This window comes from Pan troglodytes, chromosome 1, assembly GCF_028858775.2.
Source record: "Pan troglodytes isolate AG18354 chromosome 1, NHGRI_mPanTro3-v2.0_pri, whole genome shotgun sequence".
In the NCBI taxonomy this organism is placed as follows: Eukaryota; Metazoa; Chordata; class Mammalia; order Primates; family Hominidae; genus Pan; species Pan troglodytes.
Genome location: NC_072398.2, coordinates 82,586,304 through 82,658,392, shown reverse-complemented (window position 1 = coordinate 82,658,392; position 72,089 = coordinate 82,586,304). Strand labels below are relative to the sequence as shown.

The window sequence follows — 72,089 nt, the reverse complement described above, 5'->3', positions numbered from 1 at the left end:
TAAAACTGTAGTAATAAATATTCCTTTCTCTTTGGTCTTTTGAAAGAGTTTGAGATGAATTGGCTTTAATTCTTCAAATGTTTGATAGAACTTGCCAAAGAAGTCATTTGGTCTTGGGCTTTTCCATCTTGGGAGGTTTTTTATTAATGATTCAAACTCTATTCAGACTTTCTGTTTCTTCATGATTAAGTCTTATTAGGTTGTATGATTCTAGGAATTTATCCATTTCTTTTAGGTTAACAAGTTCATTGATATATAATTGCTTATAGTAGAATATTATGATCCTTTTTATTTCTGTGGCTTTCATTGTAATGCCTTCTCTTTCATTACTTATTTTATTTATTGAGTCACCTCACTTTTTCTTAGTTAGTCTAGCTATAGGTTTGTTAATGTTTTTACCTTTTCAAAAATCTGTTTCATTGTTTCTTTTTCTGTTTTTCTGTTTTCTATTTTGTTTACTTCTATTCTAATCTTTATTATTTACTTCTTTCTGCTAACTTTTGGTTTAGTTTGTTCTTTTTCTAATTCCTTAAGGTAAAAAGTTAAGTCGTTTTTTGGAGATCCTTCTTTTTTAATGTAGGCATTTATCACTGTAAAATTTCCTTGTAGTACTGCTTTTGCTGTATCCCATAAGTTATTGTATATTGTATGCTTATTTTCATTTGTCTCAAGATATTTTCTGATTTCCCTTTGATTTCTTCTTTGACATATTGGTTATTTTAAAAACTGTTGTTTCATTTCCACATTTTTGTGATTTTTTTTCAATTTTTCTTCAGCTATTGATTTCTAATTTCATTTCATTGTGGTTGGAAAATATACTTTGTGTGACTTGAACTTTCTTAAATTTGTTAAGACTTGTTTTATGACCTAGCTTGATCTATCTTGGAGAATTTTCTGTGTGCACTTTAGAAAAATGTATATTCTACATTGTTGGGTTAAATGGTCCATAAATATCTATTAGGTCCACTTTTGTCTACTGTGTTGTTCAAGTTCATAGTTCCTTTGTTGCTTTTCTGTCTGCTTGTTCTATTTATTATTGAAAGTGGGGTATTAAAGTCTCTTAATATCATTGTATTGCTGTCTATTTTACCCTTCAGGTCTGTCAGTGTTTGCTTTATCTATTTAGGTGCTCTGATTTTGTAGCATATATATTTATAATTGTTATACCTTTCTGGTGGATTAATTCTTTTATTACTACATAATATTCTCTTTTTCTCTTGTGACAGTTTTTTACTTAAAGTCTGTCTTTTCTTAAATAAGTAAGTCCATCCCTGTTCTTTTTTGGTTATCATTCACATTGGAATAACTTTTTCCATCCCTTTACTTTCAGTGTATGTGTGTCCTTAAATCTAAAGTGAGTCTCTTATAGACAACACATAGTTGATTTTGTTTTTTTTAATCTATGTAGCCACTCTCTGTCTTTTGGTTGGGGAGTTTAATCCATCTACATCTAAAGCAATTATTGATATGGTTAGTTTTATGATTGCTGTTTTGCTTATTATTTTCTATTTGTCTTGTAGTTCTTTTGCCTCTTTTTTCTTCTTGCCATTTTTCTTTGTGTTTTATTGATGTTTTTGTATTGATATTCTTTGATTATTTTATCATTTACTTTTCTGTAACTTCTACAGATATTTTCTTTGTGGTTACTATGGGGCTTACCTAAAATATCTTATAATAGTCTATTTGAAGTTTATAACATGTGAACTTCAATTACATACAAACACTTGACACTTTTACTCCCTCTCTATGCTTTATGTTACTGATGCAGTCATTTATAGCTACTTATATTGTGTATCTATTCACATATTTTTAAGTTATAGTATAGTATATATCATATAGTATATATAATAGTATATATCATATAGTATATATAATAGTATATATCATATAGTATATATAATAGTATATATCATATAGTATATATAATAGTATATATCATATAGTATATATAATAGTATATATCATATAGTATATATAATAGTATATATCATATAGTATATATAATAGTATATATCATATAGTATATATAATAGTATATATCATATAGTATATATAATAGTATATATGATGTAGTATATATAATAGTATATATGATGTAGTATATATAATAGTATATATGATGTAGTATATATAATAGTATATATGATGTAGTATATATAATAGTATATATGATGTAGTATATATAATAGTATATATGATGTAGTATATATAATAGTATATATGATGTAGTATATATAATAGTATATATGATGTAGTATATATAATAGTATATATGATGTAGTATATATAATATACTATATTAGATATAGTATACATAATACAGTTATATATTTTATAATATAGTATATATTTTTCTTTTAAATTATATTTTAGAATTAAAAGTGATTTATCCACCACCTTTACAGTAATATAGTATTTTATTTGTCTATGTATTTGCCTTTACCAATGAGTTTTACACTTTCTTATGTTATTGTGTTTCTGTTTAGCATTCTTTCAAGTCAAAGAACTCCATCTAGCATTTCTTATAAGGCAAATCTAGTAATAACAAATTCCCTCAACCTTTGTTTATCTGAGAAAGTCTTTACCTAGTCTTCATTTTTGAAGGATAGTTTTGCCATTATAGTATTTTTTGATAGGAATTTTAATCTTTCAGCATTGTTAATGTCATTTCATGCCCTTCTGACCTGCAAGGTTTCTGCTGCAAAAATTTACTGATAGTCTTGTAAGGGTTCCCTTGTATGCGACAAATCACTTTTCTCCTGATTTCAAAATTCTTTCTTAGTCTTTGATTTATGTCAATTTGAATGCCTTAGTGTGGATTGTTTTTTCTTCTTAATTTTTCCTTATGTGTAATCAAAATGTATCAGTGTGGATTTCTTTGGGTTTCTTGATCTGGCTATTCATTTCCTTCCTCAGATTTGGAATGTTTTCAGCTACTATTTCTTTGAATAAACTCTTGGGTGTTTTCTCTCTTCTGAGATTCCCATAATGTGTATTTGGTCTGCTTGATGGTGCCCCATAAATCCCTTAAGCTATCCTCACTGTTTTGATTCTTTTTTTCTTTTTGCCCCTCTGAGTGGATAATTTCAACTGCCCTGTTTGCTGATTCCTTTTTCTGCTTGCTCTTGTCTGCTGTTGAGTCCCTCTTTTGAATATTTCAGTTCAGTTATTATGTTATTCAGCTCCAATATTTCTGCCTGATTATTTTAAAATTTTTCCATCACTTTATTTTAAATTCTCACTGTCTTTGTGCTTTGTTCTCCTGAGCTCATTGAGCACTTTTATTATGGTTATTTTGAATTTTCTGTCAGATAATTTATATATCTCCATTTCATTAGGTTTTGAAGTTTTATCTTGCTCATTTGTTTGGATTGTGCTTCCTTGTTTCTTTATTTTCCTTAATTTTTTTGTGTTGAAATCTACACATTAAAGAAAAAAAACCTGCCACCTCTTACAGTCTTTACAAATTGACCTTATTTGGAGAACACGTTCACCAGTCAACCTGGCCACAGCTTCTATGGGCCTCTCAAATTTTCATGATAGTCCAAACTGACATCTTTTTTCTTAGCAGTGGCTGAGAAAACACACTCTGTGTGTACAGAGTGCCAAGTCCCATCAGCACTCCGAGACAGGTGGGACAAAAACCAATCTTTTGGCTAGGCCCTTAAAAAGTTGGAATGCTGGATGCATAGTCTAACTCTTTCTCTCCCCAGGAAGAAGATGTGAGGTTGTGTTCTAATTTGCTTTCTCTGTGCTGTGAGGAGGAGCTGCAGTGAATGCCTACACACTTGTTCAAACCTCCACTTTGTTCCTTATAGTGCCCAAGAGTCTAGCATATACTAGGACTCATCAGCATTCTGAAACAGGCAAGATAAAATCCAATTCCTTTGGTAGCACCAGAAGAAAATTGGATGCTAAATACGTGGTGCATCTCCTTTGCTGCTCAGGGAAGAGCTGGGAGCTAGAGGTTCCCTCCAGAACATATGGAACTGTGATGGAGATAGGGATTTGGCAACAAGGTGTCTCCACTTTTCCTATCAGTTTTATTGTGACTGATTTTTCACTTGCCCAGAGTGCAGTAGCCTCTCAACTAGTTTTTAGATTTCCTTAAAGGGAATTGATCCTTGTGTTGCTGTTGAATTGGTGTGTCTGTGGGAGGAAGAAGAGTCAAGGGCTTTCTATTCTTCCATCTTGTTAAAATCTCCATTTCTTTTCTTGTAGATGAAGTGAGGAGACCCAAAGAGGTTATATGAGTTTTTAATATACATATAGCTGGTTGGAGGAAGATTGAGATTTGAACTCAGGCCCATAAAAGTCTAAAGACTGCACGTATCCTGTTAAAGTACACACCTTCTCACTAGGCCATGTAGACAATAAGAACCGGAAAGATGAAGAAACATGAAAGTAATATAAATATTTTTTTCCTTATTATACAAAGGTCCCAATATCATAATAAAACTTAATATCAGACTGTAAGCTCACCCCATGAAAGGATGAAATTGTGCTTTACTTTTGATTCCTCATTACTTAACACAATATCTGGTATATCATAGGTGCTTTATAAATGTTTGTTTAATATATGAATATGACATTTTATAGTTGTTATATATTAATGTGGTTTCTTATTATTCAGGTAAACAAATATTCATTTATTCAGCAGGTATTTAGCATATGCTATGTGCCACATAATAGTTTACCTTGTAGGATTATAGTTTTTAAGGAGGAAAACCAAGTTCCTGTTCTTATAGAACTTAAATTTTAGTGGGCAGATAAAAAAAACGGTGTGTGTGCGTGTGTGTGTGTGCACGTGTCCCTGTGTGTTATATCCACAAATATATACATATATAGAGATAGATTGGAAGATAGACATTTAAGTTGAAGGCTGAATAAACAGGAGATGGCTATGTCAAATCCAGAAGGAAACGCTTTCTAGGCAAGATTGTATGAAGGTGTACTTGAGGAACAGTAAGAAAGCCAGTAGGCTTTTGAAAATGGAAATAAGCCCAGTATGTTTGAGGAAGAGTAAGAAAGCAAGTAGGCTAGAAAGAAGGATGAGAAGAGTGGCATGTGGGGTCAGAGTGATAGTAGGGGCCAGATCATGCAGGGGCTGGATTTTATTCTGTGGATGATGTGAAACCATTGGGTGGTTTCAAGCAGGAAGATATGTGATCTAAATTACATTTTTAAAAGATGACTAGATACTGTGTGAAGAATAGACTGAAGGAAATAAAGTGGATCAGGAAGAACTGTTTAGAAGTCATCACAGAAACCCAGGCAAGAAGATGATAGTGGTGGTTTAGACTAGGGTGATGGCAGCATCTGATATAGAGAAATGGAAAAATGTTAGATATTTTCAGGAGGCAGAGTCAATATGATTTCCTGTCATATTGGTTATGAGGGGTGAAGGAGTCAAAGGAATCCTGGAAGGCTTCTAGTTTTGGGTGAAGCACTTGGGGGGACGATAGTGCTATTCGATGAGGTGGAGAAGATGGTAGATGTCACCAGAGACCAAATGTGTACATAATGACAATGGTTGCCATTTTCCTAGAATGGGGTCATGTATGAGTACCCACATTTTATTAATGACCTTAGTGAGGCTAAGAGACATTAAAGAATGTGCCCAAAACCATTCAGCTAAGAAGAGGAGGAGCCTGGATCAGAATGCAGATTGTCCAACTAAAAAGATCTTCTATCATTAACCACACAGACTCCCAGCATGAACCAGTTTTTCCCCAAGGCCTTCATCCTGTGTACATATTTTTCCTGGATTTTTCTGCCCCCTGCTCAATGTAGTTAAGAAAGGGATTACTATTCAGGAAGCTGCCATGTTCAATTAAACTCAACAAAATCTATTGGACACAATGTAATCTATTGATTACATTGATTCTGTGGAAGGTTTCTGTGGGGAATATTTACAAAGAGGAAATAGGCACTGCCCTCAAGACAATGTGGAAGTGAATGACTCTTTAAAAAAATTCTGATAGGAGGTGGGGCTGGCAGGGATTGGGGAAGACCTGTGGGAGGCAGTAGCATTTGAGCTGGCTCCTGAAGGCAGGGTGGTAGTTGCAGGAGAAGCGGCATTTCAAACCAAAGTGATAGCTTGAGCAAGAGCAAAGAGGGATCTGCAGGTATCTGGAACACAGGAGAGGTAAGGAGTAGTGGTTACAGCATGAACACTGCCACAAGAATACTGCAGTTTTAGGTTCTACCATTGACCTCTTGTGTGACCTTGGGCAAGTTATTTACTCTTGCTGGGCCTCAGTTTCTTATTCTGTAAAATGGTGATAATAGCATCTACTTCCTAGGGCTCTTATGAGATATAAATGAGTTAATGAATTTGAAGTGCTGAACACAGTTCTTAGCTTACAGAAAGTACCATAGGTCACCTGTGGGTAAATGTAGGGGAAAGAAAGCCAGAAAGTTGGAAGCAAGTCTTGGAAGGCCTTGAATGCCATATTGAAGATTTTCAACTTTGTTCTGCAGGCCACAGGGACCCATCAAAGGGTTACTGAATAGGCAGTAACAATAGAAATACCTCCAAAGACGATATATGTAGAGAGATAGGGAGCAATTGACCAGTTAGAAGGTTGTCAAATTTCCTTACTAAGGTGCATGTAAATTTTTCTGAGAGCCTGTGAATGTACCTTATACTTTCATTCATTCACAAATGTTATAATTTAAATCAAAATGAATCAAAGGCTGATTTAGCATGTTGCAAAGAGGCTATGACTAGATGTAGTTACTGAGGAAAATATTTTAATTTTTCCTAAAATGATTCAGCAGTGGAAATTCATATAATGTAGAAATGTCACACTAGCTAAGACTAAAGGCTCATCAGGTAAGATAAATTTCTGTGCAAATATTTTTCCAAAGTGGAGGTAAGGAAAGAGTTTACTCTCTTTTTTAGAAATGAGGGCAGGAATAGTATCAGCATGAGCAAAGGGGAAACAACCTTCCTTTGTTTTTTTTTAAATAATCAGGTTGACCCAGAAGCAACCCTCAACCATACAACATTTTTCTCCCAGGCTGCTACTAAAGGGAGATAAAAACAGAGAAGAGCAAAGTGACCAGCACACTTTCTTTTGAGATTGAAAAAATTTGTGTGTTTGTTTGTTTTACCACAGCTGTTCTCTTAGCAAATTGTTTTTCTTTTTAATGTGAATTAGTGAGGTTATTTCCTCATAAATGTTTTATAAGCAACTTAACAGTAACTCATAAGAAAATTGCTTTAGCAAAAATAGAGGAAACTGATTCAAGAAAACAAGACTTGCTGTCTGCAAGGAAATACCTAAAACAACTTTTTTGAGCATTCATAGAAGTAAGGATGCTGAGTTTCAGAGCCCAGAGCATCATTAAAACTGAGAAAGTTGTTGGCCAGAGGAAAGAATTACCTGCTAAGGTGTGTATCGGTTTGACCTGATGGCTGCGATTGAACTTAATATAGTACCTGAGTGAGCATTTATTTCATTATTGTAGCTATTGGCAAATGTACTTTTTTTAAAAGCAAGCATTTACTGTCTTATTTTAATGTGGCTCTTTACAATATAGTTTCCCAAACTGAAGAAAAGTAATCTGTGGCTTGATATGTTGGACTGTGACCTAACTTTGGGCAAAAAACAAATCTTATTACCTCATACAATTCTGGCAATGATTTCTTGGTTTAAGTTCAAAACATGCAAACTGTCTCAAGAGAATTAGATGTTAGCAATTGTATTGGGGTATGAAGTATCTGAGTTGTAAGGCTGTATATTTTACAACCACTAGATACTGGTTGAAATCATTGTGACTTTTTTATTGCTTTGATAAATGATGGCCTTTTAAGGGTGGTGACTTTCTTGCAATCTGCTTTTGTAAGCTCATACCTACACTTTTTTTTAAAAAAACATTTTTCTGTTTATTTGTCCTGCTGTTATCATAGTAAGTTAATAGCCTTTGCTTTACCGCTTCATTTTTGTTGTCTATGATCATAAAAAGCCTGACGGATCAATATGAGGCTTTTAATGTACTTTTTCTGCCTTTTTCATTAAAGGTTTGTAGCCAGAGTATTAAAATGCAGTTGAGACATAATCTCTTTTGAGCTTCGTTCCCATAAAGTGCTTCCCATGGAGAGAGAGGGTCGCTGGCAGTAAGGGTCTACACATGCTGGCTTTCATAACACAAAGAAGGGGAGCTTCCGCTCCAGCAGTTTTATGAAATTTTTTTCTCAAGGATTAGAGAATGTTGAGCAGATGTTTACTGCATCCTCCACTGTGCATTCTAAAGCATTGTCCTCATTTGAATGTTTAGTTCTCATTGAAAGGCATGGCTCATATTGCTGAGTTTATTCAAGGGCACATCTGTGGTGTGCTGGCAAATGATGAACAACAGGCTCTGGGGGCAGAGGATAGCCCTGATTTGTAGTGTTTGCTGAGTTCTAAGGTGTAAATACTCCCACCAAGGCCAATTTCAAGCTACCAAATGACTCATTGAACACAGAGTTAGGAAGAGATGCACAGTAGCACATCATTATGCAATAGTTTCATCATGCAAATACAATACATAGAAGTAACTTTATAAGTGTTGATAATAGCAAAATGTAGTAATTAGGAAGTAATGGTTTTGAGTTTTTCTTGTCTTTGGTTTTCAAAGAATTGGTTCGTAAGTTTATATCATTTAAGAATTGAGCAACTGCCTTGACAAATTCTTGGAAACTTAACAATTGGGTCTGACCAACCAATCCCAGCAGGCTTTTTCTGATCTAAGTGACCTTTCTCCTGTGTAAATGACTACTTTCACAATGCTTCTGACTCTTAGGGGAAAAAATCCCTGCATCCAGTTTCTGGAAAGCTGCTTTCATTTACTGGAGGCACTCAATAAAGCAAAGTCAGTAGAGGCAGTCATGATTCAAAGGGCAGACCACCTGGGCAAAGTGTTGGGGAGGTTTTGGGCAGGTCTCACCACCCACATTGGCTTCCATGGCAATGGCCCAGCAAGCAGTGATGTTGCACCATGAGATGACATGTAAATTATACAATACAGGTTCAATAAGTCAGCCCCAAAATTCAACTTAAAGAGGATGTGATATGTATTCATTGTATGATATACTATTTATTTATCCTATTCTCTTCATGGGGGTATAGGTAGAGAATGTGACTTTAGATCAGTAAGAAGAAATTTTCACATTATTCTTGTTTAATAGTACATTTTAGTGCCATTTACTGAGCTACACTGTCTTTGGTAATACATTCGTTTATTCATTCACTCATTCCTCCCATATTTACTGGGTCCCTATGGCAGGCAAGAGGTAGTCTTAGGCATAGTATATTTAAAGACAAGTAAACTAGCCTTATGTTCTGGAGGTCACAGTCTAGTGGAGAGATAAATACATACACAAATCACAATTTAACTTGCCAATTAATATTTTAGTACAGATGTAAACACAGTTTTATGTTAGCAATACAGCTGAACAACAGGTTGAGATATTTAATATGATACTTCCTAAAAACATCGAGGGACTAAGTGTAAGGTCCTCTGAACAGGCTACACTGTGGTCGAGCCATTGTGACCCCTGTGACCCACACGTACAGGCCTCCTGGAGTCACAAAGCCTGGAGCAACAGGAGATCCACTAAAGAAGAAGAAACAGCTGGTTCCTGTCTTAACTGATTAACCAACCTTGCAACATTCCACCATTGTGATATGCTCCTGCCCTACCCTAACTAATCCATCGACCTTGTGATATCGTGCCTTGTGACCTCCCCCCACCTCGTGACTATGCACCTTGTGACGTTCTTCCCCTGCCCGAAAAAACTGCCCCTAACTGTAACTTTCCACTACCTACCCCAAACCAATGAAACCAGTTCCACTCCCACCACCCTTCGCTGACTCCTTTCTCGGACTCAGCCCACTTGCACCCAAGTGAATAAACAGCCTTGTTGCTCACACTGAGCCTGCTCAGGTGGTCTCTTATACAGATGAGCTTAACAGTAAGTAATAGTTTAAAGGAATATGCCAAGAGGGGCGTGATGAAGAAAGGACCCAATATTTCAGACTAATTGTATGTCCTGCACAAATTCCCTGCTCCTACCTCAGTAAAGCCCCACTGATAGTGGCTTCTGAGTTATTTAGTCAGCACCCTTTGTAGGAGGGGCTCTATAGCAGTGTTCACTGCTCTGTACTCTGAGCTCACTGGCACTCAGGTTATACCTAAATCATGGCACAGAGTTCCAACTCGCTAGCTCAAAAAATTAGGGTTATTTTGAAGAAACAGAGGACTTTAATACAGCAGTTCTGAAAAGCTAAGGATGCTGTATTTCCTTCTCATGGACTAGGACCATTACCTTTCTGTTTTTCTTTGACTGCACGACTCTGCTCTCTCGCTGCTGGATGGAATTCTCATTTTACCTTACATAAAGCACATAAAGGCTGCCCTTGCCTCCTCTCTAGCTTTGTAACTCTCTTTTTGGCCTCTCCCACTCATTGCTAACTCTTAAAGTGTTAGGAGCCATATTTGTCCGTTTTCACACTGCTGATAAAGACATACCCAAGACTGGACAATTTACAAAACAAACTTATTGGTCTTACAGTTCCCAACTATCCCCCAAAGTTTTAACTCATTTCAGCATTAACTCAAAAGTCCACAGTCCAAAGTCTCATCCAAGATAAGGCAAGTCCCTTTTGCCTATGAGCCTGTAAAATCAAAAGCAAGTTAGTTACTTCCTAGATACAATGGGGGTACAGGCATTGGGTAAATACAGCCATTCCAAATGGGAGAAATTGGCCAAAACAAAGGGGCTACAGGCCCTGGGCAAGTCTGAAATCCAGTGGGGCAGTCAAATCTTAAGGCTTCAAAATGATCTCTTTTGATTCCATGTCTCACATCCAGGTCATGCTTATGTAAGAAATGGGTTCCCATAGTCTTGGGCAGCTCTGTCCCTGTGGCTTTGCAGGGTACAGCTTCCTTCCTGGCTGCTTTCATGGGCTAGCACTGAGTATCTGTGACTTTTCCAGGTGCATGGTGCAAGCTGTTGGTGGATCTACCATTCTGGAGTCAGGAGGACAGTGGCCCTCTTCTCACAGCTCCACTAGGCAGTGCCCCAGGAGGGACTCTGTGTGGAGGCTCCAACTCCACATTTCCCTTCTGCACTGCTCTAGCAGAGATTCTCCATGAGGGGCCTGCCTCTGCATCAAACTTCTGCCTGGGCATCCAGGCATTTCCATACATTGGTGTTCCCAAACCTCAATTCTTGACTTCTGTGCACCCGCAGGCTCAATACCATGTGGAAGCTGCCAAGGTTTGGGGCTTGACCCCTCTGAAGTCACGGCTTGAGCTCCATGTTGTCCCCTTTCATCCATGGATGGAGTGGCTGGGAAGCAGGGCACCAAGTCCCTAGGCTGCACACAGCATGGGGACCCTGGGCCAGGCTGCGGAAGAAACCATATTTTGCTTTTAGGCTTCTGAGCCTGTGATGGGAGGGGCTGCCATGAAGACCTCTGACACGCGCTGGGGACATTTTCCTCATTGTCTTGGTGATTAACATTTGGCTCCTTGTTACTTATGCAAATTTCTGCAGCTGGCTTGAATTTCTCCTCAGAAAATGGGATATTTTTTCTATGGCAGTGTCAGGCTGCAAATTTTCCCAACTTTTATGCTCTGTTTCTCTTTTAAAACTTAGTGATTTTAACAACACCCAAGTCACCTCTTGAATGCTTTGCTGCTTAGAAATTTCTTGTACCAGATACCCTAAATCATCTCTCTCAAGTTCCAAGTTCCACAAATCTCTAGGGCAGGGACAAAATGCTGCTAGTCTCTTCGCTAAAACATAGCAAGAGTCACCTTTACTCCAGTTCCCGACAAGTTCTTCATCTCCATCTGAGACCACCTCAGCCTGGATTTCATTGTCTGTATCATTATCAGTATTTTGGTCAAAGCCATTCAACAAGTCTCTAGGGAGTTCGAAACTTTCCTACATTTTTTGCCTTCTGCTGAGCCCTCCAAACTGTTCCAACCTCTGCCTGTTACTTAGTTCTAAAGTCGCTTCCACATTTTTGGGTATCTTTTCAGCAGCACCCCACTCTACTGGTACCAATTTACTCTGTTAGTCCATTTTCACACTGCTGATAAAGACATACCTGAGACTGGGCAATTTATAAAAGATAGAGGTTTATTGGGCTTACAGTTCCACATGGCTGGGGAGGCCTCACAATCATGGTGGAAGGTGAAAGGCATATCTCACATGGATGGCAGCAGGCAAAGAGAGAGCTTGTGCAGGGAAAAATCTCATGAAACTTATTCACTATCAAGAGAACAGTACGGGAAGATCTGCCCCCATGATTCAATTACCTCCCACCAAGTCCCTCCCACGACATGTGGGAATTCATGATGAGATTTTGGTGGGGACACAGCCAAACCATATCAGGAGCTCACCACCAGTACTCAGCTGAGACAAGAGCTGGGAAAAAAATGCACTGGCCAGAGCACAGCTGCTTAGGACACTAGGGGATCTGTACAGGAATTCCCCAGAAGGAAGCATGGGTGGGTGGGCACCTTGAAATATGGCAGCAGGTTACAGGAAGTGCTTCTAGTTAGATGCCAAGCTATTCTGTGCTTTGCCTCTGAACTTGCTCATATTGCCTCCATTTTTGAAATTGTACATAGATAAATCCCCAAAGGAATCATATTTGTTCAATGCTTAGCTGTCTTCCTAGCATTTTACTAAGCTTTTTACTTTCAATGTGGTCCTTACAAAAAGTAGATAGAGCCAGTATTACTGCAACCCCATTTTCCTGACAGCTCACTGAAGAACAGTCACTTGTTCAGAGAATGCAAGTCCCAAATAGTGAAGCTAGGCCAAGTACATGGGCAGACCGAAGAAGGAAAGCCCAGCATCTACCAATCTTTGACCATCAACACTTAGAAGTAAATGACCTGCTTCAGTGACTTCTCATACTCCATCACTTTCCAAATAACATGTAAAACCCATAGCTCCTGCAGCATTTGAGGATATATGCCAAGCACTTTTAAAAACAGTTTTATTTTGAATTGATAAACAATTATTCTATACATATTTGGGTCACAATGTGAGGTTTCAATACACTCATAAATTGTGGAATGATCAAATCAGGCGAATAAGTGTGTCTATCACCTCAAATATTTATCATTTCTTTGTGGTGAGAACATTTAAAATCATATTCTTTAGTTATTTTGAAATATATAATACATTGACCTTGTGAAATACATCTGTTTCTGGGTAAGCTTTAAAGTTTTTTATAATTATTATTATTTTGACCTTTGAGGGCAAAGCTGATGAGGGCAATTGTCACCTTTCTCCAGAAATGGGCACATAAATACAATATTTTTCATGTAATTTCAGAAGATTAAATCTCCTGGTTTAGAAATACTGCTCACTGATTTAGAGGCAATAGTGTGTTTCTTTGCAAAAGCTTATTCCCTATATAGCAGTCTTTTGTGAATATGTGTGTATATCAACAATACAACTTTCTCACTTGGCATTTTCTTTGCAGAAAGGCAGAGTATTGTTAAAATTCCCTTTTCGGAGCCATCTCTTTCTGGATTAAATGAGTTAGTGCAGATAGAATACTTAGATTGGTGGCTTTCCTAAGGTAAACACTAACCATTAACAGCCATTATCCTCATTTCTCTACACTCATGGAACCTTAAATTTGGAAAGGCTATGCCATATCTCTCTAGAAATTCATTTTTTCTGATAGATGGATATCTAGTCCCTGCTTGATTACTTCCCACAACAGGTTGCTTACAACCTCACAGGAAAATCTAATTTAGTGTTAGACAGCATTTGATGACTCTGTGGCATAATCCCCAAAACAACAACTGTTGAACATGTATGTGTCCGTACATTTATCCATCTCTCATGTGTCAGTTTATCCCTATGTTCTTCTATTTGAAAGACTTAAAATCAAGGGTGTATTGGCATATATATCTGCTTCGTAAGCTATATTACCAAGGGAAAAAAGGTCAAGCATCAGCTATAAAGGAAAAAAATAACTTATTTATTACACATCACTCAATTTTCACAAAAATTGTGAAAGAACTTTAAATGAGATGGTAAATCTCACCAAAGATTTTTACACATAGGAAGATCTAAAAAAAAAAGATTACTCAGAATTCACTTTTCTTGAAATCTGTGAAGTAAACAGCATGATCTCTGTTGGTTCCAATCCAGTCCTCTGGTTTCAGAAGGAGGTAGAAGGAGCTGGCATGTGACACCCATATTTGTCCTTTGGTTCTCAGATAAAGATGTGCAGTATGAGGAAGCATCCTGGTTTCTCTTGCACTGGCCAACGGAACATTGTGGTGAGGCTGAGGGGAAGCAAAGGTCATCTGTCTCTGGCACAGTTATGGGCTGCAGTGGTCATCAGACTGACCCTCATTTACCTAGGTATGTAACTTTCCTATCTTGGGGAATCCTAATGGTGGAGGGATGATTTATGCAAAGCAAAGGAAATGCCTCTCCTTTATAACGGTCTGTGGTTAAGTAAAACAAATTTAAAATTATCTTGACAATGTCAAACAATAAGTCACTAACCCAAATAAATAACCCCTTTTAGAAGAAAACCTGACTTCTGTAGAGATTTCAGTTTTATAAAGGAAAAAGCCTGTTATAATCAGAATGTCCAAGCCCAAACCAAAAATAGCACTTACTTTTCAACAGAGGTATCTATCTGTTTTACCCCCCTCTGAGTGTTGTCAGACTACACTTAAAGGATTATGTTCTGTTCTCATTTTAAATTTATTTTTAAAAATTTATTTATTTATTTTTTATTGTGCTCTTTGAAGTGTTTCACTTCGAAGGAATGGTGACAAAAGGGAACTTCATTAAAGGAGAACAATAAGAATATTAAAGAGATAAATGCAGCTTGGTGAACATTTAAAAACCACTAAAGTTATTTAACCTGAGAGGGACATTCACTGGGGGAGGAGGACACTCACGGAGGGAGGAAGAGGAGCAGGATAGCTGTGTTTGACCACAACTCACCATCATATAAAAGATGGAGTCAACACGATGTGTGTTCTTGTTGAGCAAAACAAGTAGTGGATAGAGGCTCCAGGAAGGTCGACTTGGATCTAAATAAGAAGGGATTTCCAACAAGAAGTAATGATCTAAAATGAAACGGTCTGCCTTGTGAAGTAGTAGATTTCCTAATTAAGGAAATATTTAAGCAGAAACTAATGATCATTAATGAGGAGTTTATAGATCAATGGTTCTCAAACTTTAGTATGGCAAGAATCACCCAAAGTCCTTGTTAAATCAGATTATTAGTTCCAACTCCCCAAAATTCCAATTCAACATGTGTGGAGTGGGTCCTCTGAATTTAATTTGCCTTTGCCTAAGTTCTCTGGTGCTGCTGCTGCTGCTACTGCTGGTCTGTGGGTTAATTTTGCATAGCAAGGCTCTGCTAATATATGATGTAAAATTGGACCAGATGGACTCATTTTCCAATTTTGAGAGTCCATGATGATAATGATAGAAAAAACATAGTATGCTGTATGGATTTGGGTATTACCAAAATGAACTTGCTCTGTGAAAATGCATATAAAATAACTTCATGTGTTTACTATGGTAAATAAGATTTCTGTTAGTATCAGTTAATGTTGGTGTAACATACAGCAGTGGTCTCCAACCTTTTTGGCACCAGGGAACAGTTTTGTGGAAGACAATTTTTCCACAGAGTGGGGTGGGGTGGGGATGATTTGGGGAAGATTCAAATGCATTACACTTATTGTGCACTCTATTTCTATTATTATTACATTGTAATATATAATGAAATGATTATCCAATTCACCATCATGTAGAATCAGTGGGAGCCCTGAGCTTGTTTTCCTGAAACTAGATGGTCCCATCTCAAGGGATAGGAGACAGTAACAGATCATTAGATATTAGATTCTCATAAGGAGCATGCAACCTAGATCCTTCACATGTGCAGTCCACAATAGCGTTTGCACTCCTATGAGAATCCAATGCCACCACTGATCTGACAAGAGGCAAAACTCAGGCGGTAATGCAAGCAATGGGCAGTGGCTGCAAATACAGATGAAGCTTTGCTTGCTAGTCCACCACTCACCTCCTGCTGGGCAGCCCAGTTCCTAAAAGGCCACAGACCAGTACCAGTCCATGGCCCACGGATTATGGATCTCTGACACAGAAGGACCAGTAGTAAAAGAAGTTGAACATGGTACTATATATAAATTCTAGTTATAAAATGGGTTTACTGTTAGACTGCACAAATGCAATGCAAAAGCTAAAGTAACCTTTGCATTTCTTGAATCTAAACAATTATTTTCCATTTATTTTCCTTAAATAGAGATTGAGAAATTCAAAGGCAAATATTTCCACGGCGAGAAATATAAAATTTAGAGGGATTTATGGGAAACAGAATCCTCATGACTGGCATTGGAAATTCTGGCTCTGATCTGGCTGTGGTGCTCAGCCACACTGCAAAGCAAGCCTATTTTCTTACAGCTGCATCTTGTTGTTGTGGTAATCCTCCACCTGCATGGAGAGGCACAAAGTATAGGATAACCAAGATTCAGGGGTTATGTTTATGGCTTCCCACTGAAAACACCTTATCTACACACAAGAGACAACAAAGGATTAAGTGTGTTGGCTGGGCCAAATGGATTCCCAGTAATCAGATCAGAAATATTCAGGTCGTTTGCTCTCTGCCAAGATCTCTACTAGTTAACACAGATATATTGTAGATGATTACATGGTTATTAAAAAAATTACATTATAGGACTGCAGGCATTTGTGATCTCATTTATGGTTAAAAAAAACCCCTATATATCTATGGTTATATGTGCATATGCAATTTCAAAAGAGATTCAAGAAACTGTTAACAGTGGCTTCCTCTGGGCATAAAGAATGGATATGCATGTGTGTGTGGGGGTGGTGAGGGGGTTATATATATTTTGTTAACAGATCGAGAGAGAAATTACAATACTTAACTAGTGAAACAAAATATTCAGCAACTTTGATAATTAATTCAGACCATCACTCTGCTACTCCTAATGACAAGGTTTAGAAATATAGCTACAACTGGCAAAGAAGATTTGGGGAGATTTAGAGTGATCTAGATAGGCGGTTTAAATACTGCAAATTTTCCAAACTGTTATTTGACAATGCACTGACTTTGAAGTCTCTGAACAATTTGTGAACAGTAGTTGTGTTCATTTAATGTGGTTAACAAGGGGTATATAGATCAGCTGTTGGCTATGTGCTAAACAATTTCACAATAATTAATTTGTACCAGGGGAGCTAAGACACCAAGGTAATTTACCTAAACCAAGGGTCAGTTTTGTCAATGTGCAAGTCCGCCCTCTGCTGGCCATTCTGGGAAAATCACAGCTATTTTATAGCAACTGTAGTTATCTCTGATGGTCCAGATCATTCTTTCAAGAGTACTTATTATTCACCTACTGTGTGCCAGGTACATTATCATACATGATACAAGTGTCTGTTGTATGATTCTCTTTACTTTTTTGCATGTGTAAAATATTTTATCACTAAAAATATCCAATGTAAAGAGCAAAAAAAGTGAAAAATAATACGACAAATAAAACTATTATTTTAAAGAAATTCTGATAGTAGTTCTTTGAGCCAATTAAATGAGGTTAAATTCCTGTAATCAATAAAATATTATAGCATCTTAAAGCTTGGCATTGCTGAAGAAATTATTTAGTTCAACCCCCATATTTTACAGCCAAGAAAACGGAGGGTCCAAGACATTAATAGCTAGTGTAAAGGAAGGCAGGAAATTACTTAAAAGGCTAGCACTAAAATCGACATCTCCTTCCTAGAAGACTTGCTTACATTTCAACCTAAGAATAAAAGAAATAATCAACTTTTTTTTCTTTTTTCATATGTAAGCAATGATCACTGACTTGACAAAGGAAATGCATAGGGATTAATTTAAATGGTTTGTGTAGAGATATTTATTTAGGGTTCATTCATACAGAAGTAAATTGCTTAAGCCTGAAATTGGATGAGGATACTAGAGAGTGAATTGAGAAGTAAAAGTGAGGGAAGCTGATCCCAGCCCTTTGCAAATTTAAGATTTAGGATCCCCAGCTTGGAAATGGTTATGCTAATTAAGGACTGAAGACTGGCAGAGTTTAGAAGATCAAGAAGGTGAGAGAGCCCAGGAGCACCAGGCACTGCTGGGGATTAGATAGGTAAAGGACAAAGTACTTGATCTTGTGAAGCCTATAGATTAGCAGGAAAAGTACATAATCACACCACCAACGATTGTAAAGTGTTAGTTTTCCAAGTCTTTTTTCTTTTTTTTCTTTTTTCTTTTTTTTTTTTTTGAGACGGAGTCTCTCTGTTGCCCAGGCTGGAGTGCAGTGGCGTGATCTCAGCTCCGCTCACTGCAAGCTCCGCCTCCCGGGTTCACGCCATTCTCCTGCCTCAGCCTCCCGAGTAGCTGGGACTACAGGCTCCCGCCAGCACGCCTGTCTAATTTTGTGTATTTTTAGTACAGACGGGGTTTCACCATGTTAGCCAGGATGGTCTCGATCTCCTGACCTCGTAATACGCCTGCCTCGGCCTCCCAAAGTGCTGGGATTACAGGAGTGGGCCACCGCACCCAGCCTCTAAGTCTTTTTTAAAAAGAGGAACACACACTAAAGTTTACGGAAGAGTTGAAGTTCCCCTTCTTCATGTCTTCTGCCAGTTCACAGGCTAATAACTTCATAGGATTTCCAAATCAACAATGAGGCCCAGGGCATGTTGCAAAGAGCCAGCAACAGGAGGTGATGAAGATACAGAGATGGACAGAAATTCTGGCTCATGCATATTTTCCAGTTCTGTACAATCTTTGAACAGTGATATGCTTGTTTTTTCCAAATGGGCAACTTCTATGTTCTCTCTCTTGCCCTACAGCTCCCCCCAGCACCCCACTTTGAACACACTCTTACTTTATTACAGGTGTTTCTTAGCACCAGACAGGAGACTGGATATTGAACCGTGAGTGAGATGAAGGCTATCCCATAGACATAGTCCTTTTCGTTTGCTTTAATATCATCAAGAAGACCTTGATGGCATCTATATTGAATAACTGGGCAGAGAATAAATTAAATTCAAGATTCAGAGAAGGGTGATGTCAACAAGATGACTGACTAGAGATGCCTGGTGCTCATCCCCACAACCTCCACAAAAAAGAGCAAGGCAACAAATAAACAGCTAAGATTCAACTGGAGTGTTAAAGGGAGAGCAATGGAGTGCAGCAGGGTTGGGGGAGGGGCATATGTGGTGATTGGAAGGCCAAGAGGGCAATGTAGAGGCACCCAGCCTCTATAGCCTTATCTTCCTCACCTGGACCAGCTCAGAGTCAGGAGGGACTTCCCCTTGTGGAGAAAAGGTAATCAGAAAAACCCCACCAGCCCTCATTGCCACCACAAACACCTGCAGTGCTTATAATAGTAGAATCCCATAGTCCTTGCAACCCCAGAGCCCAGTTTTGGAAGCTGTCAGGAATTCACACAGATGCATTGCCCAGGACCAGGACCACAAGGTGTCACTCCACACTTCCACCCACCCTCAGTGAGCCAAACTGTGGAACCATAGAGCCATCTTGAGACCACAGTCACTACTGGAGTGTGCCCTGCTCACCTGCACATCCAGACGGGGAAGTTGTCTGGCAGACTCACGTAGGGAGAACCCTCCACTGAGCCAGCCAAACTACTGCATGCCCTCCCTCAAGTAGAAGAGCCACTGAGGTGCTGAGCAGCTGACATGCCCCTGGGCTGACCAGACAGCCAGGCACCTATGTCTAGGGCTTGAGAAACATCCCAGTGGACTCACTCCCAGAAGACATGGCCTCCAGCCCTGCTCAGTAGCCCAACACCCATGCCCAGGGCCTGAGAAATAGTTCAATAGGTCTGCTCCCAGTAGACCTGTGCTTGGGCTGGCCAAGCAGTCACGTGCCAGTGCCCTGGGCCTGAGAAACAGGTTTGTGGGCCTTCCCTCAGAAGACTCTCAGCCCAGGCCTGTTCTGTAGCCTTGCACTCATGCTCAGGAACTGAAAAACAACCTTGTGGACTCACCCATGGCAGACACAACCCTAGACAGGCTGAGCAGTCATGGACTCACACTCTGAGCCACAAAAATAGCCAAGTAGTCCCACTCTAGGAGAACACACCTCAAAGCCAGCTCTATAGCCACATTCTCATAATTCTGGCCACACTTACAGCCCTGTATTTCCAATCCCAGTGAGCTAGACCCAGAGTTGGCTGGCCCATTTTGTGCAAACATGCATCCCTAGCTTGAGAAACAGCTTGGCAAGTCCATCCCTGGCAAAGCCACATCACTCCCACCACAAACTTACACAGCCTAGGAATACTGATACATTCACAAACATCATTAGTGTAGATTATAACTGAAGAAACTGCATGGAGACTACATTACTGTATCCACCTAGAACCAAAACCAATGCACTCCACCCAACTGACACACCAAGACCCAGCCATATGAATAAGTGTTTCCCTATGAAATTTATGCCACAAAATTGGAAGTGGTGACTGTTCCACCAGATGCATAGAAATCGACTTAGAAACACATCAAACATGGAAAAGCAAGGAAAATAACACCTCCAAAGGAACACAAAAATTCTCCAGACCCAAATCATAAGGAAATATGAAATGCCAGAAAAATAATGTAAAATAATAATTTTAAGGAAACTCAATGAGACACAAGAGATACAGATAGACAATTGAATGAAATCAGGAAAACAACAAAGAGATCAAACAGAAATCTTAGAGCTGAAGAATTCAATTAATGAAGTAAAAAATACAATCAAGAGCTGCAGCAACACACTAGACCAATCAGAAGAAAGAATATCTGAACTTTAAGATAAGTTTTTAAAAATAACTTTGGAAGACAAAAAACATAGAATGAAGAATGCCTATAGGGTTTATGGAACACCATTAAGTGAACAAATATTCACATTAAGGGGATTCCAGAAGGAGAAGAGATGGGAAAAGGTTTAGAAAACATATTTAATGAAATAGATGAAAACTTTCTGAGTCTTGGGAGAGAAATGGACATTCAGACTCAGGAAGCTCAAATATCCCCAAATAGGTTCAACCCAAACAAGTTCTATGCAAGGTAAAATGTAGTCAGATTGTCAAAAGACAAAGAAAAAATTATAAAAACAGCAAGAGAAAAGTGTCAAGTCACATATAAGGGAATCCCCATTAGACTAAAAGCAGATTCCTCAGCAGAAACCTTATAGGCCAGGAGAGAATGGGATGTTATATTCAAAGTACTGAAGACAAAAAAAAACCTGTTAGCAAATAATATTATACCTAGCAAATCTATTCCTCACAAATGAGGAGAAATAAAGTCTTTCTCAGACAAACAAAAACTAAGAAATTACAGTCACTTATCACCACTAGATCACTCTAGTGTTCAGTGGAATCTTACATCTGGAAGTGAAAAGACAATGGCCCCCATCATGAAAACATTTTAAATTGTAAAACTCAGTGGTAGAGCTGATATACACAGAAGAAAGAGAAATAAATAAATTGTCATTACAAAAACCCACCAAACTTCAAAAATAAATAATACTAAAAAAGTAAGGAACAAAGAATATATAAAGCACCCAGAAAACAATCAATAAAAAGACAGGAGTAAGTTCTAACCTATCAATAATTACCTGGAATGTAAACAGATTAAATTTCTTAATGAAAACATGAACTGGCTGAATGAATTTTTTTAAAGACCCAATTATATGCTGCTGACAAGAAACTTATCTCACCTATAGACCCACATAGACCAAAAGTAAAGGGATGGAGATAATCTATGGAAATGGAAAACAAAACTGAGCAGGAGAAGCTATATTTATATCAGGTAAAACAGATTGTAACTCAAAAGCTATAAAAAGAGACAAAGAATGATATTATGTAATAATAAAGGGATCAAATTTAGCAAGAGGATATAACAATTGTACATATAATTGCACCCAACACCAGATCACACAGGTATATAAAGCAAATGTTGTTAGATCTAACAGGAGAGATAGATCCTAATACAATAATAGTTCGGAATTTCAACACCATTCTCAGCATTGAACAGAGCATCTAAACAGAATATTAATAAAAAACATTGAATTTAAACTGCCCCATAGACCAAAGGGGCCTAACAGACATTGACAGAACGTTTCATCCAACAGCTGCAGAATACACATTCTTTTAATCAGCACATGGAACATTCTTTGGGATTGACTATATGTTAAAACACAAAATACATCTTAAAAATTATTTTACTTAAAATTATATCAAGTATATCTGATTACAATGGAATAACTAGAAATCAATAACAAGAGAAACATTTGCAATTATATAAACACATGGAAAGTAAACAGCATCCTCTTGAATGACCAGTGGGTAAAGGAAGAAATTAAGAAAAAAATTAATTTTTTTGAAACAAATTAAAATAGAAACACAACATACCAAAACCTATGCAACACAGCAAAAGTACTATTAAGAGGCAAGTTTATAACAATACATCCCCACATTAAAAAAGCAGAATTATTTCAAACAACCAACCTAACAATGCATCTGAAGGAACTGAAAAGCAAGAACAAAGAAAATACAAAATTGGTAGAAGAAAAGGAATAATAAAGATCAGAGTAAAAAAAAATGAAATTGAGACTAAAAAAATAGAAAGAATTAGCAAAACAAAAAATTGTTTTTTTGAAAAAATAAACAACATTGAAAAACCAGTAGCTAGACTAAGAAAAAAAGAGAGAAGACACAAAATCAGAAATGAAAAAGGAAATGTCCCAGCTGATATGACAGAAATAAAAATGATTATTAAAGACAATTATGAACAACTATATGCCAATAAATTTGAAAACTCAGAGGAAATGGATAAATTCCTAGACAGACACAACCTACTAAGATTGAACCAAGAAGAAATAGAAAGGCTGAACAGGATAATAATTAGTAATAAGATTGAATCAGTAATAAAAAGTATCCCAACAAAAAAAAGTCTAAGACCAGATGGCTTCACTGCTAAATTCTACCAAATTTTAAAGAAGAAATAATACCAATTCTCAAACTATTCCAGAAAATTTAAGAAAATAGTGTATTTTCAAACTCATTCTACAAGGCCAGCATTAGCCATTAGCCTGATACCAAAACCAGACAGACACAAAATGAAAACAAATGAAATGAAAAACAAAATGAAAACTATAGGTAAATATCCTCTATAAACATAGATGCAAAAATTCTAAACAAAATACTAGCAAACCAAATCCAACAATACATTATAATACACCATGACCAAGTGGAATTTATCCCAGGGATGCAAGTTTGATTCAACATACACAAATCAATGAAAGTAATATATCACATTAACAAAATGAAAGACAAATCATTTAATCATCTCAATAGATGCAGAAAAAGCATTTGATGAAATTCAACATATTTTTATAATTAAAACCCAGCAATTAGCTATAGAAAGAAAGTACCTCACACAATAAAGGCCACAACCTGACAAACCCACAGCTAAGATTGTATTCAATGGGGAAAAGTGGAAAGAAAAGCTGAAAGCTTTTCCTGTATAATCTGAGCCAAGACAAGAATGCCTACTTTCACCACTACTATTTAACATAGTACTGGAAGCTCTAACTAGTGCAATAAGGCAAGAGAAAGAAAGAAAGGGCATCAGGCCGGGCACGGTGGCTTATGCCTGTAATCCCAGCACTTTGGGAGGCCAAGGTGGGTGGATCCTGAGGTCAAGAGATCAAGACCACCCTGGCCAATATGATGAAACCCCGTCTCTACTAAAAATACAAAAATTAGCTGGGCTTGGTGGCACGTGCCTGTGGTCCCAGCTACTCGGGAGGCTGAGGCAGGAGCATCACTTGAACCCGGGAGGCGGAGGTTGCAGTGAGCTGAGATCATGTTACTGCACTCCAGCCTGGTGACAGAGTGAGACTCTGTCTCAAAAAGAAAAAAAAAAAAAAAAAAAGAAAGAAAGGAAGGGCATCCAAATTGGAAAGGAGGATGTAAAATTCTGAAAAACCTAAAGATTCTACCAAAAACTCTTAGAAGATGAATTCAGTAAGGTTGCAGAATTAAAAATCCAGTAGCATTTCTACACATGAACAACAAACTAGCTAAAAAGTAAATCAAGAAATCAATTGGATTTACCATAACCACCAAAAAATTCTTAGGAATAAAATTAATCAAGAAAGTAAAAGAGCTCTACAAAAAACACTATAAAACACTGATGAAAGAAATTGAAGAATATATGAAAAAATAGAAAACATATTATGTTCATAAACTGGAAGAATTAATATTAAAATTAGTTACAAGGAATTCAAACATCAATAGCAAAAAAGCAAATAATCCGATTATAATATGGGCAAATGCTCTGAGCAGACATTTCTCAAAAGAAGACACAAAAATGGCCAACAAATATATGAAAAAATGTTCAACATCACTAGTCATCAGGGTTATGCAAATCAAAACCACAGTGAGATATCATCTCACCCTAGTTAAAATGGCTATTATTAAAAAAAAACTAACAAATGTTAGTGAGGATGCAGAGAAAAGATAAATCTTATACGCCATTGGTGGAAATGTAAACTAGCACAGCCACTATGGACAACAGTATAGAAGTTCCTCAAAAAACTACAGATAGAACTATTATATGATATAGCAATCCCTCCAGTTGGCATTTATTCAAATAAATGTGAATCAGTATGCCAAAAGGACATCTGCATCCCACATTCATTGCAGCACTATTCACAATAGCCAAGATCTGGAATCAACCCAAGTGTCTAACAATAGATGAATGAAGAAAGAAAATGGGGCATATATACACAATGGAATACTATTCAACCCTAAAAAAGAATGCAATCTTGTCATTCATGGCAACATGGATGAAACTGGAGGACATTAAATGAAATAAACCAGGAATGGAAAATTAAACACTGCATGTTGTTACTCATATGTAAGATATAATCTCATCTCTCATATAATCTCATAGAAGTAAAAAAATAGAACGGAAGCTACTAGAGGCTGGGAAGGGTAGAGGGGTGAGGGAATAGGGAGAGATTTCTTAAAGGATACAACATTACAGCTAGGTAGGAGTAATCATTTCTAATGTTCCATAGCACTGTTGGATGACTATCGTTGACAATAACATATAGTCTCAAATAGCTATAAGGAGTATATTGAATGTTTCTGACACAAAGAAATGACAAATGTTTGAGATAATGGATATGCTAATTACCCTAATCTAATCACTATACCTTGTATATATCCAAACATTACTATGTACCCCATAAATTATGTAACTATTACATGTCAATTAAAATTTTTTTAATTAAAAAGTTCAGTATTAAAAAAGATTCAGTCATGTAAACTATGCTCCAAAGCCTCCAAAAGGTATTCATGATACCCTTTAGGATGCAACTACTTTGTCTCAGTTGATGTGATTATAAGAACTTAGAAAGTTCTTATAAAGCAGTTTTCCATGTATTATAACTCATGCACTTCACCAATGAGACAATGTTGAAGAGGACCACTCAGTATTTATTGGCCCTTACTTTACAGATAATTCTAACCATGGGTTGTCTGATTTGACAGGCCAGAACCACAAGTGAGAAGGGAAATACTGCTGGCTGCAGATTCAGTGACAAGAGCTATAATAATGAACAACACAGGGAGGAGTCATTAAAACTGCATTACAGCATTTGAGCAGTAATTAAGGTGCTTAATGATCAGAATAAGCAATAAAAAAGGTTGTTATGTTCGTTGCACACTGTTTAAGAAATGAGACAAGAGCTTAATCAATTTTAGAAATATTTTAATCAAAACAAGGTGAAAAAGTAAAGAAATTGTAAAAGAAGTATTTTCTTAACTGTATAAATGTAAGTTTCCTCAACATCCTGATAATATGACAGTGCCAGACAAATGAGACTTTGCTATATGCTATATGATTGTGTGCCAATCATCACCATTATGTGAAATTCAGCTAAATATCTCAGAACAAAGAGAACCAGGGGTTGTTGTGATAAATGCTAGATCAGAGCTGAGAATGAGTCCCCAGAGCCAGCTTTTATAGGTGCCTCTGTCATGTGCTAGTGTAGACAGGCTGTGCTTAAGGCCCTACAGTGGAAAGACAGGTGAAGACGTTTCCAGTGGAAGACCAGAGCTTTGCCTTCCTGGCTTTTTACTTTTCTTAGTATGAGATCAACCTTATATAGGGGGAGTGAAGGAAGAGAAAAGGAGGAGGAAAAGGAGAACCCTGGAGTCCAAATCTTTCCTAGAGACCATTTTTTAACACATCTGTAGAAACAGAAGGGGAAAAAAGAGTATTCAATAACATTTTCCAGAATGAATAAATGGATAAGTAAATGAAGTGAGACAAATACTAATATGAGCCATCTTCCCCAGTTTTGAAGATTTCTCAACTCTCAATGACAGTGAGAGCTTAGCGACAACCTTCCCAAAACATCCATTTCTGTCAGAATAGTGATCAAACCCAATGTGAAAGAATTCACAGAAATAGCTGCCACTTTTTAACACCGTAGCACTGTGGAGAATGTTGGTGTCATCTTTGCCAAATAACACACCTTCTCATTTCCTTTCTTTGAAGATTCTGTGAATATCACTGATAACCAGATATTCCTATACAATTAGGTATTCCCACTTCATGTGGAAAAAGTGACTTTGGTTGTTGTTGTTAATGCAGCCATCGGGAGCTGTAATGCCAACAAGGAAATTCCAAACTCTCTGGGCCACCTGAGTGTTAAAAGGTAACACAGTTAAAAGGAATGAATTCTTGTGGCTTCCTTTTTGCTACTGCCAGCCACCTTGAACCAAAGGAGCATTAAAATTGAGTCAGTTTAAATGAAAGAATGGGTCAATTACAACCAAAATTACTGTTCACTAACTTTGTTTAAAATAATTTTTTTATCCAGATAAATTTTATTTAGCTTAAAGGCAATAACAGGGACACACTTTCCTTTTTTAAAATTATTTTTGGAGAATTTAGAAAGGCCCGAAAAGCCTAAAAAATTGTTATCAAGGGTGGGAAACTCATTCATAACAATTTTTACAAAACTGAGAGACTCCCCCATCCTGGTACACACTTTCTGGGCTCTCCCACAGCACAAAACCAGGATAGTCCAGAATCAGCCGCCAGCATCAGCATCACTCCAGGGCCCTGGGTTCCATTTAGAACTTGTACTAAAATTATTTTGGGGATGAGATTTCTCCTTCATTCTTTTTCTTTTTATCTATTTTGTGGAACAGACAGTAATTGAGGAGCCAGAGAAGGAAAAACATGCCATTCTCAGCAATTCTCTTTAAAAATATAGGAATAAAAACTCCCATTTATATTGTTAACAGGGAAAGAAAAAAGTCAGGTCTTCATTTTCTTTCTAGAACTCTTCTCTTAGGTCCTTTCAATTAGCTTTGGAGAAGCTCAGAACTCGCACTCCCACGCTTTTACTTTCCTGGAACTATACTCCTTGGCCTTTCCTAAACCTTTCCTTATCCTGTGTTTGCCTTCATAGGACTGAACACAGTCTGGTCCTCCATGGAGAGGATGGCTGACATGGTCCAGAGAATAGAGGCCACAGGGAAAAGTAGGGTCCTTCACCACAGGCAATTACTGAATTTATGGGCTTAGGGGTGTGTGGTCAAATCCATAAGTCAGATTTTAGATAGAACTTCTAATGTCAGGAAGGCAGTTTTCAGGAATGCTAAAAAAAAAAAAAAAAAAAAAAAGAAAAAGACAGAATAGAAAACTCCTTATTGCAGACACTTACTCTGCCCTTGGTTTTTATATTCAGGTATAATTTGACTATCTTACAAGCCAAGAGAAAACTTTTTTCATAATGCAGAAACGATAGAAATAAAGAAGAAATTCACTTATGAAACAAATATGAGTGCTTACTGTGTTCTGGGAACTATGTGGAGGAAGTTAGCCTGATTGCCCCAGGTAGTGTAATAAATGTGGTTCAGCATTTGAACCTACCAGATGCCAAAGCCAGTGTCCTTTGCTGTACATCATACTGTCTTCCACTGATGCTCAACTGATGTTTTTCAGGAGTTTATAAACTGAAATATTTAAAACCCTACCAATGTGACATGTTTTTTCTTTATTGCTGATTGCTTGCTGAAGCAAGCAAATTGTTCTATTGTACATAGGCAAAAGACGTATTTTTCTAACTACATTTATAAATATTTATAACAGAATGCCTTCTTGCAAGTTGTTTTCTTAATGTAATTTACAAATTGCATATTACAATGAGTGAAGCCAGAAATATTTTTCAATCAAACTGTATTTCCTAATGTGAAAATGTTTATCATCTTGATCCATTTAAACTATTTGAATAAAAGAATATGCATGTTAAAGAATTTTCAGTTAAAAGCCTTTCTTTGAAAGATTAGTATCATATACATCATCAAGTCCCAATTTCTGGCTCACAAGTAGAATCTGAGGTAATAATAATAAAAATATATTTTAACATTATAAAAGATTTGAGAAAGCATCTGTAATTTTATCAATCTTATTGAGCGTGTTAGTGTCATTCAAATATATCTGGTTCTCTTTCTGATCACATAGTAGGATTTAGCTTCCCTCTCCCCTTTGGAGTTGACATGCCAATGTGACTTGCTTTGGCCAAATAAATATAAGTAGAAGTGACATATTTCACTTCCATGTACAATCTTTTAGATACAGTACCAACCGTATCTTTCCTCTGCCAACATTGAGACAATTAAGGAAGGATGTGTAAAGATGGAACCTTCTTCAGCCGGGGTACCAAAATGATTACAATGAGCAGAGTCTGATCGGGTAGCATGAGCTTTTGTTGTGAGTCACTGATATATAGGTATTGTTTGTTACCATAGCATAACCTAGCTTATCCTGACTGATATACTGACACAACCAATGGTTTCTGTTTCTTCATGTTCCCATCCACACTTTGTCCATATAGACATAGAGTTTTTACATGGACATAATAGTATATAATACACTTTGCTTTGTTGTACACTTTTCAAAATATTATATTATAAACATTTCCCCAGCTTTTTCATGGACAGCATATTTATAATTTTAATAGTTATAAAACAGCCTACCATATTAATATTCAACTACTTATTAATTGTTCATTATTTGATCTTTTTATACATATAGCATTTTTTCTTTTTCAAAAGTATTTTCTTGGGCTAAAGAAAATAAATAAATGTTTTTCTTTCAGTTTTGTAGTAAGGCATTTTACAGTCAAACTTACCCTTTTCTTGAAATTGGTGCAAGAATTTTAGTACTAATGAAATTAAGAAAAGATATTCATGCTTTTCTCTTTATTTTGTCGTCCTTTGAAATTATGGTGCTAATTAGTTTAAAAGATAATACCCAGAATATTCTGGAACCACATCCAAAAAGATATCTTTCTGAGATTAAATCAGGTCACACTCTAAACCTGACACCCTGATAAAATAAATTACTTGATCATAGAATTTTTTTACTTACTATACAAGTTTGTGCCCCAAAGACAGATGAATTGTTCTTGCTGAGATTAAATTAGCAGTGTTTCATCCTCATGCTGAAGAAGAGCCGCAGTATTTCTATAGACTCTTTTATTAGTGATAAATATGTTTATACCACATTAATCCTTATGAAACCCAGGCTGGTTATTCTGCCAAGGGGAAAAAAAAAAAAACTCTGCTTTCTTCACTTTACAGTGATTATTTTTTGATGAATAATTTTATTTCTTTTCACACATAGACTATATATCTGAGGTTGTCTTCCACTTTTATGCACCCAGTATTTTATATTTATCTAACACTGTTTTCGAAGGCACTCAAAGGGCTTTTTAAGTATTATTCCATAAAACACTTATAGAATGATGAAGTCAGCACTTTACACAAACATTGGAAACAGCCAAAGCCACCATTTGTGAAATGTTTAACTACTGCTAAGGTTTCTTCTCTTTTCCTTCTCCTGTTCTTTCCTTTCTCTTTCTCTCCCATCTTATGAATTATTTTCAGTTTTCCCTTAAGTTTCAGTGACACCACCACCAACACCCTGACAATAAAGATGAGGACTGGATAGACAGGTGGGGCACTTTTTTCTCCTAATGCTCACTAATTTACGAGTGCCAATTATAGACTAGAGACCTACTGACCCTATCTGATCGGCAGCTGCACAATGATTCCCCAAGCTTGAAATTATCTCCAGCTTCGAGATGAGGAAACTCAGTGTCTAAATGGTGCTCCTGAGCAATTCTGAGCGAGCCTGCATTGGTCACGTAATCTTTCTAACACCAGATTCTTATGTCTAAAATGAAGCTAGTCATTCCTGTTTTACCATTCTCAAAGAGTGGCGAGGAGAATCAGATGAATAATGTATGCAAAAGTGCTTTGAAATTGTCTAGGTGAATACAAAGCCACATCAGTCTAATAAAATATAAATGATCATATTGTTAAACACCCTATCACTGCAGGAGAAACCAAAATATTTATTTTAAAAGCCTATTTCTCCAAATGAGAAATCTTATATCCTACTGCAGGAGAAGAGGATGTGGCAGAAAAACCTATTATTTTGATAAATATATCGAAGATATTTTGTGCTGAAAGGCATTTTTCGTAAACAAAAACAATTGTTCTTTAGAGGCCCAGTTCTTAAGTAGTTTTGTGCCACCTGCCCCAGGTACTCCCAGCAGCTCTCAGGCACAGGATTTGCCTGCCAGAAGTCCTGGCTTCAATTCTTGGGTTACTTCTCTTGTGACTTTGAGAAAAATTACCCTATTGTTTGAAGTCGGCTTCACAGATAAAGTGACAATACCAACAACGTGCATGCCTAAGGATCGAGTGCAAAATTGTACATTGAAAACACTGCATAAATTAAACAATAAACCAGCCCTCATAGCATCTATTTCCATAAACTCAAAACAAGATTTTAACAAGAATGCCACTAGCTGACTCAGGTACATTTCTAAGTGAAAAAGAATTTGATCACCATCATATGTTAGTAACAAGAAAAGTATTCAACCATCATAGCTGATAGGAATGTGGAGGTCAAGTTTGCCTTCATTTTACAGATGACGACTTTGGGATGGGGAAGAGACTCAGCCTGTGTTGTAGGTGAGACTTGTTGCAGAGCCTCACTAGAAAGGAGTTCAACAGCTCAGGGTTCCTCCACTTTGCCCAGCCTCACCCTGAGCCAACTGCCCACATCAGCCCTCCCACTTCTTGCCCGTAACTCACTTTTCAGCCCACCCCTCTTCCCCCTGAGCACCCACCAACGAGGCTCTAAATTCACAAGTGAACTTTCAACTGCCAAAGCCAATAGGCACTTTCTGATTTTAGTCTTTCTTTAGCATCTGCCACATAAATGCTCCTACCTTCTTTACACTCTCTCTTCCTTGTTCATTGGTGTTCCCATAGTTGCCTGATTTCCTCCTACCATTCTTGTCATACCTAGTTTACTGATTTTCTGAGTCTTTTTCCTCTGTCCACCATCAAATATTGGTGTTTATATATTCATTTTCACACTTACTTAGACCTTAGTTCATGCCAGGCACTGCTGTCTTATAAATATACATTCATTTTATATAACACATGACAACTTTAGAAAATAGATTGGGGAAACTGAGGCACAGGAAGGCTGATCAATTTGGTGTGCTGCTTCCTACCATGTTATGCCATCTCTGAGATTACTAGAGCTCCCCTTGTGGCCCTCCTGGCTCCTGACTCAGCCTATTCTCATGAGGTATGGTCTTAGTATGATCTGTATCCCAAATTTGTATGTCTAGACTTGACCCTTCTCTTGAACATCACATTCCAACAGCACATTGGATATGATAATCTGCATTTACCACCACAAGCATCACAAATGTAATGGCATCCAAACTGAATTCATCATCTCTCCATCCCCAACTTGCCCATTACTCTGTCTTGTTATCTCAGGTGTGTGACGTTGGACAAATATCTTAGTGCTCTGGGCCTCAGTTTCTTCATCTGTATAATTACCAGGTTGAATTAAATAATCTCCATGAATGTTTTTACTTTAACATTATTTAATTCTCTAAACTTCATGTCCCTGCACTGTCTCCAGGTTTTACTCTCTCTCTCTCCCTTTTAGACTTCCTTTATTCATTCATCAATTCTAAAAGCAATAATTGAGCATATTCTGTAAGCCAAACACAGGGCAGGACACTTGTTGAATAAAATAAGACCCCTGACCTCAGAACTGGAGAGAGGAATGTGAGTGAAGAAAGGCAGTTCATACACTCCAACAGGGTGGCCATTGTTGTCACATGTGTCCAAACAGAGGCCTGGAGGTTGGAGGGGTCACCACTGAGCCAGCCACCAAATCAGAGCCTGCCACCCAGCTCGTTGCTTCATTCTCCCTTTCTTCCACAACCAAGCAATCCAGCAGTGCCTGAGCTCTGTATCTCTGCCTCCTAAATGCCAGTGTTGTCTGCCGCCTCCATCTTTGCACGCCCTTACCTTCACTTGTCACTTACCCCCTTTCATTCTGATCACGTTTACTGCTTGATCTTTTCTCCACTATTTATAGGGCGATATTTCTAAAACCCCAACCTGACCATGGCACTGTCTTGTTTGAAAGCCTCCAGTGATGCTTCATGTCAGTAAGAAAAGTCTTCCTTATGACAAATACCACCTTTGCCAGCAGGCCCCTGGGAACCTGTCCTCTCTCAGCACCTTGGCTTTTGTGCTGCACTCTGAGAATGGTTTAAGGACCTGTGGTTCCCTGCACATGGGTCTACTGTGGCTCACTTCTGTGCCTGTGCATGTGCAGATTCCTCAGTTGTTCTGACTCTTATCCATGTGATAAATTTCTATTGATTCTTAGAAACCTAGCTCAGATAACATCTCTTTTGAAAATCTTCTCTGTTCCTGCCTCTCTTGAAGTTATACATTTTTATTTCTTGTGACACTTCCATTTCTTAAATGTATTTCTGTTACTGCCTATAACATACTGCATTGTAATTATTGCTTAATGCTTGTCTCCCAACTAGAGCATTGAGTTTGTTAGGTTTGGACGGTGCCAGGTTAATATTTGTTCCTTTAGCAATGCCTGGAGAGCAGCCTATACTAGGCTCACAGTAAAGGTTTGTTGACTGGATGACTGAGGGAAAAGCCACAAAAGCAAGGACTGGAGTATGTTAGAACATCCCTACAAGAGTCCAAAATCTGAAGTGACAACAATGCAGGCAGTTTTGGCTACATCATTGGCATAAAAAGAAAGGACAGCAGAAAGCAGCTCCAGGATTTGGAGTGAGAGGTGATGGTCCACTCCCATACATGCTGAACCCTTCTGCACCTTCTCTTCTCACATGCATCTGTGTTTGCCCCAGGAGATGCATCAGATCACACTGGACTCTTTAGACACACCTACAGAGCAATGTCAGCCACCTTCTCCCAGTGTTTTACTATTTGCTATTTAAGGACAGCATCAGGAAATGGAAATCTGTTTATGCAGCAAGATAGGTCTGTGAAGGCAGATAATTGACTGACTCGGGCCCTTAAATATATAATTCGAAAAATAAATCTTCTGCAAATGGAGGGTGTTCCGAAGGCTTTGTATGTTTCAGAAGGGATGGGCAATGTTTAATTTGTTGTCTTCCATTTCTCATGTCCTCCCCTTGCCTCAAGTTAGCTTCCTGGGAAATTCTCCAAACATCAGGCAGAAGCTGTTCTATGGTGGCCCTTGGGTGAGCAGGGTAGAGAGTGCTTCAGCCAGCAATCTTTTTTGCTTGTTCATTCAGGTAGGCATCAAGCCAGAAAGACAGGTTGACCCCAGCTGTAATGAGTTAAGCCTTTTGTAGAAGCCTCATCTTCTCTGTGTGTTTTGTAGCAGAGATGGGCTAGCGTTTTGCCACTACTACAAATACTACAGCCACAAAACCAGAACTCTGATACCAGAAAACTGCTAAAATCAATAGCCTTCTTTATTATAGAGGGTCAGCTTCTGGATTTCCTGTGCATTATGCAGCCATGAGTGAAGCCCAGCCCCACCCTCTTCCACCCTCCCCACCATCTCCCACCGGCACCCAACATACACTCAAGGCTCTGGCCTCCATAGGACAACAGTGACCACCTTGTTGAAGTATATGAGCTGCCTTTCTTCACTTACCTTCTCCCCAATGGAAATTCTTATTTTATTCAACCATATATCCTCAGGGCTCAGACCAGGGATTGGCCCATTGAATATGCTCAATTATTGCTTATAGAATTGATGAATGGATAAAGAACATTTAAAAGGGAGAGAGATAGAGAGTAAATCCCAGAGACAGTGCAGGGACAAGAGGTTTAGAGAATTAAAGAATACTAAAGTAAGAATGTTTATGGAGATTACTTAGTTTAACCCATTATTTATACACATAAGAGAACTGAAGCCCAGAGAGATAAAGAGATTTGTCCAAGAACATTCATATGGTCAGCAGTTGTTTACATTTCAAGGGAGTAAATGTAAATCATTTAGGTCCTAAGCCAATTCTTTCCCCCTTCCCTCCCTGTAACCACTGTTTCTCAATGAAGGATGAAGGTCCATAGAATTAATAATTTCATCTATACCCCTAATATTTATTGAGCCTCTATCATGTGCCAGGCCCTGTTCTAGGATCTAGGAATAGGGAAATACACAAAACCAACAAAAGCCCTTATGTTTCTGGAGCTTACAGATTCTGGCGAAAGAGGTTTATATAAAGTAAAATAGACAATTATATAGTTAGAAGAGATTGTAACATGGGAAAGAAAAGGGGGTAATAAGAAAGAGGAAGAGCAGGGGGCCAGAAAGGGACTTGGAAAGTGGCATTTGAGAAAGAGCGAAGACTTGAAGGTAGAGAGGGTGCATTGGCACTATTTAGGGGAAGGATGCCTAGGTCCAGGGAAAATCAAGGGCAAAAGCCCTGAGTCAGGAGTGTGCCTGGCATGTCTGAGGTGTGGCATGTTCAGTGTGTGCAAGGGGAAGAAGTGAAGGGTGAGGTCATTGAGAGAGAGAGAGAGAGCAAGAGAGAGCAAGAGAGCCAGTTAAACTGTGAAGCTCCTCGTGGGCCACTGTAAGCAGCCTGACTTACTCTGTGAGATGAGAAGCCACTGGGAGGCTTGGAGCAGATGAGTGACTTATGAGTTCAGCAGATAACTCTGACTGCTATGTTTTGAAGAGATTATAGGTGGAAATAAGACGAGAAGTCTTCTCCCAATGGAAGGTCTTTTCTCGATCGAAGGGTTCCTGGCCTCACGGGCTTCCGGGAATGAAGCCGTGGGCCGCAGTGGCGAGTGTTACAGCTAGATTAGAGAAACCCGCGGACCCAAAGAGGGTGCGGTGGCAAGATTTATTAGAGCAAAAGCAAAAGTAAAATGAAAGCAAAAGTAAAGCTTCCACGTGGTGGAAGGGGACTTGGAAGGGTTGCCGTTTTTTTGCTTCTGTGTCTTATGCTTATGTCCCCTTATGACCCCTCCTCTTTTCCTTTTTCTGTCCTACATAACTAGCTTATTTTCAATCCACTTGTGGGTTGACGGGCCTGATTGGTTAAAAACATCAGGCTGCAGCTAGAGCTTAAACTCCCTATATGATTGGTTGAAGTTTCAATCCCTTAGCTTGCAGCTGTGACTCATTTTGGCTTAGGGGAAAGTCCCCTTAGGGAAGTTCCTATTGGCCCAGGAAGTCCAGCCAACTTAGCCACTTAGTCCCTCACAAAGGGTGAAAGCAATAGGCCCAGTAATGAGACTGTTGTGCTAATTCAGGAGAGAGAAGATGGGGCTTGGGCAGGGTGGTGGCAGTGGGGGTTGAGAAGTGGTCAGATGCCGCATATTTGTGGAACAGCTGGTAAGATTTGCTGATAGACTGGATGTGAGATATGAGAGAAACAGGAATTAAGGATAATTCCAAGGCTTTGGCCTGAGCAGCTGTTAGGAATTGAGACTGGAGACAGTTCCTCCCTTGGGAGGGAAGATCAGGAGCTCCGTTTTGACTGTTAAGTTTGAAATAACACATTTAAAGGTCTAGTATATAAATCCATATACATGGCAGAGAACTGGACGAGAGTTATTAGTGTAGATGTCGTCAGCATAGGAAAGATCTTAGAGCCTTGTTTAAGACTGGTTACTATCACCAAGGGGTGAGAAGAAGGCCAAAGGGCTTAGCAGTGGGGCTCTCCAACATTTAGAGACTGGGAAATGCAGAACCAAGGAGAGTGAGAACAAACAGACAAGGAGGTAAGAGAGTCGGGAAAGTGTGGTGTCCTGGAAGTGCGCAAAGAAAGTACGCCAAGGGGAGCCATTTACCAATGGTGTGAGACAAACACTGCTGATAGGAAAAAAAAAAAAAAAGAGGATGGCTGGGATCTGGGTGTAGACTTAGCAGTGAGGATGTTCTTGATGCTCTTGACAAGAGTCATTTATGTGGAGAAGGGAGAACAAAAGCCTACTGAATACAATGGGGAGAGAAGGAGAGAATTAGAGACAACTATGAGCACCAGCAGTTATTTCAAGGAGTTTAGCTAAAACAGGAGCAGAGAAATTGGAAGGTGAGTTGATCAGAAAACAATGGAGGTCAACAAATGTATTTAGCTTTTTGTTTTTGATGAGAGAAATAAAAGCATGTTTGTCTACTGATGGAAATGATCCAGTAGAAAATAGAAGGTTTTGGATGTGCCTGTAAGTAAAAATGTGAGAGTGACAGTCTTTTCATTCAATAAAATCCAATTCAGTTCGACCCAATTCAATTCAACTCACTTCAATTCAATTTCAACAAATATTTATTGAGAATTTAACCTTGGCAAAGCACTATTCTTTATGGATACATTTGTGAACAACATAGGCAGAGAACATTGTCAATGTCTGGCAGGGGAAGTCAAATAATAAGTAACAAACATAACAGGTAAGTACATTATATAGGATGTTAGAAGATAATAAATACTAGGGAGAGGAAAATGTAGAGCAAGCTGCTACTGAGGATTAGGGTCACCAGGCATGAGTTGCAATTTTAAATAGTGTGGTCAGTGTGGGCCTTATTGAGAAGTCAAAGAGTCAGCTATGTCCACATCATTGAAAGAGCATTCCAGACAGAGGGAATAGCCAGTGCACTTTAAGCCAGAGCAGTACCAAGGAGCACATCAAGATAATTAAAAATATATATGCAGACAACTCTTAGTAGCCTTGGGTTGGCTAGAGAGAGAAATAGCCAAGGAGAATTCCAGTTGGGTTGAGAGAAGAAAATAAGAGACACTGACAAGATCATAATGTGAGACAGGTGGGAGGAAGGTTGTCCTGTGTGCCAGGAAATGAGGAAGAAGTTCTGAGAGTGCTAACACTTTAAAAAGGAGAGGTTTCAGCTAAACAACCCACACCAGCTCCTGCCCCAACAATTCTCTTACTGTTTTTCTGGTTGGGACACCTGAGTTTGGCACCTGAACCTACTCCACCCAGACACACCTGTTTGCTTATCCCTCTTCCTGGCATGAAGGACCTACTCTTTACTTGCCATCCCTGAGGCACCTCGGCAGCACGGAGGTTTCGTGCCCCAATATCCTAAGAACCAACAAAACCTCCAACCAAGTTTCTCTCCTGAGTGGAATGGAAAGGACAGAAAGTAGAGACAAAAAGAGGCATCTAGATTAGTCAGAACTGCTTTCCTTTACCGTTCACTGATGGTCTCCATAGGTCTCTTGCTGAAAAATGCAATAAAGGGAGTGCTCCTAACACTTTAATATTGGAAATCTTGTTAAAATGCAGATTATGTGGCTATTACTAAAAAGTCAAAAAATGACAGATGCTGGTGAGGTTGTAGAGAAAAAGAAACACTTATACACTGTTGGTAGGAGTGTAAATTAGTTCCACCATTGTGGAAGACAGTGTGGTGATTCCTCTAAGATCTAAAGAAAGAAATGCCATTCAACATGTGTACATATGTAACAAACCTGCACGTTGTGCACATGTACCCTAGAACTTAAAGTATAATTAAAAAAAAAAACAAAAGAAAAGAAAGAAATGCCATTCAAGCCAGCAATCCCATTACTGGGTATATACCCAAAGGAATATAAATCATACTACCATAAAGACACATGCACACGTTTGTTCACTGCAGCACTATGCACAATAGCAAAGACATGAAATCAACCTAAATGCCCATCAATGAGAGATTAAAGAAAATGTGTTATATATGCATCATGGAATACTATGCTGCCATAAAAAAGAATGAGATCATGTCCTTTGCAGGGACATGGATGGCGCTAGAGGCCCTTATCCTTAGAAAACTAACACGGGAACAGAAAATCAAATCCTGCATGTTCTCACTTATAAGTGGGAGCTGAACAATGAGAACATATGGGCACATAAGAGGGAACAACAAACACCAGGTCCTGTTGGAGGGTAGAGGATAGGAGGAGGGAGAGGGTCAGGGAAAATAACTAATGGGTACTAGGCTTAATACCTGGGTGATGAAGTAATCTGTACAACAAACCCCCATGACACAAGTTTACCTATGTAACAAACCTGCACATGTACCCCTGAACTTAAAGTAAAAGTTAAAAAAAAAAGGATAAATGCTTGAGGTGATGAATACTCCATTTATGTTTATGTGATTATTATGCATTACATGTCTGTATCATAAAATCTCATGTAACCCATAAATATATATACCTACTATGTATCCATAAAAATTTAAAAATTAAAATAAAAAACAACTGTCTTGTTGCAAAAAAATGCAGATTCTGGAATTTATCCATTTCTTCTATGTTATCCAATTTGTTGGCATATAATTGTTCATAATACTCTCTCATGATCCTTTGTATTTCTGGGGGGTATCAGTTGTAATGTTTTCTTTTTCATCTCTAATTGTATTTATTTGAGTCTTCTCTCTTTTTATTTTATTTTATTATTATTATACTTTAAGTTTTAGGGTACATGTGCACAATGTGCAGGTTAGTTACATACATATACATGTGCCATGCTGGTGTGCTGCACCCATTAACTTGTCATTTAGCACTAGGTATATCTCCTAATGCTATCCCTCCCCTCTCCCCCTACCCCACAACAGTCCCCAGAGTGTGATGTTCCCCTTCCTGTGTCCATGTGTTCTCATTGTTCAATTCCCACCCATGAGTGAGAAGATGTGTATTTGGTTATTTGTCCTTGCGATAGTTTACTGAGAATGATGATTTCCAATTTCATCCATGTCCCTACAAAGGACATGAACTCATCATTTTTTATGGCTGCATAGTATTCCATGGTGTATATGTGCCACATTTTCTTAATCCAGTCTATCATTGTTGGACATTTAGCTTGGTTCCAGGTCTTTGCTATTGTGAATAGTGCTGCAATAAACATACGTGTGCAAGTGTCTTTATAGCAGCATGATTTATAGTCCTCTGGGTATATACCCAGTAATGGGATGGCTGGGTCAAATGGTATTTCTAGTTCTAGATCCCTGAGGAATCGCCACACTGACTTCCACAATGGTTGAACTAGTTTACAGTCCCACCAACAGTGTAAAAGTGTTCCTATTTCTCCACATCCTCTCCAGCACCTGTTGTTTCCTGACTTTTTAATGATCGCCATTCTAACTGGTGTGAGATGGTATCTCATTGTGGTTTTGATTTGCATTTCTCTGATGGCCAGTGATGGTGAGCATTTTTTCATGTGTTTTTTGGCTGCATAAATGTCTTCTTTTGAGAAGTGTCTGTTCATATCCTTCATCTGCCTGTTGATGGGGTTCTTTATTTATTTCTTGTAAATTTGTTTGAGTTCTTTGTAGATTCTGGATATTAGCCCTTTGTCAGATGAGTAGATTACAAAAATTTTCCCCCAGTCTGTAGGTTGCCTGTTCACTCTGATGGTAGTTTCTTTTGCTGTGCAGAAGCTCTTTAGTTTAATTAGATCCCATTTTTCTATGTTGGTTTTGTTACCATTGCTTTTGGTGTTTTAGACATGAAGTCCTTGCGCATGCCTATGTCCTGAATGGTATTGCCTAGGTTTTCTTCTAGGGTTTTTATGGTTTTAGGTCTAACATTTAAGTCTTTAATCCATCTTGAATTAATTTTTGTATAAGGTGTAAGGCAGGGATCCAGTTTCAGCTTTCTACATATGGCTAGCCAGTTTTCCCAGCACCATTTATTAAATAGGGAATCCTTTCCCCATTTCTTGTTTTTGTAAGGTTTGTCAAAGATCAGATAGTTGTAGATATGCAGCGTTATTTCTGAGGGCTCTGTTCTGTTCCATTAAGCATTCCCTTTGAAAACTGGCACAAGATAGGGATGCCCTCTCTCACCACTCCTATTCAACATGGTGTTGGAAGTTCTGGCCAGGGCAATTAGGCAGGAGAAGGTAATAAAGGGTATTCAATTAGGAAAAGAAGAAGTCAAATTGTCCCTGTTTGCAGATGACATGATTATATATCTAGAAACCATTGTCTCAGCCCAAAATCTCCTTAAGCTGATAAGCAACTTCAGCAAAGTCTCAGGATACAAAATCAATGTGCAAAAATCACAAGCATTCTTATACACCAATCACAGACAAACAGAGAGCCAAATCATGAGTGAGCTCCCATTCACAATTGCTTCAAAGAGAATAAAATACCTAGGAATCCAACTTACAAGAGATATGAAGGACCTCTTCAAGGAGAACTACAAACCACTGCTCAATGAAATAAAAGAGGATACAAAGAAATGGGAGAACATTCCATGCTCATAGGTAGGAAGAATCAATATCGTGAAAATGGCCATACTACTCAAGGTAATTTATAGATTCAATGCCATCCCCATCAAGCTACCAATGACTTTCTTCACAGAATTGGAAAAAACTACTTTAAAGTTCATATGGAACCAAAAAAGAGCCCGCATCACCAAGTCAATCCTAAGGCAAAAGAACAAAGCTGGAGGCATCACACTACCTGACTTCAAAGTATACTGCAAGGCTACAGTAACCAAAACAGCATGGTACTGATACCAAAACAGAGTCTTCTCTCTTTTTCTTAGGGTAGCTAAAAGTTTGTTGATTTTTTTTCTATTTTTTCAAAAAATCAACTCTTAATTTTGTTGATTTTTATATTTTTTAAACTCTCTATTTCATTTATTTCTGCCCTGCTTTTATTTCCTTCCTTCCAGTAATTTTGGATTTAGTTTGTTTTGTTTTTCTACTTCCTTGAAGTACAACATTAGGTCGTTTATTTGACTTTTTTTTTTTGGTGTATGCATTTATTTCTCTAAACTTCACTCTTAAAACTGCATTCGCTGTATCCCATAGGTTTTGGAACATTGTGTTTCAATTTTGTCTCAAGAAATTTTTAAATTTTCCTTTTTAATTTCTTCATTAACCCATTGGTTATTCAGGACCATGTTGTTCAATTTCCACATATTAGTAAAGTTTCTGAAGTTCCTCCTGTTACTGATTTCCAGTTTTATACTATTGTGATCAGCAAATATACTTGATATATCTATATTCTTAAATTTGTTAACACTTGTTTTGTGGCTAAATGTATGATTTATCCCAGAGAAGTTTCATGCACAGTTGAGAAGGATGTGTATTTTGCAACTATTGGATGTAATGTACTATAAATGTTGGTTAGATCCATTTGGGCTAGAGTGCAGTTTAAATCTGATAATTCTTTGTTAATTTTCTGTCTGGATGATCTGTCTATTGCTGAAAGTGGGGTGCTAAAGTCTCCTACTGTTACTGTATCACAGTCTGTTCTCTCCCTTTAGATAAAATAATATTTGTTTTGTATATTTGGGTACTCCAACATTGGGTGTATATACTTATAATTGTTACACATAAATTCTCAGACACATACAACATACCAAAATTGAATTATGAAGAAATAGAAGATCTGTAACAGATCAATAATAAGAAAGATGAATCAGTAATATAGTCTCCCATCCAAGAAAATCCCAGGACCTGATGCTTTCACTGCTGAATTCTACCAAATATTTAAGGAAGAATAACAATTCTTCTCATACTATTTCAAAAAATTGAAGAAAAGAAAATACTTCCAAATTCATTATTGTATAAGGCCAGCATTATGCTGATACCAAAACCAGATAAGGACACAACCAGAAAGAGAAAACTACAGGCCAATATATCTGATGGACATAGATGCAAAAATTTTCAATAAAATAATAGCAGACTCATTTCAGCAGCACAGTAAAAGGCCATGATCAACTGAGATTTCTCGCAGGAATGCACGGATGGTTTAATATGTGCAAATCAATAAATGTGATACATCATATTAACACAAAGAAGGACAAAAGCCATATGGTCATTTTAATAGACATGGAGAAAGCATTTGACAACATTTAACATCCCTGTATGATGAAAACTCTCAATAAATTAGGTATATAAAGTACATACCTCAACACGATGAAAGCCATATATTACAAATCCATAACTAAAATCATACTAAATGGGGAAAAGTTGAAAGCTTTTCTTCTAATATCTGAAATGAGATAACAATGCCTGCAAATTTTCGTCCCTTCCATTCAACGTAGTACTGGAAGTCCTAGCCAAACAATTAGGCAAAAATAAATAAATAAATTTTTAAAAAGTATTTACATTAGAAAGAAGGAAGTCAAATTGTCCCTGTTTACAGACAATATCATCTTATATAGAAAATCCTAAGTATTTCACTATAAAAAAACTGTTAGAACTAAAAAAAATTCAGGTAAGCTTTAGGATGCAAAATCAATACACAAAAAGTCATTAGCAATCACTGCAAACTATCTGAAAAAGAATTCAGAAAAAGGATTGTATTTACATGAGCTACAAAAAACACCAAGATTTCTAGGAATAAATTTAACAAGGAGGTAAAAATCTCTATACTGAAAGCTATAAAATAACTGATGAAAGAAATTGAAGAGGACACAAATACATGGAAAAATGTTCCATGTTCATGAACTGGAAAAATTAATATTTTCAAAACATCCATACTGTCAAAAGTGATCTATAGAACTAATGCAATCCTTATTAAAATAACAATGACATTTTTAACAGGAATAGAAAAAAGTCCTAAAGTTTGTATGAAACCACAAAAATCCCTGTATTAGGCCATTCTTACATTGTTATAAATACCTGAGACCTGGTAATTTGTAAGAAAAGTGGTTTAATCGGCTCATGGTTCTGCAGGCTGTACAGGAAGTATAGCACTGGCATCTGCTTCTGGGGAGGGCTTGGGAAGCTTAAAATCATGGCAGAAGGTGAATGGGGAGCAGGCATCTCACATTTCCACATGTGGAAAAATATTTGTGAACTATACATCTGACAGTGGGTTAATATCCAGAATATATAAGGAACTCAAATAACTCAATAATATAAAAACAAAAAATTTTATTTAAAAATGGGCAAAATATTCAAGGAACAGACATTTCACCAAACAAGACATACAAATGGCCAACAGGTATATGAAAAAATGTTCAACATCACTAATCATCAGGGAAATGCAAATCAAAACCCCAGTGAAATATCACCTCACTCCAGTTAGAAAGACTATTATCAAAAAGCAAAAGATATAAAGTATTGGTGAGTATGCGGAGAGAAGGGAACCCTTACACACTGTTGGTGTGAATATAAATTAGTACAGCCATTATGGGAAAAAGTATGGAGTTTCCTTAAAAAATTAAAAGTAGAATGACCATACAATCCAGCAATCCTGTTACTGGGTATATATCTGATATGATTTGGCTGTGTCTCCACCCAAATCTCATCTTGAATTGTAGCTCCCATGATTCCCACTTGTTGTTGGAGGGACCTGGTGATAGATAATTGAGTCAAGGGGGGCGTTTTCTCCCATACTGTTCTCGTGGTAGTGAATAAGTCTCATGAGATCTGATGGTTTTATAAGGGGAAAGCCCTTTTGCTTGGTTCCCATTTCTCTCTTGCCTGCCACCATGTAAGATATGCCTTTTGCCTTCCACCATGATCATGAGGCCTCCCGAGCCACGTAGAACTGTGAGTCCATTAAACCTCTTTTTCTTTATAAATTACCCAGTTGTGGGTATGTCTTTATTAGCAGTGTGAGAAAGGAAATTAAATCAGTATGTCAAAGAGATATCTGCACTCCTGTTTATTGCAGTGTTATTCACAGTAGTGAAGATATGGAATCAAACTAAGTGTCCAAAAATGAATGGAGAACAACCCTACAAACCACTGCTCAAGGAAATAAGAGAGGACACAAACAAATGGAAAAAAATTCCATGTTCATGGATAGGAAGAATCAATATCGTGAAATGGCCATACTGCCCAAAGTAATTTATAAATTCAATGCTATTCTCATCAAGCTACCACTGACTTTCTTCAAAGAAAAAGAAAAAGCTACTTTAAATTTCATATGGAACCAAAAAAGAGCCCGTATAGCCAAGACAATCCTAAGCAAAAAGAACATCCTAAGCCAAAATACTAAGCAAAAAGGCATCACACTACCTGACTTCAAACTATACTACAAGGCTACAGTAACCAAAACAGCATGGTACTGGTATCAAAACAGATATATAGGCTAATGGAACAAGACAGAAGCCTCAGAAATAACACCACACATCTACAAACATCTGATCTCAGACAAACCTGACAAAAACAAGCAATGGGGTAAAGATTCCCTATTTAATAAATGGTGCTGGGAAAACTGGGTAGCCATAGGTAGAAAGCAGAAACTGGACCCCTACTTACATCTTATACAAAAATTAGCTCAAGATGTATTAGAGACTTATATGTAAAACCTAAAACCATAAAAACCCTAGATGAAAACCTAGGCAATACCAGTCAGGACATAGACATGGGCAAAGACTTCATGACTGAATCACCAAAAGCAATTGCAACAGGAGGCAAAATTGACAAATGGGATTTAATTAAACTAAAGAGCTTCTGTTCAGCAAATGAAACAATCAGAGTGAACAGACACCTACAGAATGGGAGAAAGTTTTTGCAATCTATCCGTCTGACAAAGGGCTAATATCGAGAATCTACAAGGAACTTAAACAAATTTACAAGAAATAAGCAAACAACCCCATCAAAAAGTGGGCAAAGTATATGAACAGACACTTCTCAAAAGAAGACATTTATGAGGCCAACAAACATGTGAAAAAAAGCTCATCATCACTGATCATTAGAGAAATGCAAACCGAAACCACAATGAGATACCATCTCACGCCAGTTAGAATGGCGATCATTAAAAAGTCTGGAAACAGGATGATGCTGGCCTCATAAAATGAGTTAGGGAGGATTCCCTCTTTTTCTATTGATTGGAATAGTTTCAGAAGGAATGGTACCAGCTCCTCCTTGTACCTCTGGTAGAATTCGGCTGTGAATGCATCTGGTCCTGGACTTTTTTTTGTTTGTAAGCTATTAATTATTGCCTCGATTTCAGAGCCTGTTATTGGTGTATTCAGAGATTCAACTTCTTCCTGGTTTAGTCTTGGGAGGGTGTATGTGTCCAGGAATTTATCCATTTCTTCTAGATTTTTTAGTTTATTTGCATAGAGGTGTTTATAGTATTCTCTGATGGTAGTTTGTATTTCTGTGGGATCGGTGGTGATATCCCCTTTATCATTTTTTATTGCATCTATTTGATTCTTCTCTCTTTTCTTCTTTATTAGTCTTGCTAGCGGTCTATCAATTTTGTTGATTTTTTCAAAAAAAACCCAGCTCCTGGATTCATTGATTCTTTGAAGGGTTTTTTGTGTCTCTATTTCCTTCAGTTCTGCTCTGATCTTAGTTATTTCTTGCCTTCTGCTAGCTTTTGAATGTGTTTGCTCTTGCTTCTCTAGTTCTTTTAATTGTGATGTTAGGGTGTCAATTTTAGATCTTTCCTGCTTTCTCTTGTGGGCATTTAGTGCTATACATTTCCCTCTACGCACTGCTTTAAATGTGTCCCAGAGATTCTGGTATGTTGTGTCTTTGTTCTCGTTGGTTTCAAAGAACATCTTTATTTCTGCCTTCATTTCGTTATGTACCCAGTAGTCATTCAGGAGCAGGTTGTTCAGTTTCCATGTAGTTGAGCGGTTTTGAGTGAGTTTCTTAATCCTGAGTTCTAGTTTGATTGCACTGTGGTCTGAGAGATAGTTTGTTATGATTTCTATTCTTTTACATTTGCTGAGGAGTGCGTTACTTCCAACTATGTGGTCAATTTTGGAATAAGTGCAGTGTGGTGCTGAAAAGAAAGTATATTCTGTTGATTTGGGGTGGAGAGTTCTGTAGATGTCTATCAGGTCTACTTGGTGCAGAGCTGAGTTCAATTCCTGGATATCCTTGTTGACTTTTGTCTCACTGATCTGTCTAATGTTGACAATGGGGTGTTAAAGTCTCCCACTATTATTGTGTGGGAGTCTAAGTCTCTTTGTAGGTCTCTAAGGACTTGCTTTATGAATCTGGTTGCTCCTGTATTGGGTGCATATATATTTAGGATAGTCAGCTCTTCTTGTTGAATTGATCCCTTTCCCATTATGTAATGGCCTTCTTTGTCTCTTTTGATCTTTGTTGGTTTAAGGTTTCTTTTATCAGAGACTAGGATTGCAACCCCTGCCTTTTTTTTTGTTTTCCATTTGCTTGGTAGATCTTCCTCCATCCCTGGAGACACAACAAAAAAAGAGAATTTGAGACCAATATCCATGAGGAACATCGATGCAAAAATCCTCAATAAAATACTGGCAAACCAAATCCAGCAGCACATCAAAAAGCTTATTCACCATGATCAAGTGGGCTTCATCCCTGGCATGCAAGGCTGGTTCAACATATGCAAATCAATAAACATAATCCAGCATATAAACAGAACCAATGACAAAAACCACATGATTATCTCAATAGATGCAGAAAAGGCCTTTGACAAAATTCAGCAACACTTCATGCTAAAAACTCTCAATAAATTAGGTATTGATGGGACATAACTCAAAATAATAAGAGCTATCTATGACAAACCCACAGCCAATATCATACTGAATGGGCAAAAACTGGAAGCATTCCCTTTGAAAACTGGCACAAGACAGGGATGCCCTCTCTCACCACTCCTATTTAACATAGTGTTGGAAGTTCTGGCCAGGGCAATTAGGCAGGAGAAGGTAATAAAGGGTATTCAATTAGGAAAAGAAGAAGTCAAATTGTCCCTGTTTGCAGATGACATGATTGTATATCTAGAAACCATCGTCTCAGCCCAAAATCTCCTTAAGCTGATAAGCAACTTCAGCAAAGTCTCAGGATACAAAATCAATGTGCAAAAATCACAAGCATTCTTATACACCAATCACAGACAAACAGAGAGCCAAATCATGAGTGAACTCCCATTCACAATTGCTTCAAAGAGAATAAAATACCTAGGAATCCAACTTACAAGGGACATGAAGGACCTCTTCAAGGAGAACTACAAACCACTGCTCAATGAAGTAAAAGAGGATACAAAGAAATGGAAGAACATTCCATGCTCATGGGTAGGAAGAATCAATATCATGAAAATGGCCATACTGCCCAAGGTAATTTATAGATTCAATGCCATCCCCATCAAGCTACCAATGACTTTCTTCACAGAATTGGAAAAAACTACTTTAAAGTTCATATGGAACCAAAAAAGAGCCTGCATCGCCGAGTCAATCCTAAGGCAAAAGAACAAAGCTGGAGGCATCACGCTACCTGACTTCAAAGTATACTGCAAGGCTACAGTAACCAAAGCAGCATGGTACTGGTACCAAAACAGATATACAGACCAATGAAACAGAACAGAGCCCTCAGAAATAATGCCACATATCTACAACTATATGATCTTTGACAATCCTGACAAAAACAAGAAATGGGGAAAGGATTCCCTATTTAATAAATGGTGCTGGAAGAACTGGCTAGCCATAGGTACAAAGCTGAAACTGGATCCCTTCCTTACACCTTATACAAAAATTAATTCAAGATGGATTAAAGACTTAAACGTTAGACCTAAAACCATAAAAACCCTAGAAGAAAACCTAGGCAATACCATTCAGGACATAGGCATGGGCACGGACTTCATGTCTCAAACACCAAAAGCAATGGTAACAAAAGCCAAAATTGACAAATGGGATCCAATTAAACCAAAAAGCTTCTGCACAGCAAAAGAAACTACCATCAGAGTGAACAGGCAACCTACAGACTGGGGGAAAATTTTTGTAATCTACTCATCTGACAAAGGGCTAATATCCAGAATCTACGAAGAACTCAAACAAATTTACAAGAAATAAATAAAGAACCCCATCAACAGGCAGACAAAGGATATGAACAGACACTTCTCAAAAGAAGACATTTATGCAGCCAAAAGACACATGAAAAGATGCTCATCATCACTGGCCATCAGAGAAATGCAAATCAAAACCACAATGAGATACCATCTCACACCAGTTAGAATGGCAATCATTAAAAAGTCAGGAAACAACAGGTGCTGGAGAGGATGTGGAGAAATAGGAACACTTTTACACTGTTGGTGGGACTGTAAACTAGTTCAACCATTGTGGAAGTCAGTGTGGTGATTCCTCAGGGATCTAGAACCAGAAATACCATTTGACCCAGCCATGCCATTACTGGGTATATACCCAAAGGATTATAAATCATGCTGCTATAAAGACACATGCACACATATGTTTATTGCAGCACTATTCACAATAGCAAAGACTTGAAACCAACCCAAATGTCCAACAGTGATAGACTGGATAAAGAAAATGTGGCACATATACACCATGGAATACTATGCAGCCATAAAAAATGATGAGTTCATGTCCTTTGTAGGGACATGGATGAAGGTGGAAACCATCATTCTCAGCAAACTTTTGCAAGGACGAAAAACCAAACACCTCATGTTCTCACTCATGGGTGGGAATTGAACAATGAGAGCACATGGACACAGGAAGGCGAACATCACACACTGAGGCCTGTTGTGGGGTGGGGGAAGGGGGGAGGGATAGCATTAGGAGATATACCTAATGGTAAATGATGAGTTAATGGGTGCAGCACACCAACATGGCACATGTATACATATGTAACAAACCTGCATGTTTTGCACATGTACCCTAAAACTTAAAGTATAATAAAAAATTTTTTTAAAAAGTCTGGAAACAATAGATGCTGGCGGGGATGTGGAGAAATAGGAACGCTTTTACACTGTTGTTGAGAGTGTAAATTACTTCAACCATTGTGGAAGACAATGTGGTGATTCCTCAAGGATATAGAACCAAAAATACCATTTGACCCAGCAATCCCATTACTGGGTATATACCCAAAAGATTATAAATCATTCTACTAGAAGGACACATGCACACATATGTTTATTCCAGCACTATTGACCACAGCAAAGACTTGGAACCAACCCAGATGCCCATCAGTGATAGACTGGATAAAGAAAATGTGGCATATGTACACCATGGAGTACTATGCAGCCATAAAAAAGAATGAGTTCATGTCCTTTGCAGGGACATGGATGAATCTGGAAACCATCATCCTCAGGAAACTAACACAGGAACAGAAAACCGAACACTGCATGTTCTCACTCACAAGTGGGAGTCGAACAATGAGAGCACATGGACACAGGGAGGGGAACATCACACACTGGGGGCTGTTGGGGGGTTAGGGACAAGGGGAGGGAGAGCATTAGGAAAAATACCTAATGTATGCGGGGCTTAAAACCTAGATGACGGGTTGACAGGCGCAGCAAACCACCATGGCACATGTATACCTATGTAAGAAACCTGCATGTTCTGCACATGTATCCCAGAACTTAAAGTAAAATAAAACAAACAAAAAAAGAAAATGTGGTGTCTATACACAATGAAATCCTGTAAAAGCCACGAAAAAGAATGAAATCCTGTCATTTGCAACAACATGGATGAGCCTGGAGGACATTATGTTAAATGACATTGGTCAGATACAGAAAAGCAAATACCTCATGTTATCACTCATAAGTATAACCTAAATAAGTTGATCTCATAGAAGTAGTAAATAGGACAGTGGCTGCCAGAAACTAGTGAGGGTAGGGAGGGTGGAAGGATGAGAAGAGGTTGGTCAATGGGTACAAAGTTACAATTAGAAAGGAAGCATAGGTTCTGGTGTTCTTTTGCACAGAAGGGTAACTATAATTGACAATATGGGAATCTATATCTCAAATTAACTAGAAGAGAATATGTTTAATGTTCTACTACAAATAAAAATTATGTGTTTGAGGTGATGAATATGCTAATTACCCTGATTTGATTATTAACACAATAATACATGTATCAAAACATCACATTGTACCCCAGAAAAATGTATAATTGTACATGCTCAATAAAAATACAAATGAAAGAAAAACATGCAGTTTCTAACTCAGTAGGTCTGGGCTGGGCCTGAGAATCTACTAATACATTTCTAAGAAGCTCCAAGATGATGTAGGTGCTACTTGTCCTCAGACCACTTTTTGAGTAAAAAGTGACCAGGCGATCTTCTCTTCTTTTGTTTTATTTTATATTATTGGTTTATTTTTTTTGAGATAAGATCTTGCTCTGTCTCTCAGGCTGGAGTACAGTAGTGAGATCATAGCTCTCTGCAGCCTTGAACTCCTGGGCTCAAGCGATCCTCCTGCCTCCATCTCCCAAGTGGCTGGGACTACAGGTGCACACCACCACACCCTAGCTAATTTTTAAAATTTTTGTAGAGACAAGGTCTTACTATATTGCTCAGGCTGGTCTTGAACTGCTGAGCTCAAGCAGTCCTCCCATCTTGGCCTCCCAAAGTGCTGGGATTACAGGCGTGAGCCACGGTGGCTGCCCAATCCCCTTTTCTTTAGTGCAGTCTTTGCACAGAAATCTAAGGCTGTCGAAGAAGCTACATTCAAAAAACATCTGCTTGTGTAATCCCAGAACTTTGGGAGGCCAAGGCAGGAGGATCACTTGAGATGGGGAGTTCAAGACCAGCCTGGGCAACATAGTAGTACTCTGTCTCTAACAACAACAGAAAAAAAGCCAGGTGTGGAGGTATGGAGGTGTGCACCTGTAGTCCTTGCTACTTAGGAAGCTGAGGTGGGATGATGTTTTGAGTGCCAGAGTTCAAGGTTACAGTGAACTATGATTATGCCACTGCACTCCATCATGGGCAACACAGTGAGACTGAGACCCTGTCTCCTAAAAAAAAAAAAAAAAAAAATTTCATCTGCTTGTATTTGCCTGGTATATATTTTCCTGTACCTCTGCTTCCAATTTCTCTCATTAAAATCATTCTCTCTTAGCGTTTTTTTTTTTTTAAACAAGCAATCTATATTGTAATTGAATTCTTTAAAACATACAATTGAATATTCTCTTTTTTTTGAGCCAGGGTCTCACTTTGTCACCCAGGCTGGATTGCAGTGGTGTGATCTCGGCTCACTGCAGCCTTGACCTGCCAGGCTCAAGCAATTCTCCATGCCAGCCTCCCTGGTAGCTGGGACTACAGGCCCCTGCCATCATGCCCAGCTAACTTTTTGAATTTTTTTGTAGAGATGGGGTTTTGCCATGTTGCCCAGGCTGGTCAAACTCCTGAGCTCAAGTGATCTACCCGTCTCAGGCTCCCAAAGTGCTGGGATTACAGGACTGAGCCACTGCACCCAGCTACTCTCTACCTTTTGATAAAAGGAATTAAGTTGGTAAGTTGGTATATAGTTCATTCAATTACGTGTATTGAAATTGATTCTATTTCTATATCAATTATTTTATACATTTTATTTTATTGTTTTTTCTTGTAATCTTTTTTTCTTTTACAAGCTTGCACAAATTTTTGTTTAATACCGTATTTTCTCTTTTTTAGTTTGAAAATTTTCATGGTCAAATATCTAAAATAAAACTTTTAGATTTCTAACTGGGCAGAGATATATCAATTAATAGATTGAGAAGACACACATTTGGTGTAAGAGATGTAAATATATTAACAAATTTTGCTACAAGAAGTAGATAAATGCCAAAAAATATAAAATATTTGACTAATACAATTTAATAGACATATTTAGTTGTACCCTACAAAAAGATACTGAATTTAAAAAATTTTTTATGTTAAATACATGAAATTCAACACATTTTTAAAAATCAACAACTACTCTATTTGAAAGTTAAGGAGCACAATCCTAAAAGATCCTTGGATCAAAGAAGAAATCAAAATCAAAAATTTAATTTGTAAAGAAAGTAATGAAAAAAGAATGTATTAAATCCAAACCTGCAAGATATAACTTTAAACTCAGCTGTAATACCTATAATATCTCTTAAAAAATAAAGAACAATGGTTCAATTTTAAAAATTAGAACAAAAGCCATAAATAAACCAAAAGGGAACCAAAGAGAAGGGAATTAATAAAGACAAAGCTGAAATTAGCATAAAGCATAAATCCAAAATTACTTGTTGTATAAATAAAACCAAAAGTTGATTATTTGAAGAGAACTGTAAAACAGATAATTCCTGTGTTAGAAGAATTAGGCAGAAGTATAGTATTAAATTTTTTTAAGTTTTATTTTAGGTTTTGGGGTACATGTGAAGGTTTGTTACATAGATAAACACATGCTATGGGTTTGTTGTACAGATTATTTCATCACCCAGGTATTAAGCTCAGTACCCAATAGTTATCTTTTCTTCTCCTCTCCCTCATCCCACTCTCCACCCTCAAGTAGAGCCCAGTGTCTGTTGTTTGTTTCTTTATATTAGGAATTTTTAAGTGGTATTTTTAAGAGGTTTCAATACCTCAGATATTGAAAAAACTAAAATAATTACAAAAAAGTGCAATTATCTGGCAAAAAATATATATATTTAAATTAAAGTAAATAGATAACAACCCAAATAAAAAATTAAATATTATATGATTTATTTATAATAATATTAAATATTATAAATAATATTTATTCATAATAGCATTAAATATTAAAAATAATTAAATATAAAAATATTAAAATTGACCCAAGGAAAATATAAAACTAAACAGATTAATAATCACAAAAGAGATTAGACATGTAATTAAAGAACTACCATTTAAAAAGCACTGTATACAACCTCTGCACAAGGCAGCTTGGCAATATCTACCTAAATGACATAGGCATATACTTTCTGACAGAGCAATTTCATACCTTGTAACTTTTAGACATATAGCATATACATGAGCTCATATTTTTACACATGTGAAATTACATAAGTCTAAGGTTATTCATTGAAATATTGTTTAAAATATTAAAATGTGGGAAACACCCTGAAAGTCCTAAATGTGACATTGATTCAATGAAATACTGAAGAGCTGAAAAAGATTTTCAGCTTATACTTTTAAATGAAAACACAGGATTCAGAATAATTTGTATATAATCTATGACTATTTCTGTAAAAGTGGTAGTAGATGGGAAGATATCTATGTGTGCTTGTTCCTATAAGTATAAAAAAGTCTCTGGAAGTGTACACACTCACACACACAGACACACACACACACACACACTGCATTGGCTTTCTATGATGATGGCAGTGGGACACCAAGAGATGGGTGAAAAGGAGACTTTTCACTTTATATTGATAGTTCATTCATATTTTTTAAAAACATTGAGCCATGTGACTGTATTACCAAATCAAAAAACTAAGTAAATATTAAAAGATACCATTTCCAGATTGGTTTTCATATGACTTCCAAGTAAATATAAAACCATAGTTTTCTATCTTATTTATCTCAGAATATAAAAAAATTCCCAAGTTTTGAAAACGCTAGTACATTCTTACTACCAGATAAGGCAACTTATAGAATATAAAGGCTATAGACTAATTTAATGTAAAGAAATAGACACAAAATTTTAATAAAATATTAGCAAATGAAGTCATCAGAGGATTAAGAATAAAACATACTATGACCAAGCAGCGGAGGAACCAGGAATACAAGAATTCTTCAACTTTACAGAATCTAACAATATACTTTATTTCATCAGCAAGTTAAAGAAGAAAAAAAGCGTATTATATTAATAGCTGCTAAAATGGTATTTTTAAAGATTCTGTGGTATTCTTCATAATAATTTTGAAAGCACCATTTGAGTAGAAAATAAAACAAGATGCAGAGTTATACATGTTATGATACAGCATTTATATAGGTTTAAAATGCACAAAGCAATAATTTATGGCTTGTAAAGCTACGTATAGTAAAAGTATAAAAGCACAGGTGGAAAGGAGGCATGCCAATTTTCAAAAAAAAGAACGACAAAATTATAAGATCTGTCTTCATTAACCCTAGTTGTGAACAGAACTGACCTTGACCCAAGCTACCTGTGACTGCGTCCCCAATCTACCACTTACTGGTTGTATATGTGACTTATGGCAAGTTATTTAACCAACTTCTATTCCTCAATTTCATGAGTGTGGAAAGTGTATAATAATAATGCCTACCTCATAGGTTTGTTATCAGGATTAAATGAGTTAAGATTAATAAAAGAGCTTGGAACAATGCCTGGTACAAAGTAAAGATCCAATAAATGATAGTTGTTATAGTAGATGTTGCTGTTGTTTATCATTTATTATTATCACTATCATCACTATTAATTCAGTCTTAGCTAAAAATTACAATCAAAGTCAGAAGTTCTATAAGCTTAATTGGAATTTAATAAGGAAACTTGTAAGAATGGGTGCCTAGTGATACAGATGCTTTGGAAAAAAAAGCAGTTTTAGCAAATACACTTTGTCATTTAATTAAGGAAAAGGATAGTGAACATTTACATACAAGGATGACAAATTTTAAGTTTAATATATACTCAGTCTGTATCTTATCATTATGAGGTTAAATTTATAAATCTACTTGCTAAAAGCAATGAATTTTCCTATAATATTGAAGGTTTGTTTTAATATTTCTAAGGACTGTAGTCTCTCTCAAAGTATCTTATTATATGCAATATTTTTGGACTGCAGTTCACTCTTGGGTAATCGAAATCTTGGAAAGTGAAACCATGGATAAAGAGGAACTACTGTACCTTCTCCATTTTGCTGTGAAACTAAAACTGCTCTATAAAAATAAAGTCTTAAAAATGTAAAAAAAAAAAAAGGAATTTTAAGAAACCTAATAAAAATTATGTTGCAAGTAAAACTAAAAGTTGAGATTAACTTTTAAGAGCAATGTAGAATAGTGCTGTTCCTTGGTGGGTGGTATGCTTTGAAATATCTTTAAAAAGTAAAGGCAGTGGATAGACCTTCACACACCTGGTTTGTCCATCTGCTGACTCCTCTCTTTTTTTTTTTTTTTTTTTTTTTGAGACGGAGTCTCTCTCTGGCCCCCAGGCTGGAGTGCAGTGGCGCGATCTCGGCTCCAAGCTCCGCCTCCCGAGTTCACGCCATTCTCCTGCCTCAGCCTCCCAAGTAGCTGGGACTACAGGCGCCCGCAACCACGCCTGGCTAATTTTTTTGTATTTTTAGTAGAGACGGGGTTTCACCGTGTTAGCCAAAATGGTCTCGATCTCCTGACCTTGTGATCCACCCACCTCGGGCTCCCAAAGTGCTGGGATTACAGGCGTGAGCCACCGCGCCCGGCAATCTGACTCCTCTCTTAATTCACAGCCTCACTCACCTCTTTTGGGGCATGAAGATATATGTTGCTTTCTCAGTGAGCCTTTCCTTTATCAATTCTGTTTTTACACATGGTGTTTCTTCATCTTGGGTCATCTGCCCACCCTCTCATCTACTGGCTGTATCCCATTAGCACTTCAGGTACCAGCAATGCTGTCTCATTCCTCTTCAGAAAGCCTTCTGTGAAGTCCTAAGTAAGTTCAGAGCAACTTGTAATTATTCCAGTGGGCTCCTCTTAGTGTGATAGTTGCTTATTTATAGGTCTTTCACTATAGTATAAGCTCCTTGAAGACAGGAACTATGTCTTTTCTACTGCTTTGTTCCCTCTGCCTGCCTATCACAGTGATCAGTAGGTGTCAAGAATTCAATACTTATTTGTTGAAGAAAGAGTGAGAGAAAGGAAGAAAAGAAAGAAGGAAGTGACCATAAATATTTCACCTAAAGAAGGCCGAGTTTGGTAGTTTCGTAAAATCTAAGATAACCATATATCACTTATCATTAAAATGGGACAGTTCTGAGAGTGACAGGGGCAGGAGGGGGCACTATTAGTAAAGACACTGAGAAAACAGGCACAGAAAGGAGCTACCTTCCGCAAACTGAGAGTGATATTGACTACTTGAAGGTCCATAAATATCCTATTCTATGTTCCATTCATTTACCTGTGCTGTTTCTTCTACGAAGATTGCTATTCCTTCTCTTACCTTTGTCCACCTGGCAATCATCTGTCTTAGTGTGTTTTGTGCTGCTATAACAGAATACCCAAGACTAGGTGATTTATAAAGGACAGAAATTTATTTTTTCAGCTCTGGAGGCTGGAAAGTCCAAGACTGAGGTGCCCACATCTGGCAAGGGCCTTCTTGCTCTGTCACCCCATAGTGAAAGGCAGAAAGGCAAGAGGTTAGAGAGAGAAGGGGAGGGAGACAAATGCATTATTTTACAGGAACACAATTCATCTCTAACTACTCCACTCCCATGATAAAGGTATTAATCACTTCATAAGAGTAACATCATTTCTTGTGAAGTTCTTCACAGATCACTCCCAGGCAGAACTAATCATTCTCTTCACTACTGTATCTATGTGGCTTTCTGGAAAAAAAAAATGTTAACATTTGACATATATCATCCCCTTCAAGGGTTTTCCAGACACAAGTATTCCAAAAACAAAAGCAGTGATGTCAACTACCTGTCACTTAAGAAGAGATTGTCTTACTTTTAACTAAAATATATATGTTATATTAGGTTTGCGGTTATGAAACAAGGGAAATTGTACCTCCCAGAGAACATTTGGAAATGTCTGAAGACATTGTTGGTTCTCACAAATGCTACTGGCATCAAGAAGGTAGAGGCCAGGCATGCTGCCAGATACCCTGCAATGCACAGGACAGCCCTCTCCTCCACCAACAAAGAATCAGCTGGCCTTGACTGCCAATATTGCTGAGGTTGAGAAATCCTGTACTGAGTCACAAAATGAGTCCACTGTGGCTTCAGCTACATGTAATTGTCTCATCTTATATCTTCCTCTGTTGCAACTCCTAAACAGTCATCTAGATCTGGAACCTGACTCCAAAATGTAGCTTAGAGTGAACTCAGAGGTTGTCATTCTAATAACAAACACCACAATAAACTGTGGGTTTTCACCCGATTCTTTCTTTGTAACTGTATATATTTAAGGTGTACAACATGATGTTTTGATATACTTATCTTGATATATATATATATATAAGTGAAGTAATTACTATATTTAAGCAAAATAACATATCTATCATCTCATATAGTTACATTTCCTTTTTTTGTGGTATCAACCCATTCTTAACCTTATTGTTTAGATTAATTTTATAGTCTCTACAGAACTGGTAGGCTTTCACATAACATGACTGCTGCTCCCTAATTCAGTGGTTCGTCAAATCACATGATAGAATTGCTCCTTCAAATGCTGGCAAGCAAGAAGCATATGATGAAAGGAAAGCCTGGGATTTGCAGCTTCCCTTTTCAACCTTAGATAAAATCAACAGACATGGGAAAGAACTGGGAGTTTAAAGGAATGATATACTACTACTCCTCATATTTTGCTGAGATATGTACCCAGGACCATTTTCCTGGATGCAAACACTGGGTTGTTATACCACCCAAGAAACACAGAATGGCAGATGCCAAGCTTTTATAAGTATTTTTTTGTATGCTAAGTGTTTGTAATAAGCTTGTATATTTCAATGCTTTTGCCAATATTACACTTTGTTGTTACTTTTAGCCATTACAATACATTTTACAATATTTAAAAATGACCTGTTTATATATTTCCCTTTGCTGTAAATCTTGTGTTTCTTGATGGTAAGAGCTATATATCCCATCTCTTAGGCTTTGACACAGGGCCTGCAGCATAGTATACATAAAGCAGAGGCTCCCTGTGCTGAATAGTTACGATAAGGCTAATTTGGATCTAGGCTCAGTTTAAGAGGCCAAATTAAACAGTCAATTTAAAAAAAAGAATACATAAATGATGGTTCAGTTGTCAACCTGGAGTTTAGTTGGGCTCCACAAAAATAAGTTAGGTGCTTGAAAGATCAGAATTTGTTTTTGCTAAACCAAGTTCAGGAACATCTGAAGTCAAAGTTGGTAGCTGTCAGGTAAATTCTCTCACTTAGAGCTTAGCGTCACAGGTAGGCTGAGAGTTGGAACTTTATCAGAGAGGGAGGCCACATATGATGGTATCATCTATTATTCTTCACCTAGGTGTAAAGAGTAACTCATGGTGCTCAATCTGTCTGCTTCTCCAGAAAGTTCTGATACTTCCAGTCAGTAAATCATAAAATACTATTGCATACCTGCTATACCAGGCACTGTATAGGGAGCAATGAACAAAAGAGAGGCCCTGCTCAATACAAAACTTTACACAAATACACACACACACATGCAAGTGCACACACACACACACACACACAGGACTTATATACCGTATATACAAATGATGCACTTGCTGGGAAAGCCTAGTCTGAAAGTGGGGATTCAGAAATGGGTGGAATCTCCAAAGTCTTTTGCCCCTAACTTTGTCACTGACTTTGCTTCCTAACCAGAAGTCAAATCTAAAAGTGAATCCTTCATTCTTGGATATGATTTTTTCCTTTCCCTTGAGCTTCTTTTTAACAAGCACTATTACTAAATCTAATCCAAACTATTTTGCTAATATGAAATTAGATTTGGCAACATGTAAGAAATATTTACATATTGGCATCTTGTTCAACCTTTTTTGTTTTGTTTTAGCAGATGTTCCAGGGTTTATAAAATATATTTTTAACTTTTTCCACGCTCAAATAATGTATGGTCTGTAAATATAACTCACAATACATGTTTTCTCCTTCTGTCCTTTGTGCTGTTCTTGTTATACATTTCACTCTGATATATATTTACTCCAATATATTTTACAATACATTGCTATTAGTTTTGCTTTCAACCATCAATTATCTTTTAAAGATATTTTTAAATTACAAAAATATCTTTTATATTAATCTCTAAATTTATCATTTCAGGTGTTTTGTGCATCGAATTTTTCATTTGGTAGAGTTTCCTATCTTCCCAGAGAACTTTCTTTAACATTGATTTATAGTAAAGATCTGCTGGTGAGAATATCTCTCAGCTTATGTTTGTCTAATAAATTATTCATTTAATCTTCATTTTTGAAAGTTATTTTAACTAGATATAAAATTCCAGTTTGGATTTTTTTCCTGTGTGTCCTTTGGCGATGTGTTCCATTGTTCTCTGACTTACATAGTTTCCAATGGGCAGTCTGCTATCAATTTTATTTTTATTCTTTAATGCAATGTGTTATTTTTCTCTGACTACTTTTAAGATTTTTTTATTGCTGGTTTTCAGCAATTTGATCATAGTTTACCTAGATGTCATTTCTCTCAACTTTCTTCTTCTTGGGATTTATTGAGCTATGGGATTATTGCTTTCATTAAATTTGAAAAATTACTATTATTTTATATTTTGTTAACTATTTTTAAACTAACTTTGAATCAATTTAATTCTTTTAAAGCTAACTTTTAATTTTGATTAGCACTGATCTGTAGTAGGCTTTAGCCTAGGGCTAAATTAACCCCACTACTAAGGCAATACCCATATAGGGACTCTATCCAATTCCTTACATATTGCAAGGTCCCTCCATTGTAGCTATTGGGATTGAGGACCACCTTGAATTGTGACCTCCAGGAATTTTGGACTTAACTGCTTTCATATTTTTTTCATCAGCCTCATGGAGTTTTATGCCATGCATATACAGATTAATATTCAGACAAAGATTCAAGGACACACTTCAGCAGACCTTTAGAGTCCTCTCTCTGTTCAGCTCTTTCCTCTTTAACTTTCTGTCCACAAATTCTGGTTGTCTCAGCCTCCTTGAACTCTTATCTTTGTTTTCTCACCTCAGCAAGACCACTGCCTTGTCTCTGGTTCTCCTTTCCATCATTGTAGCCTGGAAACTGCCTTTACATAGTATGTGACAGCAAATATTCCTCATCCGTTTCTCTTTTCTCACTGAGCGGTAGCTCAATATCTGAAAAGTAATTGTTTCACATATTTTATCAGGTTTTCTAGTTATTTATGGTGAAAACACTATTACTATTGTAGTTAATCCTTCATTAGTGGAAGCATAAATCCAAATGTTTTATTTTTTACTTTTATAATTTCCAGTTGATCTTTTTATATAATCTACTCCTTCAGTAAAATCTGTATAAGCAATATTATGAATTCAACCCAATCTCTTTTTTTGCAAATATAAAATAATTTCTTGCTTACATGTAAAAGATGTTTAATGGCAATTAAAAAAAATCTGTTAATCAAAGTTATATATATATAAGGCTCATTTCATTACATCTCTGAATTATGCATTAACCATAGAGCATTTGTTATAAACTATTTTAAAACTATAAACACCAAACATTAGATTGTTTTATTCATGCTTTCTAAACAGTATTTACCTAAATATTCATGTCTATATAAATTCTTTATAAAATTTTTCTTCCCTAATTTGCTTCATATAGAGATTGTGTTCCGTATATTTTTCTGCATATTATATACCACCATGTCAACTCATTCACTTATACTCTCATTAATTAGTTCATTAAAGTATTTATTCATTCACTCAGAAGTTTTTATTAAATGTGTACCATGTGCTGACACTATTCTAGACCCCAAATATAAGAAAATAAGAGACAAACCAACCTATCCTAGAGTATTTTTCTGCCGATTGAAGAAGGTAGAAGGGGAAATATCCCCTATGATCATTGCATCATTGAGGCTTGAAAGGGTGCATCTGACAACAAAGCTTTTCTGAAGTAAGTGACATCTGAGCTATATTTGGAAGGAGAAGTTGAACTTAGCTGGGAATCAGGTATTCCAGACAAAGAACAACAGAGAATTTAAAGTAAACACATTGGCTTTTATGGGAGAGGAGAGTGGAAAGATATGTCTGGGCAGTTAGTGGCCAGCTGCAAATCTGGAGAGATCTTCACTCCCATGCTTGGTGGCTGAGGCTGCTGTCGGTTGAGGTCTCTCCAAATACCCTAGGCCTCTTCGTACCATGCTGGTTTCAGAATAGTTGGATTTCTTATATGGAAGATTAGGCCTCCAAAATAAGTGAACCAGTGAATAAGACAAAAGCTGCATCACTTTTTATGACTTAGCTTCAGAAATCATGCATTGACTTTCATGTCATTCTATTGGTTATAATTGAGTTATAAGCCCACACAGATTCAAGGAGACAAGGCATAGGCCCCACCTTAAAATAGAAAGAATATCCAAAAAATTGCAGCTATTTATTTAAAACCATCACAGCAGTCATGAAAGAGGCTGTTAAATGCAATGTTATGAGGAAAGATTCTGAAGTTAGATAGGCAAGGGTTTCCAGCTCTATCAATTTCTGGATGATTGATTTCCCTTGAGCCTGTTTCCTTGCCTACGAAATGGAAATAATGCTTTCATAATTGGGTCATCGTGAGGATTAAATGAAATTATGTTCACAACATGTTTATTACAATGTTTGGCACCTAGTTAATGCACAATTAGTAATACCTCCTTTCCCCCAAGTAAATTAAATCAAAATATTTGGCTACCATAATAATCTATGCTATAATAATACCTTTGACTATATACATGAAACACATTTTCTGCCTCATAGTAATTTTTGCTGTTTTTAAAAGATACTTCCAAAAGTTTCCTTGAAGTCAGATTTTTGAGAAAGTTAGGAAACTTCTGGAAGTGTCTTAAAAATAAGAGCAAAAAAAAATTACAAAGCAGAAAGTATACTTTATGTATTAAAGATAGGAGAAGAGAAGACTGAGGAAAAAAAGAGGTTAATACCACAGTCAAAGCAACGCTTTACAGTCATGATTCTGGGCAAAGGGATGACAAGAAAAGCATTCACTCTCTGGTCTGGTATACATCTCAGGGACCATGGCTTTCCTTGTGGAGCAGATCCCCAGTGCCTCAAAACCACCGTAGGGAAGTTGCTCTGCTTTCAATGGCAGACCACTGTATCATCCCACATGAGCAGAACATTTCAACTTTGGCAGAAATTATTTTTAAAAGTGTGTCTTGAATGGAAAAAAATTAAAAATCTAAGCTCAAATAAGATCTAAAACCATATGTTAAACGGGGATGAAACAAGCTATGTTAGACCTTATGTAAGAGTTTAAGTTTAGGAGAAGGAAAAAGTTAACCACCCCCCTGCCCCCACACCCCACCACCCAAGGAAAGTCAGCAGTCTTAAACAAATAGGAGGAATGTTGCAGTGGAAGGAATATGCACTGGGAATACTTTATTGGGCTGTCAAATTTCGGTCAACATGCAAAATTAATTTCCATCAAACTAAATACCTATACTGTTAAGGGAGTAAATATCAGATAGATGATGAGAATTTTAACATACTTGAGACATGAAAGGCACAATGCAATAGGTAGCCAGTACCAAAGAAAGATGATAACATGTCTAGTGGAACATGAGGTGACTCTGCTTCATGAGAGCATGAGGGGTCAGCCAGGCAGCAACATTCTGCTCCAATAGTACTGCTAGTGGACAGACAACTGAGAGACTGATCTGCTTAGAAGGGCATTGGTATACTATAGCAATGGCTTATTTTAAGCTTATTGAGTTGTTTAAAAGTACAACTGCTAAAAATCCTAGTCCTAAAACATGCCATGAAACATATAAAACTTGAAAAGCCACTGGAGTCTAACAGTCTTGAGTTTTTAACAAGGATTCCACGATTTACTCATTATGTAACTTGTTGGGACTTTGGACACAATATTTATTTCTTTATTTGTAAAATGGAGGCAATAATACCTACTTCCAGAGGTCTTGTGAGATCTAAATGAGATACAAAATATAGGAAAAATATCTACCTGACAAAGTGTCTAGACCATAGTAAGTATCCAATAAATAGTAGCTATTGTTTTATTAGTGAATTAGATCTGAAGCACCTTGATGACTTAATAAAAATGCCGATTTTTTTATTCCTTGCCAGGGGATTCTGATTAAATAAATACATAGTAAAGCCCAAGGCTTCTCTATTTATTAATTTTAACTTCCCAAGTGATTCTAAAGCTCAACCAGGTTTGGAAACCACCAAAATAGATAAGCTTATATGTTATAAAGCTAAATTTGCAGGTTCTGCTGTGTTTTCAAAAATATCCTTAAGTAGAGCATTTTTATTTAAACCATATCAAGGCCAGGCATGGTGGCTCACTGTAATCCCAGCACTTTGGGAGGCCGAGGTGGGCAGATCACCTGAGGTCAGGAGTTCTAGACCAGCCTGGCCAACATGGTGAAACTCCATCTCTACTAAAAATACAAAAATTAGCTGGGCATGGTGGCAGGTGCCTGTAATTCCAGCTACTCAGGAGGCTGAGGCAGGAGAATTGCTTGAACCTGGGAGGCGGAGGTTGCAGTGAGCTGAGATCACGCCACTGTACTCCAGCCTGGGCAACAGAGTGAGACTCTGTCTCAAAAGAAAAATCATAATTCTGTGAGGTTGGTATTCATATTCCAGCTTTATAGGTTAAAAAAGAGTTATTGCTCAATTTCTCACTCATAATAGTAACAAACACAGATCGGAGTAATTCTTCCAACAGTAGTCTAAAGCTTTTAATTGCTTCATTTTGGATATTTGCTTTTTGTTGAAACATTAATTGATGGGTTTAGCTGTCTTTAAGGTAAGACACATAGTATGGCTATCAATAATCTATAAATGATAGTAAATTTTAGAGTCATATTGTGTGTGTGTGTGTGTGTATGTTGATTACTTAGGATGTAATAAAAAAAATTAACTTACAGTTTGTACCTTCCTGCATTCACGTCAGAAGCTTTCAAAGAAATTGAAGAGGTTTATTTTGGAGACTTACCTTCTCCATGTTCCATAAAATCTTCATGTTTCTAGTTCAGAAATTTTTCACCTTGTCTATTCTTAAATAATTATAAAAATCATATTACCCAGCAAATAAACTCACTGGTTTTAATTAACTAAAGAAATAGTGACAATAATTTTAAAGGGCTTGTAAGATTTAATGTAAAGCTATTAAGGCATGGTTATAATATCACAATCCATTACCATGAAATAGAAGGAAACACTTTATTATATAAGCCACAATCTATTTGTTCATCATTTATAAAGCAAAACTGAGTCAGCACCTCAGGGGGCATGAAAATAGGAATTTGGGATGGATTCAATTCATAGAACCTCTCCCACAATTAGATGTACCACAAGGTACTTCAGACATTTGTGTTTCTAAGGAAGCAAGCCAAGATGAGATGCTGGGAATAAGACAGCTTGAGGGTTTTCCGTATACTTCACCACACTTACTAACATTTTTATTCATGATGTGTCTTCAAACTTTGGATTTCTAAACTCTATTACTTTACTATATATCTGATACCAAGCTCTCACTCAGGTAAGTCTGAAGACAACCCTAGGTCAATACTCTGCCTACTTCTTTTTTGCCCCCAAGGATTTGTTTCCTTGAGTTTCTGTTTTAGACCTGTTAATATCCATTTTATGTCTAACTTAACTATGAAATGAAGTATACAGTCCCCAAAATAGGTAAACTACATCTTTTTGCATTTGTTTTGAGATCTTTTATTTTGGGAAATGGTCAAGGGAAAATGGCAATAACCCAGTTACTAGGATTTAATAAAGCATGCCCGGTTTCATAGTCAATATCCCTGATCCACAACTCCTACATTCATTCTTAGATCATATTGGGAAGTCCTAATGGGATCCTGCTCCCCTTAAGAAGGTTGAAGCTCATCAAGGTACACTGTCCTTATCTTTATCAATTTTATGTACACTTTATCAATTTTATGTATTCATCATTTGTCAATAATCACTGAGTAAATAGTAATACATAGTTATTACTGCCTTCTATGTGTTGGCATTTTTCTAGGGACTGCTAGGAGGGAAAAACTCTTCAATGCCAAGATCCTCTTTCAGGTTATTTTTGGATAATTTAATTTTGCTTCATTTGGGGTTTCTAAAATGTTTGTGTGTTCACTATGGACAAAAACATTTTAACATTTTTGGATCTCATAGTCTTTAAAGAAAGGTGAATGTTTTAATATTTGTCCTTAGAAAAGTGCACATTCACATGTACGCAACCTTTGCATACAACATCAGGAGGTTCATGGGCTTCCAAAGCCCATCCATGACACTTCAAAGAGCCATGTGTTTCAGGTTTAGACCCACTGATGGACATTTATGCATATCATTTTCTGAATCTCAAAGAAGAGTTCAGGACCAAAGGAAACAGGACAAGGGACAGTGAAGAAAGGGTTGCAATAAGAAGATGAGGGATAATTTTATTTGAGCTTTTGATTCTGAGAACAGCACTGAGAGTAATTTGGCTACTGTACTAGTAACACAGAGCACATTTCTGTCATTGCAGAGAGTTTTATTAAACAGTGCTGTTCTAGAGATCCTGGGTTGGACATAAACCCTAAGTAATTAACATCATTTGGAATTAATATAAACTTGCATTTCACAGACATGGAAAGCAGGAGGTGTCACATATAAACTTGTGAGGCAGAAGCTAGAGTATGCAACTCAAGGTTTAGGAAGTGTTAAAACCAGATGGGAAATGAGTTGATGATAATTGCTGTAAGGCCTGAAAATGTGTGGCTAAAAGGTCCAAAAGAACATGAAATGATTGCAATCTCTTTAAAGTTTCTCTACCACCTTAAAAATCCACCCTTCTTTGAAATGTATGCCAGGTGACTCTACCACACATTCTTCCTACTTTATGCTGTCATCTACTAATCATCTAAAGTCAAGGCATTCTACTCATTCTCTGAGGATTTTGACACCTGTGTACAGTTTCCTTTGCATCCTGACTTTGGGATAACTCCAAAACTTACATGGAAGATCTATCTAATATCCCAATTCTATATTACTTGCCCCCCTTCATGTACAATGATGCTTTGTATTTTATTTCACTCACTGACTCTGACAGCCGCTTTGTGAATCACTCATAGCTTTCTAAACTCCAAAATCACCAACTTCCTCCCTTAGTAATGCCACTTATCCTTCTACCTTGCCTGCTTAAATATCCTTCTGCAACTTTCAACATCTTTGAGACTTCTAATTCATAAAATACTCCACTTTCTCTTTCTGCTGCTCCTAATCTGTCTTCACTTCCTTCATTCATTCTAGTCTATGGTATAACTTTTATAATATCCTACAAATACACTAAAAATCTTTGCTCTTCTTTTCTTTTCCACTTCAACCAAACTTCCATCTTCTTCCTGCTTGCACCTGGGCAAAAACATTGCTGGAGAAAGTTACACAACTAGGTAGACTAGTTCTATTAAAAATTTATGGTCATGAATATCAATTGTATATTTCCTTCTGATTACATGACTTACCCATGAGGAATAAAACCAGGTTGTATGCAAAAGGAGAATCAGTTGGATAAGTGTTAAGAAAAAAAGATGTTTTTCATTAATCATTGAAGATAAAGTTGCTAGATGAAATAGAGGATGTACTATATATATATATATATATACATAAAATATGGAAAATCATTTATATATGTAAATAAATTGACAAAAGTACAAATTTCATCGTTAACTTCTCCTTATTCCACTTGTCTCATCTATAAAATAGGATTAATAATGTTAACCATCTCACAATTGTCTCTAGAATTACACCTGGTATGTAACAACTGCTCAACAAAATGCAGCTATGATCAGTATTAAATTATTTTCCATGACAGGAGTTTTGATAGGGTTAGGTGGAAAAAGTACAAGGTTAGAGAAAAGGATTACCAAGGATGCAGAAACAGATACTAAGGGCACCAAAACTAAACTTTGCCTCATTTATGGAATGTAGTGAACACTAAATATATTGCCCATGATAAGGAGTTTAGACTTGCTTATTGAAGTAGCCCACACATTAAAATAATAAGAAGAAGAAATGGGTTGAAGATTATATTGTTGGCAGAAGTTTTATGTTGGACTAATCTTAGTTTGCACTTTCACATTGAGCATGAGTGGAAATTGGGAAGCTCATCTTATCTTCCAACGCCATCATTCTAAGGGAACAAGCAGAAGGAGCATGTCTTCCGGTCTCAGAGGCACTTGCAAATCCCCACAGATATCTCTGCTTATGTTGAACTAGGGTACCCAGGAACTTCTTATCACTTAGAGAATGGGCCTGATTGCCAAAATAACATTCAGACTATCTTTAAAATATTTGATTATCTGTAGAGTAATTTTCTCCTCATTTAAAAAGCTTGAGTGTTTACTATCTTTAATGTCACCAAGTTGTTGTATTGTCATTTTGTTTTAAATAATTCAATCATTAAGGAAGAATTTTCTATTAATTTTTTATTATAAAAATCACCAATGAGAAAGAATTGCCTATTAAAATGTTATTTTTCTTTTTTTTCTCTTGTTTGTTTGTTAGTATTTGAGACAGGGTCTTGCTCTGTCACTCAGTGTGGAGTGCACTGGCTCAGTCATAGCTCACTACAGCCTCCATCCCCTGGGCTTAAGAAATCTTTCCCACTCAGCCTCCAAGGAGCTAGAACTACAAGCACATACTACTAGGGCCAGGTCATTTTTATAATTATTATTTTTGTAGAGACAGAGTCTCACTATGTTGCCCAGGCTGGCCTTGAATTCCTAGGCTCAAACAATCCTCCTACCTCTGCTTCTCAAAGTACTGAGATAACAGGCATGAGCCACCATGCATAGCCATAATTTTATTTTTCTATGATAAAAATGATATAAAAACATTATAACATTTTTAGGCATGTGGGAAAAATATTACACATAATCTTACCACTCTACCTCATGATTATTAGCATTTTGGTGTTCTTATCTCCATCTTTTGTCTTACACATTTTTAACCTAGCCGTAACTAAGATAGACAGGAGTTTCGCATTCTGCTTATTTCTGAATATCTAAGCCTTTTTCTCCCACACAACAACATAACCCACTTAACCGTTTCTTTAAATGTCATTATTGTGATGGCCAATTTTATGTGTCAATTTGGCTAAACTGTGGTGTCCAGTTGCTTGGTCAAACACTAATTTAGATGTTGTTGTGGAAGTTTTTAAAAGACGTGATTAAAATTCACAATCAGTTGACTTCAAGTAAAGCAAATTACCCTCCCTAATGTGGATTGATCTTATCCAATCAGTTGAAACCCTTAAAAGTAAAGACCAAGATCTACTAAAGAAAAGGACATCCTGCCTCAACACTACAACATGGAAATCTAGTCCAAGTTTTTAGCCCACTGGCCTTCCCTATAGATTTTGGATTTAAGGCAGAGACATAAACACTTACCTGAATTTTCAACCTGCCAGCCTGCCCTACAAATTTTAGAGTTGCCTGTCCACACAATTGCATTGTTCAGTTCCCTAAAATAAATACCTCTCTCTCTCTTTCATGTTTATATGTGTATATATATGTATTTATACTTGTATATACCCTATTGGTTCTATTTATGTGGAGAACTCTGACTGATACAATTATATTCTATTGAGTTCTTAAGTTTATTTAACTGCTTTGCTATTGTTGGATTTTTAGTTTTTTCAAAATTATGCTACAAAAAATAATACATCAATAAATATATTTATATACTTGTTCATATTGTGGATTACTCTATCTTAGACTAGCTTCTTAGAAGTTGAATTATAAACATTAATAGTATGCCCACATTGTTGGCATACATATTTACTTCTGCCAACAATATAATCTTCAACTCATTGGTTACCATTTTTTTAAATGGGAGCCAGTTCAATAAACAAATCCAAATCCCTTACCATGGGTTACACATTCAGTGCTTACTCCATGCCAGACTTTGTCTAGCTACAGGGAGCTTGCAAAAAGTGAAAAATAAAGAAACATAAAATTTAAAAGAAAGAAAATGTGAGAATGTAGCCCTCCAGGCAGAGGGAACAGAAAGTGCAAAGGGAAGTTCTTTAAGTAAAAATAAGTTTGGTTGAAGAAAGAAGGCCAGTGTGGCTGGTGCAGTGGAGGGAGTACAGGAGATTAGCCTGGATGGTAAGGCTTTGGTAAAATGTGTGGGTTTTACTTCTTTTGGCAAGAAAGGGCTGGATCTCAGGGACTCTTCCTTCTTTCTTTCTTCTTCTTCCCTTTCTTTCATCTCTACAACTTTCTCTTAAGACATAAGGAAGGGCTTATGTCTTGATAATTTAACAGTGTGAGGCACAGCTTGAATGCCATTGACTTTTCTCCTCTTCCCAATTTCCACTGTACCACAAAAGAGATGACAGTATTTGTGGGCTGCTTTAGGGATGGATAAAGAGTTAGTTTTTGTACTTTGGAGAGGACTAGAGGATGAAGGTCAAAATGATGATGGAGGTGGTGTTCTATGACATGAAGGTAATTTTCTCCTGGAGGTTTCCAAAACACTTTTCACGACCTGCAATGATGAATTTCCTTTCCATCAATTCCCATTCAGCCCTTATAAGAGGTATATATTCCCTCTATTAACATAATATTGAACCTTTTAAAAAATAAACTAGTGATCCTTGCCTTTTGATACTGAGAGTCACATCCCTTCTTTAAGCTATATTGCTGAACTTTCTGTATTAACTGACAGTAAATGATATAATTCACTTCTTTTTTCTTTCTTTTCTCTATGTCTAATTAGTAACCTTCACTCAGGTAGGAGGAATGGTGGACAATGAAAATACTGGATGTCTTCTTATACATGACCTAGAACTTCTTGCCTCTGCATAGAGCACAAAATGTTGTCTGCATATTGCAAATAAGAGAAACACCATGACGGCTATTTGGTGGCCCAAATCTATGCTTGCTAAAGTGAGCAAAAGTTTGCTTGGCATGCACCTATAGAAAGAAGGGGAGTGAACACTTTCCCTGCCTATTTTTGATGCAGAAGCTAGACCAAACTGTAAGCCAGACTTTATGAGCTGTAACTCTACTAGCACAAAGAAGAAATGAGGAGAGAAAGAGCTGGGACTTTCCAGTTCTCTTCCCACTCCAGGCCAGCAAGATGATCACTGAAGTTATCACACATATTTTTAAATATATATATTTCCTTCCGTTTGGACTGAACCTAGAGATTCAGACATTTTTCCCTAAGAAATCTTAGGCAGAACACACTTCAATGCCTACTTAACTGTAATCCAATATTCAATGTTGCAGAAATTATTAGTTGTTCACCAAAATCTATTTGTTGGTTTATTTTAAAATAATATTCCTAAGTTTTAAATGGGTCCATGATTACTTGACCAAAGATTTATTTCCTAGCCTCCCTTGAAGCTAGGTATGGCCCATAGGAATAGGTTTTGTCAGATGTGATGTCAGCAGAACTAATGGGAGTCACTTTTTGGTTGTATCCTTAAAGAGAATAAGCAAGTTGGCCTCATTCTTTCCTTCCCTCCAGCTGGGACACAGATCAGCTGATGAGAGCTATAGAAGCCAACTTTGACCCAAGGATGAAATTCACGCGTTGAGGATGGTAAATTTGTCCTGCTTGCACTGGACTGCCTACCTCTGGACTTTTATATGACAGAATTAAGTTTTAACCTTATTTCAGCCACTCTATTTGTAAGTCCCCTTTTAAAAAACAGGTTATACTCTAACTAATACATAAGATAGTGCTGGAAATGGGGAACTCTCATTGCAAAAACCTAAAATATGAGGCATTGGTTAGGCGATTAGGCAGAAGGCAGTGAAAACACAAGTATTGTGGCTGAAAAGATACACAGGAATTATGATCCTTATTACATCAGAGCAAAATATTTGTTGAAAGTGACAGCTGTGAAGCCTTGGAAGTGTGACCATGTTCTCACTGATCACTTTTCCTTTAGTTCCAGGAGAAGTGACTGGAAAATATCAGAGTTTATTAGCTGCTTTGTCATTCTTATCAAAGTTCTTCTAGAGAAAACTCAGGCAAGAATCAGCCATTCTCCAAGGAAACAGAGAAAGGGATATAGCTCTGTTAATGGAAGGTCTCTCTTTCTGGGGCCAGAAATGTAAATATACTGAGATGGCAGCTATGAAATTGCTTCTTTCCCATCAAATTAAGGCAAAGACTGTGCCTTTCTCAAGTGCCTCCCACAAGTCTTTTCTGGGAGACAAAGGAAGCCAGCCCAGAGAGGCACACATCAGATGAAGGGTGTTGCCTTTCCATCCAAGCTTGTTGTCTCTGATGGCCTCAAGACAGCCACGACTGAGTAGAGGAAGGGACAGCCTGCACACAAAGACCAGTGAATAACAGAAGAGTCATCAGGCTTAAGAATACTAAGAAGCACTTTGACTATGATTATTTGTATGTCCCTGTTTTATGTACAGTAAAACAGGTGGATGCTAATATGCTAAAAACTTATGAAGGTTTTGAAGGTATTACAATACCGAAAGAAAAAACACATAAACATTGTTTACAAAGGTCTATGTTCAACTCTAAAGCAGCCCATGGACTTTCAAACCCATATCACTAGGAAATGAGCTGTGAAATCTGTGCAGCCTCTGAAGCAGGTGTATTATTCAATGTCCACTCCAGACATGGCTGTGGAGGACAGCAGGTAAGAAAGTCCCCCAGGTTGTAGAGAAGGGTCTACACAAGCCACCTTTTCCAAAGCCAGTCCAGGAGTTTTCATAGTTTCTATTTAGCAGATTCAGTATTTGTTATAGTCTGGTGAATGATGTCTGTTCCTATTCTTTCTCGTTTAGAAGAGTTCATAATTTGGCTTTTCTATTTCTATTCCACCATTATATATTATATATGACAGAAGACAAATTTATGGGTGTGAAAAGAAAATATCTTGGTCCCCCCAAATCACTAAGCTAAGGGGAAAAGTCAAGCTGGGAACTGTTTAGGGCAATCCTGCCTCCCATTCTATTCAAAGTCAACCTTCTGCTCACTGAGACAAATTCATATCTGATTTCCTCCTTTGGAGAGGCTAATAAGAAATTCAAAAAATGCAATCTTTGTCTCTTATCTACCTATGACCTGAAAGCCCCCTCCCTGCTTCGAGTTGTCCTGCCTTTCCAGACCAAAGCCATGTTCATCTTATATATGTTGATTGATGTCTCATGTCTCAC

The 72,089-nt window shown here is 37.1% G+C and overlaps 1 long non-coding RNA gene across 1 annotated transcript; it reads right to left on the bottom strand.

The window, feature by feature from the left end:
- Positions 1–12,993: 12,993 nt before the first annotated feature.
- Positions 12,994–35,424, bottom strand: LOC107974170 (uncharacterized). Its single transcript, XR_001716723.4, has 3 exons — positions 35,094–35,424; positions 14,996–15,084; positions 12,994–14,319 (listed from the first exon to the last, which is right to left on the bottom strand). It is a non-coding gene; the product is annotated as an uncharacterized LOC107974170 (long non-coding RNA).
- Positions 35,425–72,089: the final 36,665 nt, after the last annotated feature.